The sequence below is a fragment of the Hypanus sabinus genome, unplaced genomic scaffold, assembly GCF_030144855.1.
Source record: "Hypanus sabinus isolate sHypSab1 unplaced genomic scaffold, sHypSab1.hap1 scaffold_262, whole genome shotgun sequence".
Taxonomy (NCBI): domain Eukaryota; kingdom Metazoa; phylum Chordata; class Chondrichthyes; order Myliobatiformes; family Dasyatidae; genus Hypanus; species Hypanus sabinus.
The window spans coordinates 544360-615290 of NW_026780749.1; the positions used below are offsets into that span (position 1 = coordinate 544360).

Genomic DNA, 70931 nt, shown 5'->3' on the forward strand with positions numbered 1-70931 from the left:
TAATCATTTGGATGGTAGGGGTATGGTGGACTATGTCCCCGGGGCGGGTCAATGAGATTAATCATTTGGATAGTAGGGGTATGGTGGACTATGCCCCCCGGGCGGGTCTATGGGATTAATAATTTGGATGGTAGGGGTATGGTGGACTATGGCCCCGGCGCGGGTCTGTGAGATTAATCATTTGGATGGTAGTGGTGCGGTGGACTATTGACCCTGCGCAGGTCGGTGGTGTTAATGATTTGGATGGTAGGCGTATGGTGGGCTATGGCCCCAGCGCGGGCCGCTGAGATTAGGTAGTTTAAGTTCCTTTGCCGAAGGGTCTATTTCTGTGCTGTGACTCTATTACTTCTTGATCTCCAATCCATAATCCAGACAACGGGCTGATTAAATGATGGTCCAAAATAAATATCAGAAGTTGAATTATTCACACCTAATGACGCCCCCCAAATAAAATCCAAAAGCATGGATGTGTTTTGAAGTAGTTTCTCACTGCCTCGCCCACTGCCCCACACGCTTCCACTCGCCGATCTTTCGTAACCATGGTAACACTGAAGTTGCTGCAGGATCTCAGCAGGTCTGGCAGCATCTGTGTAACTGAATCATTAATCGATGTTTCGCACCAAGACCCCTCAGTGGAATTGTAAAGGAATGAGGAAGAGGTCAGATCATTGATTTGGAAGATGCGAGTTGTTGTTCTGTTTGACTCTGAGCTCAGGGTCTGTGTAAAAGCAGCTTCCTGTCCGGGCGCATTCTTCAGAACAGGGAGCGTCCTTTCTGCTGAAATCAAATCGGACCAGTTTGCCAATTCACCCTCATGCGGGTGTGAAAAAAAAAGTCGCTTCAATATTGTATTTAACCACTTCTGCTGCAGAATAATACGATTAAAAATTGCAACGTGATTTATAGTAAATTGCCTACAGTCGTGAACGCGCCACGTTACCAGGTACAGTTGCTGCCCCGTTTTCTGCGAGTTTACAGCATTTTATGTTCACCTGAGACTCACATTATCTGCTGCTGTTTTAAAAACTATTTTTCATGATGCCTTTAAATAAATCAACACTTGGCATTCCCAAACTCGACATTCCACAATATAAAGAACATTATCATGTATCTGGAATCTGGTTCAGTCCCAGTTGGAGTTACCAGTAAACTTTTAAATGGGTTTGGTGTACAGCTGAGAGAGAGGAGAAGGGACACGGTGATGTGGATGGTCAGGGGGTGAACAGGGCAGGGGAAGGGCAAGGTGTGGGTGTGGAAGTTGAAGATGTGTATATGTTTGGGGCAGGTAGAGGAAGAGAGAAGGAGCGAGAGAGAGGGCTAGGGAAAGATGGACAGAGAGGAGAGAGGAAGAGGTGAGGAGAGAGAGAGAGCGGAGGACAGGGAATGGGAGAGAGGGTGTTAGAGGAGGAGAGGGAGAGAGCGGAGGACAGAGAGGGGAGTGAGGGTAAGTTAGAGGAGGAGATTGTGAGAGAAAGGGTCTAAAGAATGCTGAGAGGGTGAGTGAGTGAGAGAGAGGTGGAATAATAGAGGGAGAGAGGAGGGAGTACGGAGTGGGGAGAGAGTGAGGAATCAAAAGTTTAAGTACGATATGATAATGTCCCGATGGTGATATAGCTAATAATTCAGTGTAATAATTATTGAAGGACAGGCAGATCAGCTGCTGTAGCCATTAGACTTGTTTACAGGACGGCAGGCCTGGCAGCTCAGAATTTCAGGATTCCGGTGTTTTAGATGCAAGAATCTGGGCGGGATGAAAGGGGGATTGCGGCGTTACTAGTCAGGGAAAAGATCACATCATTGCTCAGTCAGGGCAGACTGGAGAACTCGTCCACAGAGAACACAGAACAGCTCATCACAGGAGCAGACCACATGGCCCACAATGTTGTGCCAAAGCACCTCAGAGGCAAATCAAAGCACACAGACACTAATCCCTCCTACCTGCACCATGTCCATATCCCCAGTCTTCCTTACATCAATGTGCCTATCCAAACGTCTCTTAAAAACCTCTAATGTCTCTGCCTCTCCCTCCACACCAGGCAGCACATTCTCTGAACACGACTCTGAATAAAGAAGCTTACCCCTCACATCCCCCTTGAAGCCACCCCCTCCTGCCTTCAATGCATGTCCTCTGGTATCAGACATTGCAACCCCGGGAAACAGATAACCCCTGTCCACTCCATTTAAGCCTCTCATAATATTTTCAACCTCTATCAGATCTCTGCTCAGCTTTGTTGCTCCAGTAAACAACACATTTATTCAGCTTCTCATGATAACTCATACTCTTTGTACAGGGTAGCATCCTTGTAAGCCTCTTCTGCACACTCTCCGAAGCCTCGACATCCTTTCTCCAGTGGAGAGACCAGAAATGTACCAGTTCTCCAGATGTGGCCTTATTAGAGTTTTATAAATTTGCAATATAATCTCAAACTTTTGAGCTCAAGGCCTCGACTGATATTGCCAAGCGTTCCATAAGCCTCCTTAACCACCTTAGAATATAGAACAGTACAGCACAGTACAGGCCCTTCGGCCACAATGTTGTGCCGACCCTCAAACCCTGCCCCCCATATAACACTCTACTTAAATTCCTCCATATATCTGTCTAGTAGTCTCTTAAACTTCACTAGTATATCTGCCTCCACCACTGACTCAGGTAGTGCATTCCACGCACCAACCACTCTCTGAGTGAAAAACCTTCCTCTGATATCCCCCTTGAACTTCCCTCCCTTTACCTTAAAGCCATGTCCTCTTGTACTGAGCAGTGGTGCCCTGGAGAAGAGGCGCTGGCTGTCCCCTCTGTCTATTCCTCTTAATATCTTGTACACCTCTATCATGTCTCCTCTCATCCACCTTCTCTCCAAAGAGTAAAGCCCTAGCTCCCTTAATCTCTGATCATAATCCATACTCTCTAAACCAGTCAGCATCCTGCTAAATCTCCTCTGTACCCTTTCCAATGCTTTCACATCCTTCCTATACTGAGGCAACCAGAACTGGACACAGTACTCCAAGTGTGGCCTAACTCGAGTTTTATAGAGCTGCAACATTACATCGCGTCTCTTAAACTCTATCCCTCGATTTATGAAAGCTAACACGCCATAAGCTTTCTTAACTACCCTAGCTACCTGTGAGGCAACTTTCAGGGATCTGTGGACATGTACCCCCAGATCCTTGTGCTCCTCCACACTACCAAGTATTCTGCCATTTACTTTATTGTCTTGGAGTTTGTCCTTCCAAAGTGTACCACTTCACACTTCTCCAGGTTGGACTCCATCTGCCACTTCTCAGCCCACTTCTCCATCCGATCAATGTCTCTCTGCAATCTTCGACAATCCTGTACACTATCTTTCTGAATACGCCTACCGTGTGGAACCTTGTCAAATGCCTTACTAAAATCCATGTAGATCACATCCACTGCACTACCCTCATCTAAATGCCTGGTCACCTCCTCAAAGAACTCTATCAGGCTTGTTAGGCACGATCTGCCTTTCACAAAACCATGCTGACTGTCCCTGATCAGACCATTATTCTCTAAATACCCATAGAACCTATCTCTAAGAATCTTTTCAAACAGCTTTCCCACTACAGACGTAAGGCTCACTGCTCTATAATTACCTGGACTATCCCTACTACCTTTTTTGAACCTTATCGACCTGTGTAGCCACTTCCATTGAGTTATGACTTTGGATCACGGATCTCTCTGCTCAGGAAAACTGTTAAGGATCTTGTTCCTGACAGTGTACTGTCTTCTTGCATTTTGCCCTATCGAAGAGCTGCACCTCAGATTTATCTGGATTAAACTCCAAGTGCTATTTCTCAGCCACATCTGTGACTGTTCTTCATCACGCTGTATTTATTGACAGTCGACAATTCCACCGGTCTTGGTATGATACTTAGATGTACTAACCGACTCTTCTGCATTTTCTGCGGATCATTTATACACAGCACCGACAGCAGAGGTCCCGATGCAGATGCCTGCGGAGCTCCACTAATTCCAGACCACCGCCTCGAGTTAGTCTCTTCAGCCGCTACAACCTGTCGTCCATGCACAAACCAGTTCTGAATTCAAACAGCGAATTCGCTGCGGATCCCGTGCATCCTCCTCTTCTGGATTAGCCTCCCATAAGGGATGGTCAAATGGTTTACTAAAATCCATGTAGACAACATCCAGTGCCCCACCGCCATCAATCTCTCTCATCATTTTGTCAAAAGCTTCAATCAATTTGGTACGACACGACCTAACAAACACATAGCCAAGCTGGCTCTCCTAAATTAGGCCATGGTTTCCTAATGCTCAAAAGCCCTAACCGAATAATTTCCTTCCGCAACTTCATTCCACCTGACGTGAGACCCATCGGTCTACAGTTCCCAGGATTTTCTCCTTAATCCTTTCATAAAGAGAGTTGCAAAATTATCGGCTTGCCTGTTCTCCGGGGCCTCGCCGGTGGCTTGAAAGGACAGAAAGATACTGGGCAAGGACCCAGCAATCTCATCTCTTGCCTCGTAAAATAAAATGGAGTAAATCCCAAAAAGCTCTGGGGACCCATTCACCTATCAAATGTTATCGGTAGTACACCAGGGAGTGGGGTTGAGGAGGGGTAAAAAAGGATCAGACATGAGTAAATGGCAGAGCAGACTTGAAGGGCCGAAAGGCCTAATTCTACTCCTATGTCTTACGGTCTTTAGCCTTAATACTCATTAGGAGGCCCAACACCCCCTCGTGTGTTTCTCTTTGATCAAAACTTCTGGAGTTTAACTTTTCCTTCCTGACTATTTTTGATCAGATTTATTCCAGTTGAGTGTGAATACATTTAGCCGAACGAGTTTGATTTAATTTCAGAAGAAAGTCAGTTCCCTGTACCTGAACAGGTGAGGGACGTTTGAGCTGAAACGGTACCTACGCCGGTCAGTCCTGTTTACACACGGGGCGGAGCTCAGATCCTCCCAGAACCGGGACTCCATCAAATCCGCATCCTGGGATTGGCTGAGTTAAACAGAGAAACTCCGCCCCACTGGTTGCGATGAAAGAAAAAGGAGAGATCCACACGGAAATCCGGACAGAAAGGTTAACGCAGCCTGTTTGTTTTCCTCTTCGGGGTTGCTACATTGATCCCACTTCCGCCTCCTCCCGCTGTCAGACCCGTCCTGAGCCGGTGAGAGTTAGTGTGACCCGGACTGCGGCAGTCCCGCCCTACCCCGGCTCACCCGGCCCTGTCCATCTGTAATGAGTGACCACTCCCGCCCCCTCCCGCTGTCAGACCCGTCCTGAGTCGGTGAGTGTTAGTGTGACCCGGACTGCGGCAGTCCCGCTCTACCCCGGCTCACCCGGCCCTGTCCATCTGTAATGAGTGACCACTCCCGCCTCCTCCCGCTGTCAGACCCGTCCTGAGCCGGTGGGAGTTAGTGTGACCCGGACTGCGGCAGTCCCGCTCTACCCCGGCTCACCCGGCCCTGTCCATCTGTAATGAGTGACCACTCCCGCCCCCTCCCGCTGTCAGACCCGTCCTGAGCCGGTGAGAGTTAGTGTGACCCGGACCGCGGCAGTCCCGCTCTACCCCGGCTCACCCGGCCCTGTCCATCTGTAATGAGTGACCACTCCCGCCTCCTCCCGCTGTCAGACCGGTCCTGAGCCGGTGGGAGTTAGTGTGACCCGGACTGCGGCAGTCCCGCTCTACCCCGGCTCACCCGGCCCTGTCCATCTGTAATGAGTGACCACTCCCGCCTCCTCCCGCTGTCAGACCCGTCCTGAGCCGGTGAGAGTTAGTGTGACCCGGACTGCGGCAGTCCCGCTCTACCCCGGCTCACCCGGCCCTGTCCATCTGTAATGAGTGACCACTCCCGCCTCCTCCCGCTGTCAGACCCGTCCTGAGCCGGTGAGAGTTAGTGTGACCCGGACTGCGGCAGTCCCGCTCTACCCCGGCTCACCCGGCCCTGTCCATCTGTAATAAACGGCGGGCACATCACAGCCGAGTGGCCTCGGGAGCAGCAGCTCAGACTCAACTCTCCGTACAGGGTGAGCACATCGGTGCAGGAACATTGTCGGTCACCCGGGTAGTCAGACTGTGATTTCCCGGGACCATATTGAACGCCGTCCGGTTACAACATCAGAGGTAAATGTTGCCTATGATTCTGTAAAATTATTCAGCGTTTACAGCGAGGCTCAGCTTTGGTCGGGATCGGGAGTGAATTTCGTGGGAGAAGGGAGTTCATGATAACGAGTCAATTACTGACCAAATGGATTCAGAGAAACGAGGGTGGTTTCTACCGATTGGGAGCAGAGGGCGTCTTTCACCCCGGTAGTGAGATGTGAAATATCCCACGGGCCAGTGACCCGTCACCGATTTCTCTCAAACAAGAGGAAAAAGCAAATGTTAGAAATCCGAACAACAGACACAAAATGCCGGAGGAACTCTGCAGGCCAGGCAGCGTCTATGGAAAATAGTACAGCGACATTCGAGAGCCCAGTAATGTTATTTACATTGTGCCTTTGGTTCTACTGTTCTTCCCTGTAGAAGAAGGGGTTAAATGCAATATTAAACTTTCTTCATATTTGAATAACAGTGTTTTGTTGAACCGGTTTGGATTTGAATTCAGTGGAACGGCCGCTCCCTGTTCTAAGGAATGTGACAGACAGGCAGCTGCTTGCTCGCAGACCCTGAGCACCGAGTCTCACAGAACAACAAGCCGCACCTTCCAAATCAGTCAATCATCTGCCCTCTTCCCCATTCCAGTCCAGTCCTGATGAAGGGACTCGATCCACAACGTCGCCTGCTTACGTGTGGGGTTGTGGGCGGGATTACTTGTAAGAAACGGTATACAGTATTTACACTGTCAGAAAGCTCTCACACTCTTGGGGAATTGGCTTAAGAATAATTCAGCTTCGGATATTTATTTCGGATCTTTATTTCCAAACAAGTTGTCCCTGTATTGAATCAGCGATCAAGGAGATATTTGTTTATTTTGAGCCATTTCTGGCGGCTTTGCTTTTTCTGTTCCCAGTGTTAGAATTTTCTGAGCTTGTGACTCAACACATTTCTGAAGTAAGAAATGCAGATGTAGTGTATGTGCATTTCAGCAAGGCATCTGATAAGGTAACCCATACAAGGCTTATTGAGAAAGCAAGGAGGCATGGGATGCAAGGGGACATTGCTTTATGGATCCAGAACTGTCTTGCCCACAGAAGGCAAAGAGTGGTTGTAGCCGGGTCATATTCTGCATGGTGACCAGTGGGGTGTTTCAGGGATCTGTTCTGGGACCCTTACTCTTCGTAGTTTTTGTAATTGACCTGGATGAGGAAGTGGAGGAATGGATTAGTAAGTTTGTTGATGACACAAATGTTGGTGGTGTTGTGAATAGTGTGGAGGTCTGTCAGAGGTTACAGCGAGACATTGATAGGATGCAGAACTGGGCTGAGAATTGGCAGATGGAGTTCAATCCAGATAAGCGTGAAATAGTTCATTTTGGTAGGTCTAATATGATGGCAGAATATAGTATTAATGGTATGATTTTTGGCCCCGTGGAGGATCAGACGGATCTTGGGGTCCGAGTCCATAGGACGCTCAAAGCTGCTGCGCAGGTTCACTCTGTGATTAAGAAGGCATTTGGTGTGTATTGGCTTTCATCAATCGTGGAAATGAATTTAGGAGCCAAGAAGTAATGTTGCAGCTATATAGGACCCTGTGCTCAGTTCTGGTCTCCCCACTACAGGAAGGATGTGAAAACCATAGAAAGGGTGAAGAGGAGATTTTCAAGGATGTTGCTTGGATTGGGGAGCATACCTTATCAAAACAGGTTGAGTGAACTCTGCCTTTTCTCCTTGGAGCGACGGAGGATGAGAGTTGACCTGATAGAGTTATATTCGATGGTGAGATGCAGTGGTCGTGCGGATAGTCAGAGGCTTTTTCTCAGGGCTGAAATGGCTGCCACAGGAGGGTACATGTTTAAGTTGCTCAGGAGTAGGTAAGAAGAGATGTCAGGGGTAAGTTTTTTTTGATGCAGAGAGTGGTGAGTGGTGTAATGGGCTGCCGGCAACGGGGGTGAAGGTGGATATGATAGGCTCATATAAGAGACTTTTGGATAGGTACATAGAGCTTAGAAAAATCAAGGGTTATGGGTAACCCTTGCAATTTCTAAGGTAGGATAAATGTACGGCAAAACTTTGTGGGCCGGTTTTCTCGGTTCCATGTTTTTCAATGTTACTTGTTTGCACGATTGACATTTTCCACAGGTTAAGTAAAGTTTAAGAACCTCTAGAACAACGGCACCTGTTTCAAAGCAAGGATGCGGGATCGGTGCAGAAAACACCGTTCCGTTTTCAGAATTTCTAATTTCAGACAGATACATGTAGTTCCTGTGTTGACTGAGGGTGTTCTGAACTCTTCTCCTCAATGGCCAGTGGAAGCAAAGCCTTTGATTCTGTTGAAGGCCGAGATAAACAGTGGGTTACAGGGATGGACATGGGGGGATACGGAATGAAATTTCAGATCAGATCAGCCGTGATTTCATTATCTACAGCTTCAATTTTGAGGTATGTGTGGTCCAGTTATGCGTACGGTATTGATATGTCGACTGGAAAAGCTCTGACCATTCAAATAATGTAAGCTGGTATAATGACTGCATTCGAAGAGAGACATAATTTTATTTATATGGTGAGCTGAAAACAAGCATTAAATTGATGAACGATTTACCTCCAACTTTGTGCTTTAAGTATGTGCCCCAGCTACGTCAGGGGATTCAATTTATGACCAACTCGGTGAGTTGGACAACACGGTGTTGGACCGACAGGCAAGCTCCTGTCCATGACAGAGTTGCCGATGGCCCTCTATTTTTCTGAGCTCCATGTACCTATCCAGGAATCTCTTAAGTAATCCTATCGTATCCGCCTCCACCACTGTCGCCGGAAACCCATTCCACGCACTCACCACTCTCTGCGTAAAAAAACTTACCCCTGACATCTTCTCTGTACTGACATCCAAGCACCTTAAAACTATGCCGTCTCGTTGTAGCCATTTCAGGCCTGGGGGAAAAAAAAGCCTCTGACTGTCCACACGATCAATGCCTCTCATCATCTTATCTAGCTCTATCAGGTCACCTCTCATCCTCCATCTCTCCAAGGAGAAAAGGCCGAGTTCACTCAAACGCGCTGCCTGGCGGGCTTTCAGACGTGTAAACGGCTGAGGTAACAATCACGTCATTCCACCCCCACCGTCACTATCAACAGAGTATTTACAAACTACGTTATTTTCATTGATGCGAAGAGATGTCAATCACTGGTTACACCCAACTGCAGAGGCGGACCAGCCGAGAGGGTGGTACCACCTGGGAGACGGGTCTCCCGCTCCCGTTCTGAACTCACTGTCAAAGTGGAACAAACTTCAAACTAAATGTCCCCCTTTTTTATTTATCTCCATTTCCCTCTGAGGGAAGTTGGGGGCGTTTGTGAACCGTCTTCTGCAGCCGGTGTCTGATGTATGTTTGAGAAGCAGGAGGAGACCGCTTGTCCATCGGCTTGCTGACGGCTCCCCGGAGTGGGAGAGATTCCGCCTGAAGAAGTAGGTTCAGTGATCTATTCTGATCATTATGATCTTCCAGTGATACAGTTTTATCCCTTGCAATCCTTTTGCTCGGATCCTGTTTGTGGAGTTCTCAATAACTCTCTTGTCTATCAGAGGAACTTCATGTCTTCCTTTAGTTGCACGGATTTCGCTTTTGAAGTCATCACACCTTCCAAGTACAGCGGCCTGTCTCAATCCACACTTGCCAGATCCACTCTGATACCACCAAAATTGTGCTTTCTCCAATTCAGAATTCCAACCCACGGGTCAGACCGAACCTTCTGTATATTTAGGTGCATATTATTGGCATCGTGGTCACCGGATGCAAAGTGTTACTATGCACAAATTTCTGAACCCTGCCCTGACTCATTCCTTAATAGCAGATTCAGTATTGCACGCTTACTTTTGGGCTTCTGCGTACTGATGAAGGAAAAGTTCTTCGACACACTTGACAAACTCTATCCCACCTGGTCCATTTACAGTATGAGATTCCCAGTCATTATGTGGAAAGTTAAAATCACCAAGTGTAACAACCTTAAGTTTCTTGCAACAATATACGATCTCACAAATGTGTTCCTCTAAATCCCTAGGACTGTCGGGTTGTCTTTAATATCGCCCCATTTCCGTGGCCATACCTTACTTATCTCTCATTTCCACACGGAATGCCTCATTAGTCGGGTTCGACAATTTGTCCTGACGGAGCACTGCCGTGACATTTTCTCTGACTGGTAACGCCACCCCTCTTTCATTAATCCTCCCCGCTCTGAAACGCCTTAACTAATTTTATCTCGAAATAGCTGTGCTGGATGTGGAATGTTTGAGCTGAAATTCGCCCTGCAGCTGACAGCCACGTTGACAAAGAGGGTGGAGCCTGAACCTGGCTGGATCAAATTCACAGCCAGGGATTGGCTGAATAAACCGGAGAATCTCCGCTCAGCGAGTTGGAAAAGTGAGATCGACACGGAAATCCAGACAGAAACTTCTTGCGACGGTGAGGGAACGTTCACACAGCCTCTGTAATTCTGTCTGTTTTTGCTGCATTTGTCCTAGTCCCCTCTCCTCCCGCTGACCGACCTGTACTAGGCTGGTGAGGAGGTGTGGGATCAGAACTGCGGAGGGCTTCATTTACCCCGGATCATCCGGACCTGCCCATCTGTAATGAGCGACTAACGCATTCTAACCGAATCGCCCCGGGAGCAGCAGCACCGCCTGAGTTCTCGGTGCATGATCGGCTATCCAGGACCGCGATAAACCCCGGCCGGTACCAACATCAGAGGTAAATGTTGTCTCCGATTCTGCAGATCAGTGAGCGCTTACAGCGGGGCTCGGCTGTTGTTCGGAGTGTGAGGGAAAACAAGGGGAGAAGGGAGTTCTGACACGTTCAATGAACCAGTTGTTGACCAAATGCATTAAAAGAAACGACGTCGTCACCTTCAGTCAGACACATTTTCTAGGGCGGTTTGTACTGAGTCGGTGCGAAGGAACCTTGCTCACGGATAATGACATCCAAAATGTCTCTCAGGGCAGGGCCGGGTCCCTTCTCCGATTTCTCTCTCTCTCTCTCTCTCTCTCTCTCTCTCTCTCTCTCTCTCTCTCTCTCTCTCTCTCTCTCTCTCTCTCTCTCTCTCTCTCTCTCTCTCTCTCTCTCTCTCTCTCTCTCTCTCTCTCTCTCTCTCTCTCTCTCTCTCGCTCTCTCTCTATCTCTCTCTCTCACACACACACACACAGTCTGGGGTGAAGTTCGTTTTGTATTTTCTTTACTTTTAATTGCCATCGTGCACTCTGTCCCTCTCTCTCTCTCTCTCTCTCTCTCTCTCTCTCTCTCTCTCTCTCTCTCTCTCTCTCTCTCTCTCACACACACACACACACACACACACACAAAATAAAAAGTCACCACTCAGAATAACAGAGCGACCGTGAGAGTTTACTGTTTTACTGTCCGGGACGTCGCAGTGGAGAATGCCACAGAGCAATTTATTTAATTAACTCGCAAAATATGATATTAAAATTTCAAAAGATGGGAGTTTGGTGTAAAATTAAATGCTGGAATCTCACAACATCTGGTAGCAATTGTAACAAGTAGTCATTCAGATTGCAGACACTGTGGGACCTCTTCTTTTCTCTACCATCTGGTGTTTGTTGCTTTATTTTCTGTAACAGAAGTAATTAAATACAATATTAAGCCAACTTGGTGCAGATTAAGAGGAGTGTCAAACTGGTCTGTTTGGTTTCAGCAGAGAATCCGCCCTGCGGATAGGCAGCCGCTTGACACAGTGAGTCTCACAAACAGCAACCCGGCCCCTCCCCCGCAGCTACTAACTGAGGTCCGCCTGATTCTCTGATACGAAATTGGAAGAAAACGACTTGAAAATATATCCACACGGAGACTGAACATTCTTGGTGAATTAGGTGAGAATAATTCAGCCTCCGATATTTATTTCGATCTTTATTTCAAATCATTCTGTGCTTTGGATTAGTGATCAATAGCTCATTCGCTCCATTTTAACCCCCTTCTGTCCGCGATTGTATTTGTGATCCTGCAGTTTCCTGTCAGCGCCATTGAGATTTTCCACAGTTTATGTCAAGATTAAAAACAGATCTCTAACCAGGGTTGACGTTTTCAAAGTAAGCATGTGAAAAACCTATTCGGACAACACGAGTTCCATTTCCAGTACTTGTCACTTCAGATGTTTGAGACAGTGTTTGCTGTGGGTGTTTCGAAATGATCACGCTGACATCCTGTAGCAGCAAAGATTTTGATTCCTTTCAAGGCCACGGGAGACAGTAAACTGCGGGTGTGGGCCGGTGGTGGGAAAAGGTGGTGTGACCGGTTACAGAAAGAGGCAGGCGGCAGGCGGGATTGCGGAGCGAAAACCATGATTTCATTGCAAGGGATAGAAGGCTGGATGGGATGAGTGGCCGATTTCTGCGTGGTATATTTACAGTAAAGGTCTGACTCCAGAGTTATTGGAAAACAATTTAAAAAGTACGGACTATCTCTCATGCAAAATACCTGTCTCTGAACCAAAAACAAACATTGCAGCAATTAAATCAACCAGAGTGCTAACAGAGTTTATAAGCAACAATGGACCCAGCACCGATCCCCGAGGAACCCAGTCAATGGTCTCCAGTCAGAGGACCAAAAGATTTTCTACCGCTTACTGGCTTCTCCCAGGAAGCCGATGCCGAAGCTATGTTACCATCGCTTCCTTAACGTTAAGCCACTGAACCTTCTTGACTAACCTCCGATGTGGGAATCTGCCGAATGCCCTGGTATTTTTTTCTAAATTATTCAATTGTTTTTCATTCGGTGAATTACCTCTTCCTTTTCACCCCGGAGCAGGAAGTGTCACGTTGTTCCAGTCTGATAATTCATGAATAACATTTTTGATTATTCGCTCACAGTTGCACTCAGACTCCACCCTCTGCCTTACAGTGTGTTTACAGAATTCACGTTTATATACCCTACTACTGCATCCCTTTCGCCACGAGAATTATCATGATCTGGCTCTGTTTTCCCCGCCCTCTCTTCATTCCCACAGTTTTCAGAATTTGCCAATTAGCGTCCTCTCCGTGTTTCTCAAAATCAAAACCCTACTTTTTATTTTGTTCTTCTTAGTGTCAGCTGTATGTTATGCAAAACTGTATCTAAACTCTTCTGTGTGTTGATATGGAGGCCTCGATAGAATTTTTTTACTATTCCGAAATCGTCATATTTGAGTTGGGCCTGTTTGCGAATACGGAGATACGGCTGTAAGATGCCCGGGTCTGGGTGCTCATTATTACAGATCACACGAATGCTGTGAAGAAACAGCAGCCCAAAAGCAACGATGCGACGTCGACATTAAGTGAGGGTTCCGAGTGTTTTCAATTTTGATATAAATTTGATGCAAAGTGGGTGTGATTGTAAATCAATGTCAGCAGGGAAATGATGCTGCGACAGGAGTGAACACCAGAGAGTCTGCAAGAGATGTTTGAGATTTGGAACAGTTCTCTAACTGGGTGTTACAATTGCAAAGCAAGCGTGCGAAGAGCTGTTCAGACAACATGAGTTCACTTTTATCAGAACTTGCCGTTTCCGATAAATGTTCGTTGTTCTCTCTTTGAGAGTGTTTATTGTGGGTGTTTCGAGCTGATCTTCTGAAAGTCCTGTAGAAGCAAATACTCTGATTCTGTTCAAAGGCTCGATACACAGCAAACAGTTGGGGTGGGAGTGTGACCAGTTACAGAAAGCAGCCGGCGGCATTGCGGAACGAAAGCCATGAGTTCACTGCTTGGGGCAGAAGGCTCGGTGGGGGCCAATTTACTCCTGCTATGTTTACAAGAAATGTTCTGACTACAGACTGATTGTAAACCAATTTAATGAGGTCGACCAAGCCTCAATAGTTTTCTTCACTATTCAAAAAGGGAAAAAATAGCTGTTTCGAGGATGATTGTACAGGCGTGGATGTTATGTAGCCTTTTCCCTGATGGACTGATGTGAGTGGGACAAACAGTCCCGGACTAGGGTGTGTGGGACCTTTAATGATATCATGGTACTTTTCCACCACCTTTCTGTGAATATGTGCTTGATGGCAGGTCGGTCTTGCTCGGGAGTCTGGATTTGCAATCGTGTGAGCAGAGTGGACAGCAATGGTCTGAGCACAAGGCTGAGGGTCACAGAGGTTGACGATGATGGGAAGGGAGGACCAGTTGTGCACTCTGACTGTCTGTCGTCTGTTGGTTAGCAAGTCCACCACCCAGTTGCACAGAGGTGTCTTTAGACGGATGCGTGGGAATTTGTTCAACAAGGTTTGTGGGACAACAGTGATGAATGCCGAAATGAAAGCCAGAAACAACATTTTGACCTAATTGTCTTTTTTTAAGGCATATCAGGCCAAGGAGAATGAGAGATGCAATGCCATCTGCCACTTAGCGATTCAGTCGGTAAGCATACTGGTGAGTGACCAGTGAACAAGAGTGACCAGTGACTTTTTGATGTGTGCCACTATCAGCCGTTCAAAGCACTTAATGCTGATTGGCGACAACTCCACTGGGCAGTAGGTCACTTTGTTCCGAATATGTAGAGTTCCTTGGTACAAGGATAATGGTGGTTGATTTGAAGCACATGGGAACAGCAGCCTGGATGAGTGAAGTGTTGACGATAGCTGTGGAGAGATCAATGTGCACATGTACACTCTTTCTGTGATCTCAGTCTGGATGCTTTCTGGCCAGAGTCCTCATTAACTTTGCTGTTACCGACATTGGATGCTCAGCTGTTGGGGTAGTGGCTTTCCTAGCTGGCTAGCGTTGTGTGCTTCGAGGCATTGTTTGGAGTGCCAGGGAGGGGGCGTCATTGGTACAGTCAAGCCTTACATAGTCTGTAAACCCTTGATGCCCAGCCACATACACCAGTGTTCGTTTCCCAGGGTTAGTGCCAGGGAGGGGGCGTCATTGGTACAGTCAAGCCTTGTGTAGTCTGTAAACCCTTGATGCCCAGCCACATACACCAGTGTTCGTTTCCCAGGGTGAGTGAGTCCAGCCTTGTGTAGTCTGTAAACCCTTGATGCCCAGCCACATACACCAGTGTTCGTTTCCCGGGGTTAGTGAGTCCAGCCTTGTGTAGTCTGTAAACCCTTGATGCCCAGCCACATACACCAGTGTTCGTTTCCCGGGGTGAGTGAGTCCAGCCTTGTGTAGTCTGTAAACCCTTGATGCCCAGCCACATACACCAGTGTTCGTTTCCCAGGGTTAGTGAGTCCAGCCTTGTGTAGTCTGTAAACCCTTGATGCCCAGCCACATACACCAGTGTTCGTTTCCCAGGGTGAGTGAGTCCAGCCTTGTGTAGTCTGTAAACCCTTGATGCCCAGCCACATACACCAGTGTTCGTTTCCCAGGGTGAGTGAGTCCAGCCTTGTGTAGTCTGTAAACCCTTGATGCCCAGCCACATACACCAGTGTTCGTTTCCCAGGGTTAGTGCCAGGGAGGGGGTGTCATTGGTACAGTCAAGCCTTGTGTAGTCTGTAAACCCTTGATGCCCAGCCACATACACCAGTGTTCGTTTCCCAGGGTTAGTGAGTCCAGCCTTGTGTAGTCTGTAAACCCTTGATGCCCAGCCACATACACCAGTGTTCGTTTCCCAGGGTTAGTGCCAGGGAGGGGGTGTCATTGGTACAGTCAAGCCTTGTGTAGTCTGTAAACCCTTGATGCCCAGCCACATACACCAGTGTTCGTTTCCCAGGGTGAGTGAGTCTGAACCGAAGGGCACAGAAACAATACAGCAGACAGATCGAATAGACCTGCGAGTTAACCTCAATACACAGAGGCGGTGAGTACCTGGAGTGAGCTGTTCAGTGTTTGCATCACTGGTTATCTACCTCGGGTTCAGTATCCTCACAGTGTTTGGAAATTCACACTCACTGTCGCCTGTCTGTGAGCAGCTGTATATCATATATATATAAAAAATAAGATGCTGGAGACCTGAAATCAAATCAAAAAAATGTTCAAAGCCATTTCGATACAGGGTGTTGGACCTGAAAAATCATCTTTCCACAGATGATCTTTATCTGCTGAATGTTCATTTCGTTTTCAGCTTTTTAGTACATTGCTTTGGAAGGGGTTAAGTCTCTTGGGAAGCGAAGTTGAGTGGAATTGGGAAATTGGGTTGAAACCTATCAGGTTGAATCTGTGTTGATGCCACCCAATGTGGAAAATGGGAAAGATGTCCTAAACTCTTCAGTGTGGGCTGTGACCCAGTAAGGTTGGGTCCCGGGACAGATGCCACTAATTTTTTAACCAGATAAAATTAAGTCGGGGATCAAGTTTCCCGGGTTTATGAAATGATCAGTTAGAATTTCTGTTCTGTGGTCAGATATTTGACTCTATAGTTCCTTTGGAAGAAAAGCAGGGAATTGAATTTCCAATTCTGTCCCTCGCAGGGTGAGCCTGTGATTAAACATGGTGTTTTGTGTTTGCACTGGTAGAAATAGAACAGAGTTTCAGAATTCAATTCACATTTGGAAATTCCCCCTCACTCCCACCTGTCTATCTGGCAGTGGGAGTCAAAGTGAAACTCAAGATGCTGGAGATAGAACAGAACATGGAACAGTGCATCACAGGAACAGGCGCTTCAGCCACAATGGTGTGCTAAACCAGCTAAAAAAGAAATCAAGCCCCCCCCAAAAAATAACTACACAATATCTTACACAATATCCATATCCTCTCGATCTTCCTCACACCCATGTGTCTTCAAAGACTCCGATGTATTGTCTTCCACCACCACAACAGGCAGCTCATTCCATGTATTCACCACTCCCTCCCTGAGTAAAACAACTTACCCTCACATTCCATTTGCATCAACTCCCTCACACCTTCATTGCATGTCCTCTGGTATTAGACATTTCTAACCACTGAAAAGATACTCCCTGTCTACTCTGTCAATGTCTTTCACAATCTTACAAACCTCTAACAGATTTCTCCTCAGTCTCTGCTGCTCCAAAGTAAACAACACAGGATTTCCAGTAAAAACTGGGTAATATTTGAATCCATTCTGACGAAAGGTTAAGAAACCGAATTGTTAACTTGGTCCTCTCCCCACGGCTGTTCCTTACCTGCTGAGCATTTCTAGTGATTCCAGTTTCTCTTTATTACACTCACTCTGGAACATGTTAAATTTCCTGTGAATGGAGCAGTGCAGCTGCGCTCGTTTTGTGATAGTAGGACAGTAATGAAATCAGATCTTTTCCCTGTAAATTATCCTGGTACCAGTTATCTGTCCTTTTAATCCTGGACATCTGTTCAGTACAATTGTTGATAACAAGGTTCACAAAATAAGCCAGGAAAAGATGAGCTTTATGCATGTGGAGCATGTTATAGCCCTGGGCCTGTGTTCAGTAGAGTTCAGAAGGATGGTGGTTGTGGTGGGGGGGGGGGGGGGGGTGGGAGTGATTATTTATACCTACTAAATAACAACAAGCCTGGATACATTGGGAATGGAGAGGATGTCTTGATTAGCCGGAGTGTCTGGGATCTGAGTGCAGCCTCAGAATAAAGAAGCTTCACTTTAAAACTGAGACGAGACCAATTACTTTAGCCAAATGTTGGTTGATCTGTGGAATTCGATGCGACAGAGTGCGGTGGAGGCTATCGTTGGGTACATTCATGTTCTGATTTGCGAAATAGGTTGAGTACTGTCGCAGGGAAGCAAGAATACGGGGTTGGAAAAATAATCCTCCATGATTGATTATTGAGCAGACGAGAATGACCGAATCACCTAATTCTACTCCTATGTATTATGACTTGTATCTTACACCATGACTGAGCCCCGGTATGTGTATCCCATCACAAACAAGAGAAAATCTTCATCTGCTGCGAAGCAACACACACAAAATGCTGGAGGAACTCAGCAGGCCAGGCAGCATCTATGGAGAGAGTCGAGTTGACGTACAGATGCTGCCTGTCCTGATGAGTTCCACCAGCATTGTGTGTGTGTTCCCTTGTATCCCTTGTTAGGTTTTGTAAACTGTGAGGGACAGTTCCAGATTTCTTCACTCGGATCATTATATATGCATTCAAGATTTAAATTTCAGTTTAATGCTTGGTTCTCCTTTGTGTTGTTAACGTGCTTCATCGTCTCTTTGGTTAAAGTTAGACCTACAGTGAGAGATTTAGTGGAAGAAAAGCCCACAACTGGAAAGAAATCACAACTAAAGACGAGGGAAGATCAACAAGTGAACCAGCCCGAGTACTGAGAGCATCAACTGGAGAGAACCCATCTGACTCAGAGTTTCCATTGATTCAGTCAGGAGAAAATTTGGTGAGTCTCATTTATTCAAACACCGGTCCTTCAGACATTACATATCTATACCAAGGAAGGTAGGAAATAGCTGGAGAGGGACTGAATACATGTAGAAGTGCCAGTTATGTCAGTTGCAATCACTCCAGATTTGCTAATTTCTGTCAGCATCCCAGCTCTGTGAAGCCACACACATTCCCTCACATTGCTTGCTCATTTCAAACTCTTATCAGTTCTGTTGTTTCGTTGCTTGGCTGTGTTAGGTGGCAATCATCTCAAAATGCGTTGAGAATCTTCTCCCTTTATGAGACCCGCAGCGCTTCCTGCTGTAGTGATAGCAGAAATGTGGAATTACCATGAACTGCAGCAACATGTCATTGACTCCTCTGTCTATTGCAAGCTGCAATGATATACTTGCCCTCAGGTATATCGTCGTGCAAGCCTCTGCTAAGAGCAAACCCTCTTGAAGCCAAATGTCCCAGCACCACATTTAATTCAGTCCTAACTAGCAAATGGCAACCAATAATTTAAATTTACATAGCCTGGCGACATCAAGTAGTCTTCTTCCAACAAATTGCCAGAGCCTATGAACCTGTGCTTAAACAGAACTAGGTTTTGCAATGTTCCCTTTTGACCCGGTACCAAAGTCACAGGTAATACCTTTACTTGACATGAACGAATGCCCTTGCAACCGGAATTGCTTTAAATTCAGTCATTTTTTGATGGGAGGCAGCGTGTTGGGTCAGATGATGAAGGAGATGATATTAAGGTAGATGCAATGTTCAGAAAGACTGTGGAAGTATTGACTGTGGAAAGGGCATCGTGCAGTGAAAAGCAGCAACAGTTTCCCCTCTCCACTCCCTCTTTCAACCTCCCATTTTATTTTTGCTGGAGTTAATCGGGGGAGTTAGGAACTCGTTCTACTCACTGACCAGTGAAAGAAAAGCCTTTGTTTCCATTCGAAGCCCAGCTTCTTCATAAAAAGTGGGATTGAAGTGTTATCGAGATGAACATGGGGCAATTCGTAACGAAAGTTTAAATCAGATCAGCAGCAGTTTTGAAGGACCGAGTGGTCCACTTATGCATTTTGTGTGCTGATTAGACAAGTTCTGACAGCTTAATTAGTGTAACACAATATAACATCAGCAAACTAATTATATTGTGGAACTGACAAGAAACATTACATTGATTAAGTATATACATGGGGATTGGTGTATTAATGTTGTACCCCAGCAGGTTGCGGATTGACCATGACTCATTCGGTGAGCTGGCCAGCACGGTACGGGACCAAGGGACGCGCTCCCCGTTCCCTGTTACTGACTCTACAGTCTCCTCATCTACCGCGTGCACCAGCCCACTGCTCATGCGTCTCACGGAGCGCCATCACGCTTGCGCTCCCGTGCTGACATTTAGACGATTTAAGCATGCTGCGCGTGCCCGGTATCTCATGTGAAGTGATGTGAGATTTACTTATCCCTCACTGGTGACAGCAAATGCCAATTTAGTATACCAACCAACGGGAATATGGGTTTCGTCATGAAGGAGTTTCCTCCCTGGACCCCACCACCGTTTCCTAACCTGACTCCCGGGAAAGATCCAACAAGCTCGTTTTTTTAATGCTGCTCTTCCTCTCCAAGGAGTTAGCGGAGCTGCAATGGCGACAGTGGGAGTACAGGGGGTTTATTTCCTCTGAAGTGGCGAGGATGAAGAAGGCTTCAGTATATTTGTAGCGGACACCGGTAAAGTGTTAACCTGCAAGTGCGGTGTTGGGTGATTTTGAGAACAAGTCACGATCTTACTATCTGACACGGTGGGCTGGAGGGACCCAGCGGATGCCTTTTGTTTGAGGTGTCTGGGTTTAAACAACGGAGTAAACAGACCCACCTTGGGCCAGCAGGCTCACCAAGGGGGTGTTATGGGGACGGATGCTTGATGCATGATTGCTCCCTGTCTGCATTAGCGATTTATCTGAGGAACAAAATGCAACAATTATAAGTCTGTTATTGACTGAAAACATTTATATTTATTATTGCATTTAGTTTATGATAAAATCATTGTCCAATTTATGTTCAAACTCAATAGTCAGTCAACCATACATGAAAGCTGATGAATACAGTGAAATAAAACAACGTTACTGCACACCAAGCTGCCTTGTTGGAAACTGCCTATCCAGGATTTCACAAGGTCAGGCTCATTGTCTAGTAGTATTATCTAGCCATCGTATCTCTGGTGTCCTCCCCTTCCTTTACCTTCTGTTTTACCAACATGGAATACTGTTTTCTCTTGATGTGGACAATTTATCTGAGTTTCTCATAAGGCACAGCAGATGTCCAGGTATCTCCATTTCCTTATGTATTTGCTGTAGTTTATTATGGTCCACACTGTTGAGGGCTTTAGAGTAGTCAATAAAACACAGATAAATACATTTCTGGAAGTCTCTCAATTTCTCCATTATCCAGCGTAGGTTAGCAATATGCTCTCTGGTGCCTCTGCCTCTTCTAAAACCAGCTTGTACATCTGGCAGTTCGGGTTCCATATATTGCTGGAGTATTGCTTGCACAATCTTTAGAATTATCTTTCTAGCTTGTGAAAATGTTCTGTAATTTGAACAATGCTTTACAGTTCCCTTCTTGGGTATGGGGATAAAAACACATCTTAATCCAGCTTAAAGGTCATTGTTGTTTCTAATTTTTTCCCAGATCTTCTGGAAAATTGTATGCAACACATTTACAGCATCATCTTTTAGAGTTTTAAACAATTCAACCGGAGTCCTGTCACATCCTGCAGCCTTATTATTGGCAATGATTTCTATGGCCCATTCGACTTCACTTTCCAGAATGTCTGGCTCCAGATCGATGAGGGAGTCATTGCAGATGTCTTCGCTGTTGGATCTTTCTGCAATTCTTCTGAGTGTTCCTGCCAACTCCCTTTGATGTCCTTTGCTTCTGTGAGGTCCTTCCCTTCTTTGTCTTTTCCTATGCTCATTTTACATGAAATGTTCCTTTGATCTCCCTAACATTTAGCAAAAGTTCTCTTGTGTTTCTTTTTCCAATTCTGTTGGCTTCTTCAGCTTCAGTGCATCGCTCCTTTAAGAAAGTTTCCTTATATTTCCTTGCTATCATCTTGAACTCTGTGTTCAGTTGGAGGTCTTTGTTTCAATCTCCATTTGCTCCCTGAAATGTAGGAGAGTGAGCAGTGACCTTACAAATATGGTTTATATTATGAAGGGCAGAGTAACTGACTCACTCCTTTATTTGTGTAATTCAGGTCACTGCCAGCAGGTGGAGCTTTCTGCCACCCAGACGGCAGACAAGAAAACGACGATCAACCAACCTCAGTCAGACTCAGAATGGACACAGGTATGTTCACTGAGCTCATTCTCATTAAAACTCTGTCCTTATGGTGCACGTGTAGTCAAATTATCAATAGTTCAGAGGGATAAACTTGGGCGATAACTGGGCAAAAGAGTGCCAACAAACGGGGTCATTGTTCCACCTGTTAAAGCGACTTTGAGCACTGGAACAATTCACCAGGTCCAGCGCAGGGACCTAACAACCGGAAAGTTGAATCACTCTGCTCACCGCACAAATCTTCACCTGAGAGAAAGGAGAAGGAGCCCCTGAATAAGTTGGGAGTGGGTAACACTCAGACAGGAATACAACAGCGGGCAATGTAACAGTCGAGGGAACAGATAGAATTTCCGTCAGCATTCGGTACGCCCTGATGTGGGAAATGCCTCCGACAGCCAGTGAGAGAAACAGAAGTTGTTTTCTGTTTGGAAGGGCAATGGTGAATTCTCCCCAGATTAACGGGTTGTTGCACAATGGAGGTGAGGGGAGTTCCCGGTGATTGTTTTTCTGTGGCCGAGAAAGGACGTTATATTGAGGGAGGACGGGCTGGGTGCAGGAGACGGTGAACAAGAGAAATTGTACACAGGGAATCTGGGGCGGGGGGGGGGGGGGGGCTACTGAAGCAATGAAATGTCCTTGGCGAATAGGATTAAAGTAAAACAAAATAATAAGTGGAGAGGGCATCGTACAAAATGCTGGAGGAACTCAGCAGGTCCGGAAGCACCTACAGAGAAAAAAATAACCTTCAACGTTTCAGGCTGAGGATCTGTAAGTTGATTTCAAAGCTGTCTTGGGTACATAAAATGGAGTCAGCACCAGAGGAGCGTTGTTCTGGCTGAAGGTCTGTGACCAGCAGTGTTCGCAAGGATCACTGTTTCGCCATGCGTCGTGTGTGTGAATCAAACAGGTTAATCATATGATATACTGGGTGGACTTATTCGTTGATTTACAGAGTTGGAGGAGATGAATAAATTTGGGACTGTTTTCAAAGTGTTCAGCATCCAGTTAGAAATAGGAACAGAGAGTCACCATGTACAGTTTTGTATCAGTTTGTAACAGTTTTGTATCAGTTTTTATAGTAGAGGACACACAAAATATCCCAACACTGGATAGACAGGGGGCTCTAGGGGGAGAGAAGCTAACTACGATTCAAATCACCAAGGAAATGGTACTTGATAAATTAATGGGACTGAAGGTGGATAAATCCCCTGGACCGGATGGCTTGCGTCTTCGGGTCTTAAGGGAAGTGGCGGTCGGGATTGTGGATGCATTAGTGATAATTTTTCAAAACTCGCTGGACTCGGCAATGGTCCCGGCAGATTGGAAAAATGCTAACGTAAATCCTTTATTTAAAAAGGGCAATAGACAGAAGGCTGGGAATTATAGGCCAGTTAGCCTAACATCTGTGGTTGGCAAAATGTTGGAATCGATAATTAAGGAAACAGTAACAGGGCATTTGGATACACATAGCTTAATAGGACAAAGTCAGCATGGCTTTACAAAAGGGAAGTCACGTTTGACAAATTTGTTGGAGTTCTTTGAGGACATAACATATAGGGTAGATAAAGAAGAATCAGTGGATGTGTTGTATTTGGACTTCCAAAAGGCATTTGACAAGGTGCCACATCAATGATTATTACTTAAAGTAAAAAATCATGGGATTGAGGATAATATTCTGGCATGGGTGGAGGATTGGCTTTCTAACAGAAAACAGAGAGTTGGGATAAATGGTTTATTCTCAGACTGGCAGTTGGTGACTAGTGGTGTTCCGCAGGGGTCGGTGTTGGGACCCTAACTCTTTACAATCTATATTCATGATTTGGAGAAAGGGACTAAGTGCAACGTATCGAAGTTTGCTGATGACACAAAGATGGGAGGGAGTGTAATGAGTGCGGAGGACATTGAAACCCTGCAGGGGGACATAGATAGGCTGAGTGATTGGGCAGACATTTGGCAGATGAAATATAATACTGACAAGTGTGAGGTCTTTCACTTTGGCAGGAAAAATAATAGAGCAAGTTATTATCTAAATGGAGAGAAACTGGAAAGTGTTTCTGTGCAAAGGGATCTGGGGGTCCTGGTGCAGGAAACACAAAAAGTTAGTATGCAAGTGCAGCAGGTGGTCAAGAAGGCCAATGGAATGCTGGATTTTATTGCAAGGGGGATGGAGTATAAGAACAGGGAGGTCTTACTGCAGTTGTACCGGGTATTGGTGAGACCACACCTGCAGTACTGCGTGCAGTTCTGGTGTCCATATTTAAGAAAGGACATACTGGCTCTCGAGGCAGTGCAGAGAAGGTTCACTAGGTTAATTCCGGGGATGGGTGGGTTGATGTATGATGAGAGGTTGAGTAGATTGGGACTCTACTCATTGGAGATCCGAAGAATGAGAGGCGATCTTATTGAAACATATAGGATTGTGAAGGGGCTTGATCGGGTGGATGCTGGGAGAATGTTCCCAATGATGGGTGAAACTAGGACTAGGGGTCATAATCTTAAAATAATGGGATGCCATTCCAGGACTGAGATCCGGAGAAATTTCTTCACTCAGAGGGTAGTGGGGCTGTGGATTTTACTGCCCCAGATAGCTGTGGAAGCGAAAACACTCAATAAATTCAAAATGGAGATAGACACTTTCCAGGATAAAAATGGCATTAGGGGATACGGTGAGCAAGCAGGTAAGTGGACGTGAGGCTAGGTTTAGATCAGCCATGTGATCTCCTGGACCAGTTTTCGATAGCCTGGATGGGTCGGAGAGGTATTTTCCAGATTTTTTCTCCTCAATTGGCAAATTGTTTTTCTTTCCCCCGGGTGATCACATGGGTCTGGGCGGGATAAATAATAAAATAAAATGGTCGGCATGGTGCCCTGTTGGTTGGCTCTGTTGCCTTGTGGGATTCGGTGAAAACTAGAGTTAAGATTGGATCAGCCATGATCTTGTTGAATGGCGGAGCAGGCTTGAGGGGCCGATTAGCCTATTCCTGCTCCTATCTCTTATGTTCTTATGTTCCTATGTACAGATAATTCAGGCAAATGTGAGAAGTTGCATTTTGAGAGGTCAAATTCGCGAGCAATGTGCACGGTGAATGTTGGGACTGATAATAAGATTGATGTACTGTCGGGTCCTGTGATGGGTGTGCACAGCTCCCTGAAGGTGGCAACACAATTGGTAGTGTGCGAACGATGAGTTGAGGTATTTGTTAAAGTTAGACTGTAACTGGATACGCGTTGGTTAAGTGACAATTTCAGTATTGTGCACAAATCGAGAATGATGTGGAGGGTCTGTAGAGGGTGCAGACGAGTTTCACCACAAAAACCTGAGGTAACAGGTTTAAGTTTAGATGCTAAAGTTTAAAGGGGATTTAGGATGCATGTTTTCCACAGAGAGTGATCGGTGTCTGGAATGAGCTGCCGAGGGAGGGACTGGAAACAGATACTCAGCAGCGTCTGAGAGGTGTTTGAACTCATGAGTTGGCCGGGAACGGAGGGACATTGATCATGTTCCTGAAGATGGGATCGGTTTAAAATGGCATCGTGTCCGCTTACGCATGCTACACTCTACTATTTTATGTTCTATGACAGATCTGAACTCCGCCATCTCCGCCTTCCTGTCAAATTGTGAGGATCACCAACTGTTCCAGTTGACGAGTTTCTACATGGAGCGACTGGAGCAGGCGATTGAGCAGGGTGTGGAGGAAGTCGGTTTCATGCTAACTCATGATCATCATTTCAATGAGCGAGAGTATCACGTAAGTGGTTGGAACATAGGCTGAGTGTAGATTCTACTGAATCTAACACAGACCGACAGAACCGGTGTAACGGCACCTCTCGGCTGTGAAAATCCTGTAATGCCTGTGGTGAACATCAAGAAAAAAGTTTTCCTCTGCGAAAATCCGGAACCTTTATCCGGAACCAATACACGCCTCTCTCCAGTTTGCTGATCACATTCATTTATAGACAGATTAGGATACAGGCAATGATTGACTGGTGAATTTAGTGATGTAATACTCGACGGACATTGCAAGTGGACAGAGAACCACGTTACACCACTCTCTCTGACATTACACCATGTTCCCAATGTTCGACCTTAATGGCCATTCACCAATCTGTGCTCTTCTCATGACCCACGGGTTTCCCACAAATCAAATATATAGTGACTTATTTCTCAGCTCATTCTCAGTCTACCTTCAACCCCATTTTCAACTCAGGCAACACTGACTATCGTCTCTCATTTGAAATGCTGACCCTTTTTTGATCAATATCCCAACATGCCTCATGTTTCTGTTACCTTGTGACTTCCAATTTGAGTTTGTAATTACCACAGCATATACAGTTAACATGGGAAGTGCAACATTAGTGCCACTGAAAATATTCCAAGCATCTACAGCTAACATAGAATTACAAAGAAACAGCTTTCCAAATGGTCCTCGTGCTACTGGAGTGCGTTCACCTATTTCCACCCAGAATGAATATTAGTGAAGAGCCAGACACCATACTGAACACGACATTCCACGTGAGGCAGCTGACAATTTCAGTCCAAACTTCTTACTCAACATTATCACCAGTCGCCTTTGGTCTGTCACACATACACAATAGTCCTGAGTTTGCTGGCTGCTCCTCACTGCCAGTTTCCAGCTGTTGGCTGGCACTGGACCCCTCATGGAGCCTGGCAGTGAAGGGTGAAGCTGCTGCGGTTCACCAGGGATTACCCTGGCAAAAATCAACAGTGAACCGGCCATAGTTTCACCTAGTCATAGTCATCAAACCCTACAGTACAGCAACAGGCTCTTCTGCCCATCTAGCGCACACTGACCTATTATCTGCTTAGTCCCATTGATCTGAACCCGGACTGGAGACATCCAAAACTCCCCCATTGAATGAACGTATCCAAAATGATCTTAAGTAATCAACTCGAATGTACATCGACTAATTAAGATGGCAGCACGCTCCGCGCTCTTCAGCAACCTCTGAGTGAACAGGTTCCCCTTCACTTTGCCCTTCACCTGTCATCATTACCCTATGCTCTCCAATTCCAGTCCCACCCAACCTCAGTAATAAATGTATTTTCACACTAACTCTCTCTATAGCTTTTATAAATGTGTATATCTCTTTCACATCTCTCATGGTCCTCCTACATTCGATGGAGTAATGTCCTAACCTGTTCACACTTTCTCTATAGATCCTCAACTCCTGGTAACAATCTGTATTTTATTCTGCATTTGTTCAATCTTATTGATATCCTTCCGAGAGGTAGGTGTACACATTGCTTCAAATTAGCCTCTGCAACATCAGTTTCATAATATCCCAACTTCTGTATTCAATATTTTGATTTATGAAGCCCCATGTCCAAAAAGCTTTACAACGCCATCTAACTTCGATAACACTTTCAAGAAATTTTGGATCTGTATCACTGCAGGATCTCATCACACTTCCTACTCTTGTCATTGCTACCAGCGTGGACCAAGACCTGCTCATACTGCCCTTAAGACAGTTTCAGTGTCGATACAAGATATCACTGACCTTGGCAAGACACCATCCAAAAATCCTGTTCTCGTAAATAGAATCTCCAATCTGTTCTCCTGACATTGAACTCCCCCTGTCAGTGCAGCTCAGCACTTCTCATCCCTTCCAAGTCACAAAGCCAAACTCAGTGCCAGAGGCATAATCACTGTGGCTTTCCTCTGTGAGGCCATATTCCAAAACAGAAAGCCGTATACCTGTTATAGAGGGTTTTCTTCAGTGGCTGTCTATCCTCTTCTTACACATACCCCCGCCTCCCCCGCTGACATCACCCAGTTGCCTGTGTCCTGTTCCCTTACCCCGCTGACGTCACCCAGTTGCCTGTGTCCTTCGTCCAGCTCCCTCCCTGTACAGTCTGTCAGTCAACCTCAGCCCCCCGAGTGAACCCGGGTTCATCCAGCTCCATCTCCAGTTCCTCAGCACAGTCTGTAAGAAGCTGCAGCTGGATGAAATTCCCGAAAGTGCAGTTGTCAGGGACACTGGAGGTCTCCCTGTCTTGCCGCACCCAATAGGAAGAACATCCCACTATCCTGCCTGGCATTCCCACTGTTATAACCGTGAAAAAAAGAAAAGAAATATTACCCACCTAAATCCTCTGCCTCTCCTCACTGAGCCCTCCCTGACACGAAGTATCAATAATCTACTCTATCTCTGGCTCACTAACACTATGTCTGCTCCTTTTAAACCTTGCCAGATGGGTAAGTACTCTGCAATCTGTGGCATTCAGAAAGTCATGACTGACCACGCTAACTTCTTTTAAAATCTCTTTCCTGCAATGAAAACTTCAATGGCTCTTCAATCTTTGTCCTGCAAAATATGCTGGGTCAGTCCATGCTCAGGGTAGATTTGTACCCATCCCTCCACTCCTCAATATATTCCCCATTGTTCATTACAGAGCGTGACTGAGCTCGCGGAGAAGGGAAACCGAGTGGGCGCTTCCAAACTCCTCCTGGATCTAGTGATGGAGAAGGGCTCCGGGGCCCGGAAGGTGATGTGGGAATCCTTTGTGAAACAACATCACCACTTACCGAAGCTGAGCAGAATATTGGATGAAATACGGGAACGAGGTATGCTGAACAATACACTGTGTGTTAGAGATGTAAATGCTGATGAATTTACAGTATTACACAGAACAGACTTCATGCAGGTTAATCTGTTTGAACAGGTGACGGCCAGTTCGCCTACATGGACACTGAGCGGGGTTTATCTGAAGTGCCCAAGCATCTGAAAGGTAAGTGATGGAACGGAAATCTCAAAGTCTGTATTTTGCTCTGAGAGTCTGAAGACGTCTCTTTAGAGGCCTGTTTAGAGACTGTCAGAGTCTGGGAGACAGGTTTTTGTTGCTGTGGCTGAAGGACAGGAAGCAATTTGCATTTGTCACAACACCCGGCACCTTCCCGATCTCGGGATCTGTACCCAGAGGCCTCTATGAGTTTGATTAACAGACATTCCCGTCGGCCTCTGTCCTGTTGCAATCGCTGCACTGACCTCTCTGCCTATCTTTGTATCATCCGCAAACGTTGCCACAAATACATTTATTCCATCATCTAAATAATTGACAAACAATCTGAAAAACAATGGTCCCAATACCGATCCCTGAGGAACACCACCAGTCACTGGCAGCGGATCAGAAAAAGGCCCCTTTTATTCCCACCCGCTGTCTGCTGCCTGTCAGCAATTCCGCTCCACGTGCCGGTATCTTTCCTGTGACGCCATAGATTTTTATCTGGGTAAGCAGGTTCGTGTGCGGCACCTTATCAAATGCCTTCTGAAAATCCAAGTAAATGGCATCCACTGACTCTCCTTAGTCCAACCTGCTTCTTACTTCCAACTTGAAATCTAACAGAACCATTGCTAACCTATTTTGTCATTAGTCTCAAAGTACCTTGAAACTTCAACCTTAGTAAGAGACTCCAACTCTTTCCCATCGCTGAGGTTTGGCTAACTGGCCTATATTTTTTTCTTCTTTGCCTTCCTCCCTTCTTAAAGACTAGAGTGACAATGTCAATCTTCCAGTCCTCCGGGACCATGCCCAAATCAAGTGATTCTTCAAAGATCATGACCTATCCATCCGTCATCCCTTCAGCAACCTCTCTCAGATCTCTGGGATGTAGTCCAACTGGCCCAGGTGACTTTGCACCTTAAGAGATTTCAGTATGCTGAGAACTTTTTTCTTTTGAAATAGCAATGGCACTCACTCCTTACTGCCTGTCACTCGCAGACCACTGCATGTTGCTAGCGTCTTTCACAGTGAGGATATATGCAAAGCACACATTAAGCTATTCTGCCATTTGTTTGTCCACCATTACTATCTCACCGACATCATTTTCCAGTATCAACTCTCACCTCCCTTTTACTCTTTATATTCCTGAAAAAGGTGTTTATTATCCTGCTTTATATTACTGGCTTTTCTGCCCTCATATTTAATCTTTTTCCCTTCTTATCACTTTTTTAGTTGCCTTTTGTTGGATTTTAAAGGTTGTCTATTAATACAACTTTCCCTCATTTTTGTTATCTTGTACGCCCTTTCCTTGGCTTTTATGCAATCCTTAACTTCCTTTGTCACCCATGGTTGTCCACACGTGACACTTGAGAACTTCTTCCTCCATGGGCCGTATCCATCCTGCAACTTGAGACCTATTCCCAGAAGCTTCAGCCATCTCCGCTAGTATCCTTCTCCAATCTACGTGGGTAAGCTTCTCTCTCGTGCCTCTGTAATTCGCTTTATTCCATAGCAATACTGATACCATAAGTTATGCTTCTCCCCCTCAAACTGCAGTATAAATTCAATCATATTATGATCACTACCAGTTCTGTGTTCTTTTGCATTAAGCTCCCTTATAAGATCCGAGCTATTACATAACACCCAATCAAAGACAGAAATTTCCTGAGTAGTCTCAAGCACAAGCTGCTCTAAAACGCTCTCTCGTAGGTATTCAATAAATTCCCTCTCTTGTGATCCAACTCCTGAAGTTTTTTGGATTTTCTAATTCCCCGTGCATATTGAATTATGTCATCAACTTGATGACATGCCTTTCCCAGCTCCCTTTGCAATCTCAAACCCACACCTTCGCTACTATTTGCAGACCAATATAAGATTCCCATAAAGCTTTTTTAACCCCTGTAGTTTCTCATCTCCACCCTCAAAGATTCAACATTCTCTAACCCTATGTAACCTCATTATCAAGATGTGACTCCATCTTGAACCAACACAGCCACACCACCACCGACTATGCCTTCCTGCCTGTCTGTCGACAAGACGTTTATCCTTTAACATTAAGCTTCCAACTATGGTCTTCTTTCAGCCACGACTCAGTGATGCCCACAACAATCTCTAACTGCGCCAAGAGTTTGTCCACCTTATTCTAAATGATGCGTGCATTTAAATACAATGCGTTTAGTCCGGCATCTCCACCCTTTTGAATTTTGTCTATGCGGTACAATTTAACATTTTGCTCTGTCTGTATTTGAACCCATTCATTGGCTTGTCCACCCTAACATTCATGTTAAACCCATCATCTACTTGTAAAACTGCTGGTTCATCCAAAGCTTTATCGTCCTAGTTCCAGTCCCCCGGCCATTTCAGGTTAAAACACTCCCAACATCTCCAGTAAATCTGCCCGTAAGAATATTGGTCCTCATCGGATTCAAGTGCAACCCGTGCCTTTTGTACAGGTCCTACCTACCCCGTAAGTGGTCCCAATTATCTAGAAATCTGAATTCCTGCCCCCTGCTCCAAATGCTCTGCCACACATTTCTCTGCCACCTCATTCTATTCCTATTGCCACTGTCAGGTGGCACAGGCAGCAATCCTGAGATCACTACTTTTGAGGTCCTGTTCCTCAGCTTTTTTCCTAACCCCCTGTGTTCTGTTTTCCAGACCTCCTCCCTTTGCTTTTCCTATGTCGTTGTTACCAATGTTTGTTATGACTTCTGGCTGCTCAACCTCCCTTCTCAGGGTATTTTGAACGCGTTCAGGAACATTTCGGACAATGGCACCTGACAGGCAAAGTCCCATCGGTGTCCACAGAATCGCCGACCTGCCCTCCTGACTTCAGAGTTCCCCATTACCACTGCCATCCTCTTCAGCTTCCTGCTCTTCCACACATCATCGGGGAATTGCCTGGGTTCATGTACCAGCTCCTCGGAGAATTAGAGACTGTAGACCAGTGCGGGGTGTGTTACACCGTGACTGGCTCAGCCTGGAAAAGGAATCTGAAATTATGTTCCTTTTCTGTGGCTCAGTACTGACAGCTTAATCCTAAAGGAGTGTCAAGAACATGGGTTCCATTGTGAGAGAAGTAAAAGTCAGTAGAGCAAGTAAATGCCCCCCTCCTCCACTGTTACCCTCTGCGGGGTTGCACAGTTCAGCAGAAGCTGAGCAGTGAAAGCAGTGAAACCACCCACTCCACACAACACTCTCCTCTCCAGAATCACGTGTGCACTTGGTGCTCGCTGGAACACCGGGGAATCTGCTAACTACCAACAGAGGGGAGAGTGGAGCCTTTAACAGCGGATCTGAGTCAGATCAGAACTGTTTCTGGGCCGTCGTTCACTTTCAAACACTCTAATCTCTGATCAGGTGATTTCACCCAAACAGTGTTTTTAACGAGTATATGTTGTGAGCTCCATGTTCATCAGATCAGGCATTGACAACCTATTTCTGTCCATCCTAAGATGTTCGAAGGAAACACATGGAGACTCTGCGGACACAAACTGAAAAACTGAGAGTGAACACGATCCTGATGAGGGAGAAGGTGAAGGTTTTCCAGCTGGTTGATCGATACGCTGAGCTCACGGTCATTTCTACTGTTCGAGATCGGACACTGGTGGAACATGAGCTGCTGGCAAGAGGCAGAGACCACGAGGAGTGGAGAGAAAAAGATCTCCGTGGTAAGCTAGAAAAAATCCGGACTGATCAGTTATTCAAGAAGAGCTTTGTTCAAAAATTTAAAAGATCTATCTTTAGAAACAAATCCGGGATGTCCGCAGCAGTGGCCGGAGTCCCAGGGATCGGGAAAACAACAATGGTACAAAAGATTGTTTACGACTGGGCCGAGAGGAAGATATACCAACAATTCCAGTTTGTCTTCAGTTTCAAATTCCGGGATTTAAACACCATTAACTGCAGAATAAACCTGAAGGAACTGATTCTGCATCATTATCCCTACTTTGGGAATATCCTGAGAGAGGTCTGGAAACACACAGAGGGACTGCTGTTCATATTCGACGGATTGGATGAATTCAAGGACAAAATCAACTTTGTTGATGGTAGGACAGACACAGAATCACAGTACACAGATCCTGAATTCAAGTGCAAGGTGTCTGACATTGTGTGTAGTCTAATCCAGGGCAAGCTGCTCCCAGGGTGTTCAGTGCTGGTGACCACCCGTCCCACTGCGTTACATTTATTGGAAAAGGCAGATATCAGTGTCTGGGCTGAAATCCTGGGATTTGTTGGTGAGGAACGGAAGGAATATTTCATCAGGTATTTTGAAGATCAGACGGTGGCAGAAGCTGTTTTCAAACACGTGGAGGAGAATGAGATCCTGTACACCATGAGCTACAACCCCTCCTACTGCTGGATCCTTGCTCTGGCACTGGGTCCCTTCTTCACACAAAGAGTCAGGGACCCACAGCGTGTTCCGAAGACCATCACACAACTCTACTCCTACTATATTTACCACATCCTGAAAAACCATGGCCGTGAGATTGAGAACCCCCGTGATGTGTTACTCAGGGTTGGTCAGATGGCCTTCAGAGGAGTGTCCGAGAAGAAGATTGTGTTTACAGGTGGAGATTTGATCAACTACAATCTGCAGCCTTCCCAGTTCCTGTCCGGTTTCCTGATGGAGCTTTTGGAGAGAGAGGATTCTGCCCGGAGCGTGGTGTACACATTCCCACACCTCACCATCCAAGAGTTTGTAGCTGCAGTCGCACAATTCCTGATCCCAGATGGCAGAGATATCATGAAACTCCTCACTGAAGCCCACTGCATGAAGGATGGGCGGTTTGAGGTATTTCTCCGTTTTGTTGCTGGTCTCTCCAACCCAATGACAGCTCGGGGCCTGGAGGAGTTTCTGGGTCGATTTCCTCATCAAACGACCTGTCGGGTGATTGACTGGGTGAAGGAGGAGGTTAAACGCCGGAGTGGAAACACAGACAGTGAAGCTGGTAAAAGGAGCCTCCTGAACACATTGCACTACCTGTTTGAGTCTCAGAATCGTGGACTGGCTCAGGCAGCACTGGGATCTGTGGAAACGCTTTCATTCAGTGGAATGCCACTGACCCCGATTGACTGCGTGGTCCTGTCTCATGTCATCGGACTCTGTGATACAATAAATCATCTCGACCTGGCTCTCTGCCACATTCAGTGTGAAGGAATCCAGCGGCTGGGACCCGGGCTGCACAAGTGCCAGGAGTTGAGGTAACTTGGTTTGTCTCTCACTCTGAAACTGTCTCATTGTGTTGTTTCAATGTAAAGGAATTTTGGTAAATTTGTAGTAAATCAGATTGTGAAGAATTGTGACAAATGCCCAGGGGATCAGTCAGTAATTCCCCAAGGACAGGAGGGTTCTGTGGTTCCTTGTGAAGGGATGTTGGAGACTTCATCAGATCAGTGATCAATGACCATTGGTTTAATGGTAGTAAATCACAGGAATGACCGTGTTTCTCGCTGCCTGTGACACGTCCATTGACAATGTTCCTTCTCACTGTTACTGACACCCAGACCGACACTGACTGCAGCCGGTGGGTCAGAGATTCACACCACACAAGAGACCGTCAGCAGACTGTCCCAGTGAGAAGGAAAGAAATACCATTGTGAGATTGTCCTCCCACTGCCCTTCCCCGTGTGTGACTTTGCTCACTTCCAGATACGCAAAGAGCAAGGGCGCATCACCTCTGGGCCTCTGTTCAGACCCAACACACACGTACAAAAAATTTCTGCATCCTCTCGTCTTGTAGGATTATCGTTTACACTTGGAATCCTCCTGTGCGACCTCTCATCCCAATACCCCTTCCATTCTTTACAATCGCGCCCCCATCCCCATTCCTCCTGTGGGCTCTCTATTACTCTTTCCTCATCCTCCTGTGGGATCTCCCTTCCCCATCCCCTTCTTCCTGTGGGATCTCACTTCCCCATCCCCCTTCCTCCTGTGGTATCTCCCTTCCCCATCCCCTTCTTTCGGTGGGCTCTCTATTACTCTTTCCTCATCCTCCTGTGGGATGTCTTTTCCACACAACCCCACCCCCCCCTCCTGAGGGATCTCCCTTCCACATCCCCCTTCCTCCTGTGGGTTCTCTCTTCCCCATCCCCCTTCCTCCTGTGGGATCTCTCTTCCCCATAGAATAATAAAATCATAGAACACTACAGCACAAAAAGCAAGCCATTTAGACCTTCTAGTCTAAAAAACAAAACTTTATTCCGCTAGTCCCATTGACCTGCACCCAGTCCATAATGCTCCAGTCCTCCCCCATCCATGTATCTATCCAATTTATTCTTAAAACTTAAGAGTGAGTTCGCATTTTACACATCAGATGGCAGCTCATTCCACACCCTCACCTTTCTCTTAATGAAGAAGTTCCTCCTAATGCTCCCCCTAAACATTTCTCCTATCAGCCTGAAGTCATGTCTTCTCATATTTATCTCTCCTAATCTATGTGGAAAGAGCCTATTCACATTTACCCTGTCTATACCCTCAAAATTTTGTAAACCTCTATCAAATCTCCCCTCATTCTTCTATGCTCCAAGGAATAAAGTCCTAACCTGTTCAATCTTTCCTTGTAACTCAACTCCTGAAGACCTGGCAACATCCTAGTAAATCTTCTCTGCACTCTTTCAAACTTACTGATATCCTTCCTATAGTTAGGTGATCAGAACTGCACACAATACTCCAAATTTGGCTTCACCAATGTCTCATACAACCTCACCATAATATTCCAACTCCTATACTCATTACTTTTATTTATGAATGCCAGGGTGGCAAAAGCCTTTTTTACAACACTGTCCACCTGTGAAGCCACTTTCAGGGACTTATGTATCTGAACCCCCGGATCCCTCTGTTCCTCCGCACTCTTCAGTGCCCTACTGTTTATCGGGTATGTCGTACCTTGATTTGTCCTTCCAAAATGGAACACATCACACTTGTCTGCATTAAATTCCATCTGCCATTTTCTGGCCTATTCTTCCAGTTGGTCCAGATCCCTCTGCAAGCTTTGAAAGCCTTCCTCCCTGTCCACAACGCCTCTAACTTAGTGTCATCCGCAAACCTGCTGATCCAATTTATCACATTATCATCTAGATAATTGATACAGACTTCAAACAACGATGGTCCCAGCCCAGATCACTGAGACACACCAATAGTCACAGGCCTCCAGTCTGAGAAACAATCATCCACTACCACTCTCTGTCTTCTCCCACACAGCCAATTCGAATCCAGTTTACAACCTCTCCATGGATACCTAGTGTCTGGACCTTTAGAACTAACCTTTTATGTGGGACCTTGTCAGAGGCCTTACAAAAGTCAATGTAGACAACATCCACAGCCTTTCCTTCATATGCATTCTTGGTAACCTCCTCGAAAAACACTAAAGGATTCATTAAAAATGATCTACCACACACAAAGTCATGCTGACTATCTTTAATCAGCCCTTGGCTGTCAGAATCCTTGTATATCCGATCTCTCAGAACACCTTCCAATAATATACCTACTACTGATGTCAGGTTCACTGGGCTGTCCCATCTACGCACAGCTGTGATATTCCCCTGACTGGTAATGCCACTCCTCCCCCTTTCATCCCTCCCCCCATCACGTCTGTAACAATGGAAACATGGAACATGAAGCTGCCAGTCCTGCCCCTCCTGCAACCAAGTCTTACTAATAGCAATAATGTCGAAATCATCATGAGCCAATCCACAACCTAAACTCATCGCATGACCCTTATCCTCCTCCACCTCACTATCTGCTCTAACACTCTGGTTCCCCTCCCCCTGCAATCTAGTTTAAAACCCCCGGAGCAGAACTTGCTAACCTACCGGCAAGGATGTTAGTCCCCTCCAGTTCAGGTGCAAACTGTCCAATTCGAACTGGTCACACCTCCCCTGGAAGAAATCCCAATTGTCCAGAAACATGAACCCCTCCCTCATGCACCATCCCCTCAGCCAGGTATTTGGCTGCATTATCTTCCTGTTTCTAGCCTCACTAGCACGTGGCATGGGTAGCAATCCACCTGTGAGATCTCACTTTCCCACCCCCCTTTCATCCTCTGGGATTTCTGTTCCCACTCCCCCGTCCTTCCAACTGTTGGATCTCCCCTCAGAATCCCCCTTCCTCCTGTGGGATCTCTCTTCCACGTCCCTCATCCTGCTATAGGATATCTCTTCCAAATCCCCATTCCTCCTGTGGGATTTAAACTCTCCACCCTTTTATTCCAGTGTGATCTCTCATCCCCATCCCATTTCCTATTGTGGGAACTCTCTTTCCCATCCCACTTCCTCCTGTGGGATCTCTCTACCCCATTCCTTCCTCCTGTGGGAACACTCATCCCCATCTGCTTTCCTGCTGTCGGATCTCTCTTCTCCATCCCCCTTCCTCCTGTGGACTCTGTTCCCTATACACCTTCCTCTTGTGGGATCCCTCATCACCAGTTCCCTTACTCCTGATGAATTGCTCTTCCCCATCCCCATTCCTACAGTGGAATCTCTCTTCTCCACCCCCCATGCTCCTGTGGGATCTCCCTTCCGCGTCCCCTTCCACCCTCTGGGGCCTCTGTTCCCATCCCACTTCCTCCTGTGGGATTTAAACTTCCCATCCCTTTCCTCCTGTGGGATCTCTCTTCCCTATCAACCGGGGCTCTGTTTCCATCCTCCACTTCCTATGGGATCTTGATTCCCCATTTCCCTTCCTCCTGTACATCTCTCTTCCCCAATCCCCATCCTCCTGTGGGATCACTCTTCCCAATCCCCTCCGTCGGGTGGGATCACACTTACCCATCCCACTTCCTCCCGTGGCATCTATTTTCCCATCCCTCTTCCTCCTATGGGATCTCTCCTACTCATCCCCCAACCTCCTGTATGATCTCGCTTCCCCACCTGTCTAATCTCTCGTCCCCATGCCCGCTCATCCTATGGGATCTGTATTCCCCATTCCATTTCCTTCTGTGGGATTTCTCTTCCCCATCCACTTTCATCCTGTGGGATCTCTCATCACCATCCCCCTTCCTCCTATGGGTCATCATAATGCCCTCTCTTCCTGTGGGATCTGTATTGTCCCTGCACACGTATCTCTCTTCCCCATCCCACATCCTCTTGTTGGATCTCCCTTCCCCATTCTCCTTCCAACTGTGGGATATTTCCTCCCCACCATTTTTCTTCCTAGGGATATATCTTCCCAACCCTCTTACTTCTGTGGGATCTCTATTCCCCATCCCCTTCCTCCTGTGGGATCTCTCTTCCCCATCCCCCTTCCTCCTGTGGGATCTCTCTTCCCCATCCCCCTTCCTCCTGTGGGATCTCTCTTTCCCATCCCTCTTCCTCTTGTGGGATCTCTCTTTCCCATCCCCATTACTCATGAGGTATCTCTCCTACTCATCCCACATTCTCCTACGGGATCTCTCTTGCCCATTACCTTCCCGCTATTGGATATCTCTTCTCATCCACTTTCCTGCCCTGGCATCTCTTTACCCGATCGCACTTCCTCCTGTGGAATCTCACTTCCCCATCCCCTTCTTCCTATGTAATATCTCTTCCCCACACCCTACCTTCTGTGGGATTTATCTTCCCCACCAGCTTTATTCCTCTGGGATCTCTCTATCCCATCCTATTCCTTCTGTTGGACATCTATTCCACATTCCACTTCCTGCTCTGGTCTCACCCCCAACAACTTCCTGCTGTTGGTTCTCCCTTCCCCATCACCTTCCTCCAGTGGGATCACCCTTCTCCATCCCCCTTCCTCCTGTGGGATCTCTCTTCCCCGTCCCTCCTGTGGGATCTCTCTTCCCCATCCCCCTTACTCCTGTGGATCTCTCTTCCCCATCCCCCTTACTCCTGTGGGATCTCTCTTCCCCATCCCCCTTACTCCTGTGGGATCTCTCTTCCCAATCCCGCTTCCTCCTGTGAGATCACTCTTCCCCATCCCCCTTCCTCCTGTGGGATCTGTCTTCCCAATCCCACATCCTTCTGAGGGATCGCTCTTCCACATCCCTCATCCTATTGTAGGATATCTCTTCCAAATCCCCATTCCTCCTGTGGGATTTATACTCTCCACCCTTTTATTCCTATGTGATCTCTCATCCCCATCCCCTTTCCTCCTGTGGGATATCCCTTCCCCATCTCCCTTCCTCCTGTGGGAGCTCTCTTCCCATTCGTCCTTCTGCCTGAGTGAACTCTCCTCCCCACACCCCTTCATAGAATCATAAAATCATAAAACACCAGCGCACAGAAAACAAGCCATTCGGCCCTTCTGCTTTGTGCCGAATCTCTATTCCGCTTGTCCCATTGACCTGTACCCAGTCCATAACCTTCCAGTCCTCTCCCATCCATACATCTATCCAATTTATTTTTAACACTTAAGAGTGATTCCGCATTTTCTACATCAGATGGCACCTTGTTCCACACTCTCACCACCCTCTGAGTGAAGAATTTCCCCCTAAACCTTTCCCCTTTCACTCTGAACCAAGTCCTCCTGTAATTTATCTCTCCCAATCTATGTGAAAGAGACTATTTGCATTTACCCTGACTATACCCCTCAGAGTTTTGTAAACCTCTTTGAAATCTCCCCGCATTCTTCTATGCTCCAAGGAATAAAGTCCTAACCTGTTCAATCTTTCCTTGTAACTCAACTCCTGAAGACCCGGCAACATCCTAGTAAATCTTCTCTGCACTTGTTCAACCTTACTGATATCCTTCCTATAGTTCAGTGACCAGAACTGCACACAATACTCCATATTTGGCCTTACCAATGTCCTGTACAACCTCACCATAACATCCCAACTCCTATACTCAACTTTGATTTATGAATGCCAGGATGCCAAAAGCCTTCTTCACAAACCTATCTACCTGTGATGCCACTTTCTGGGAATTATGTATCCGAACTCCCAGGTCCCTTTGTTCCTCCACACTCCTCAGTGCCCTACCATTTACTGTGTATGTCCTGCCTTGATTTGTCCTTCCAAAATGCAACACCTCACACTTGTCTGCATTAAAGTGGTGAATAGTGGTGTGGCTCAGGGATCTGCACTGGGTCCAATCTTGTTTGTCATATACATTAATGATCTGGATGATGGGGTGGTAAATTGGATTAGTAAGTATGCAGATAATACTAAGATAGGTGACATTGTGGATAATGAAGGTTTTCAAAGCTTGTTGTTCAGAGATTTAGGCCAGTTAGAAGAGTGGGCTGAAAGATGGCAGATGGAGTTTAATGCTGATATGTGTGAGGTGATACATTTTGGTAGGAATAATCCAAAAATGACATATATGGTAAATGGTAGGGCACTGAGGAATGCAGCAGAACAGAGTGATCAAGGGATAATGGTGCAGAGTTCCCTGAAGGTGGAATCTCATGTGGATAGGGTGCTGAAGAAAGCTTTTGGTATACTGGCCTTTATAAATCAGAGCATTGAGTATAGGAGTTGGGATGTAATGTTAAAATTGTACAAGGCATTGGTGAGCCCAAATTTGGAGTATTGTGTACTGTTCTGGTCACTGAATTATAGGAAAGATGTCAACAAAATAGAGAGAGTAAAGAGTAAATATACTAGAATGTTACCTGGGTTTCAGCACCTAATGAACAAGCTAGGTCTTTGGAGCATAGAAGGTTGAGGGGGGACTTGATAGAGGTATTTACAATTATGAGGGGGATAGATAGAGCTGACGTGGGTAGTCTTTTTTCCATTGAGAATAGGGGAGATTCGAACAAGAGGGAATGAGTTGTGAGCGAAAGGGCAAAAATTTAGGGGTAACACAAGGGAGAACTTCTTTACTCAGAGAGTGGTAGCTGTGTGGAACGAGCTTCCAGTAGAAGTGGTAAAGGCGGGTTTGATTTTGTCATTTAAAAAAAAAATTGGATAGGTTTATGGACAGGAAAGGAATGAAATGGGGGGTTATGGGCTGAGTCCAGGTAGGTGGGACTAGGTGAGAGTAAGCATTCGGCACAGACCAGAAAGGCCGAGATGGCCTGCTTCCCTGCTGTAATTATTATCTGGTTATATGTCATAAGTTATAAATTCCATCTGCCATTTTCTGGCCCATTCTTCCAGTTGGTCCAGATCCCTCTGCAAGCTTTGAAAGCCTTCCTCGCTGTCCACAACGCCTCCAATCTTAGTGTCATCCACAAACCTGCTCATCCAATTTATCACATTATCATCCAGATCATTGATACAGACAACAACCAACAATGGTCCCAGCACAGATCCCTGAGACACACCACTTGTCACAGGCCTCCAGTCTGAGAAGCAATCATCCACTACCACTCTCTGTCTTCTCCCACACAGTCAATTTGAATCCAGTTTACAACCTCTTCATGGATACCTCGTGTCTGAACCTTCTGAACTAACCTTTTATGTGGGACCTTGTCAAAGGCCTTACTAAAGTCCATGTAGACAACATCCACAGCCTTTCCTTCATATGTATTCTTGGTAACATCCTCGACAAACACTACAAGATTCATTAAACATGATCTACCATGAAAGCCATGTTGACTATCTTTTATCAGCCCTTGGCTGTCCAAATCCTTGCATATCCGAACTCTCAGAACACCTTCTGATAAATTACCTGTTACTGATGTCAGGCTCACTGGCCTGTAATTACCTGGTGTAATTTTGGAGCCTTTTTCAAACAACGGAACAACATGAGCTACCCTCCAATCCTCCGGCACCGCACCCGTGGCTAAGGACATTTTAAATATTTCTGCCAGGGCCCCTGCAATTTCTACACTAGTCTCTCTCAAGGTCCGAGTAAATATCATGTCAGGCCCGGAGATTTATCTACTTTTATTCACTGTAAGGCAGCAAGCATCTCCTTCTCTTTAATCTCTATATGTTCCAGGACACTACTGTTTGTTTGCCTAAATTCCAAATGCCAGTTTCCTGAGTAAACACTGACGCAAAAAAACTCCCCCATCTCATAAGGCTCCACACATAGACAACCACTCTGATCATCTAGGGGACCAATTTTGACCTTTACTTTCCTTTTACTCTTAATATACTTGTAGAAACTCTTCGGGTTTACTTTCACATTACCAGCCACAGCAACCTCATGTCTCCTTTTTGCCTTCCTGATTTCCTTCTTCAGTATTCCTTTACATTTTCTATAAGTATCTAATTTCTTCCTTGTTGCCTATACCTGCTAAACACCTACTTAACCAGATTACTAATATCCCTTGAAAACAAGGTTCCCTCTGCCTGTTAACATTATCTTTCATCCCGGCAGGAACATGCAAACTCTGCACTCTCAAAATTTCAGCCTTGAAGGCGTTCCACTTACTGAACACATCCTTGCCAGAAAACAACTTATCCCAATCCACTCTTCCCAGATCCTCTCTCATTTCCACAAAATTGTCCCTTCTCCAATTCAGAACCTTAACTGGTGGACCAGTCCTGTCTTTATCCATAATTATCTTGAAACGTTTGGGTCACTGGACCCAAAATGTTCACTTACACATACTTCTGTCACCTGACCTGTCTGGTTCCCTAATAGGAGATCAAGTACTGCACCCTCTCTCGTTGTTACCTCAATATATTGATTTAGAAAACTTTCCTGAACACATTTGACAAACTCCATGCCATCAAACCATCTCAGAATGGGAGTCCCCGTCAATATTTGGAAAGTTAAAATCCCCTACGATAACAACTTCCTGTTTCTTACATTGGTGTGCTACCTCTCCACAGATTTGCTCCTCGAATTCTCTCTGACTACTGGGCGGTCTATAATACAACCCTATTAGTGTGGTCACACCTTTCCCGTTCCTCAGCTCCACCCATATGGCCTCTGTAGACGAGCCCTCCGGGCTGTCCCGTCCACGCACAGCTGTGATATTCCCCTGACTGGTAATGCCACTCCTCCCCCTTTCATCCCTCCCCCCTATCACGTCTGTAACAATGGAAACCCGGAACATGAAGCTGCCAGTCCTGACCCTCCTGCAAACCAAGTCTTACTAATAGCAATAATGTCAAAATCATCATGTGCCAATCCACGATCTAAACTCATCTGCCTTCCACACAATACTCCTTGCATTGAAATAGATGCACCTGAGAACATTTCTATAACGTACAAACCTTTGATATCTCTCTATACAAGCAGTCCTCGCATGACCCTTATCCTCCTCCACCTCACTATCTGCTCTAACACTCTGGTTCCTCACCCCCTGCAACCTTGTTTAAAACCCCCGGAGCAGAACTTGCTAAACTACCGGCAAGGCTGTTAGTCCCCCTCCAGTTCATTTGCAAACTGTCGAACAGGCCCCAAATCCTCTGGAAGAAATCCCAATTGTCCAGAAAAAAGAACCCCTCCCTCATGCACCATCCCCTCAGCCAGGTATGAAGCTGCATTATCTTCCTATTTCCAGCCTCACAATCACGTGGCATGGGTAGCAATCCACATGTGAGATCTCGCTTTCCCATCCCCCTTTGATCCGCTGAGCTCTCTGTTCCCACTCCCCCATCCTTCCAACTGTGGGATCTCTCCTCAGCATCCCACTTCCTTCTGTGGGATCTCTCATCCCCATCCCAATTCCATCTGTGGGATCTCCCTTCCCCATCCCCCTTCCATCCGCTGGATCTCTCTTCCCATTCCCCTTTCTTCCTGTGGGATCTCTCATCCCAATCCCACTTCCTTCTGTGGGATCTCCCTTCCCCATCCCCCTTCCTCCTGTGGGATCTCTCTTCCCCATCCCCCTTCCTCCTGTGGGATCTCACTTCCCCATCCTCTTTCCATCTGTTGGATCTGTCTTCCCCATCTCCCTTACTCCTGTGGGATTTAAACTCCCCACCCCTTTCTTCCTGTGGGATCTCTTTTCCCTATCCCATTTCCTTCTGTGGGATCTCTCTTCCCCATCCCCCTTACTCCTGTGGGATCTCTCTTCCCAATCCCGCTTCCTCCTGTGAGATCACTCTTCCCCATCCCCCTTCCTCCTGTGGGATCTCTCTTCCCCATCCCCCTTCCTCCTGTGGGATCTGTCTTCCCAATCCCACATCCTTCTGAGGGATCGCTCTTCCACATCCCTCATCCTATTGTAGGATATCTCTTCCAAATCCCCATTCCTCCTGTGGGATTTATACTCTCCACCCTTTTATTCCTATGTGATCTCTCATCCCCATCCCCTTTCCTCCTGTGGGATATCCCTTCCCCATCTCCCTTCCTCCTGTGGGAGCTCTCTTCCCATTCGTCCTTCTGCCTGAGTGAACTCTCCTCCCCACACCCCTTCATAGAATCATAAAATCATAAAACACCAGCGCACAGAAAACAAGCCATTCGGCCCTTCTGCTTTGTGCCGAATCTCTATTCCGCTTGTCCCATTGACCTGTACCCAGTCCATAACCTTCCAGTCCTCTCCCATCCATACATCTATCCAATTTATTTTTAACACTTAAGAGTGATTCCGCATTTTCTACATCAGATGGCACCTTGTTCCACACTCTCACCACCCTCTGAGTGAAGAATTTCCCCCTAAACCTTTCCCCTTTCACTCTGAACCAAGTCCTCCTGTAATTTATCTCTCCCAATCTATGTGAAAGAGACTATTTGCATTTACCCTGACTATACCCCTCAGAGTTTTGTAAACCTCTTTGAAATCTCCCCGCATTCTTCTATGCTCCAAGGAATAAAGTCCTAACCTGTTCAATCTTTCCTTGTAACTCAACTCCTGAAGACCCGGCAACATCCTAGTAAATCTTCTCTGCACTTGTTCAACCTTACTGATATCCTTCCTATAGTTCAGTGACCAGAACTGCACACAATACTCCATATTTGGCCTTACCAATGTCCTGTACAACCTCACCATAACATCCCAACTCCTATACTCAACTTTGATTTATGAATGCCAGGATGCCAAAAGCCTTCTTCACAAACCTATCTACCTGTGATGCCACTTTCTGGGAATTATGTATCCGAACTCCCAGGTCCCTTTGTTCCTCCACACTCCTCAGTGCCCTACCATTTACTGTGTATGTCCTGCCTTGATTTGTCCTTCCAAAATGCAACACCTCACACTTGTCTGCATTAAAGTGGTGAATAGTGGTGTGGCTCAGGGATCTGCACTGGGTCCAATCTTGTTTGTCATATACATTAATGATCTGGATGATGGGGTGGTAAATTGGATTAGTAAGTATGCAGATAATACTAAGATAGGTGACATTGTGGATAATGAAGGTTTTCAAAGCTTGTTGTTCAGAGATTTAGGCCAGTTAGAAGAGTGGGCTGAAAGATGGCAGATGGAGTTTAATGCTGATATGTGTGAGGTGATACATTTTGGTAGGAATAATCCAAAAATGACATATATGGTAAATGGTAGGGCACTGAGGAATGCAGCAGAACAGAGTGATCAAGGGATAATGGTGCAGAGTTCCCTGAAGGTGGAATCTCATGTGGATAGGGTGCTGAAGAAAGCTTTTGGTATACTGGCCTTTATAAATCAGAGCATTGAGTATAGGAGTTGGGATGTAATGTTAAAATTGTACAAGGCATTGGTGAGCCCAAATTTGGAGTATTGTGTACTGTTCTGGTCACTGAATTATAGGAAAGATGTCAACAAAATAGAGAGAGTAAAGAGTAAATATACTAGAATGTTACCTGGGTTTCAGCACCTAATGAACAAGCTAGGTCTTTGGAGCATAGAAGGTTGAGGGGGGACTTGATAGAGGTATTTACAATTATGAGGGGGATAGATAGAGCTGACGTGGGTAGTCTTTTTTCCATTGAGAATAGGGGAGATTCGAACAAGAGGGAATGAGTTGTGAGCGAAAGGGCAAAAATTTAGGGGTAACACAAGGGAGAACTTCTTTACTCAGAGAGTGGTAGCTGTGTGGAACGAGCTTCCAGTAGAAGTGGTAAAGGCGGGTTTGATTTTGTCATTTAAAAAAAAAATTGGATAGGTTTATGGACAGGAAAGGAATGAAATGGGGGGTTATGGGCTGAGTCCAGGTAGGTGGGACTAGGTGAGAGTAAGCATTCGGCACAGACCAGAAAGGCCGAGATGGCCTGCTTCCCTGCTGTAATTATTATCTGGTTATATGTCATAAGTTATAAATTCCATCTGCCATTTTCTGGCCCATTCTTCCAGTTGGTCCAGATCCCTCTGCAAGCTTTGAAAGCCTTCCTCGCTGTCCACAACGCCTCCAATCTTAGTGTCATCCACAAACCTGCTCATCCAATTTATCACATTATCATCCAGATCATTGATACAGACAACAACCAACAATGGTCCCAGCACAGATCCCTGAGACACACCACTTGTCACAGGCCTCCAGTCTGAGAAGCAATCATCCACTACCACTCTCTGTCTTCTCCCACACAGTCAATTTGAATCCAGTTTACAACCTCTTCATGGATACCTCGTGTCTGAACCTTCTGAACTAACCTTTTATGTGGGACCTTGTCAAAGGCCTTACTAAAGTCCATGTAGACAACATCCACAGCCTTTCCTTCATATGTATTCTTGGTAACATCCTCGACAAACACTACAAGATTCATTAAACATGATCTACCATGAAAGCCATGTTGACTATCTTTTATCAGCCCTTGGCTGTCCAAATCCTTGCATATCCGAACTCTCAGAACACCTTCTGATAAATTACCTGTTACTGATGTCAGGCTCACTGGCCTGTAATTACCTGGTGTAATTTTGGAGCCTTTTTCAAACAACGGAACAACATGAGCTACCCTCCAATCCTCCGGCACCGCACCCGTGGCTAAGGACATTTTAAATATTTCTGCCAGGGCCCCTGCAATTTCTACACTAGTCTCTCTCAAGGTCCGAGTAAATATCATGTCAGGCCCGGAGATTTATCTACTTTTATTCACTGTAAGGCAGCAAGCATCTCCTTCTCTTTAATCTCTATATGTTCCAGGACACTACTGTTTGTTTGCCTAAATTCCAAATGCCAGTTTCCTGAGTAAACACTGACGCAAAAAAACTCCCCCATCTCATAAGGCTCCACACATAGACAACCACTCTGATCATCTAGGGGACCAATTTTGACCTTTACTTTCCTTTTACTCTTAATATACTTGTAGAAACTCTTCGGGTTTACTTTCACATTACCAGCCACAGCAACCTCATGTCTCCTTTTTGCCTTCCTGATTTCCTTCTTCAGTATTCCTTTACATTTTCTATAAGTATCTAATTTCTTCCTTGTTGCCTATACCTGCTAAACACCTACTTAACCAGATTACTAATATCCCTTGAAAACAAGGTTCCCTCTGCCTGTTAACATTATCTTTCATCCCGGCAGGAACATGCAAACTCTGCACTCTCAAAATTTCAGCCTTGAAGGCGTTCCACTTACTGAACACATCCTTGCCAGAAAACAACTTATCCCAATCCACTCTTCCCAGATCCTCTCTCATTTCCACAAAATTGTCCCTTCTCCAATTCAGAACCTTAACTGGTGGACCAGTCCTGTCTTTATCCATAATTATCTTGAAACGTTTGGGTCACTGGACCCAAAATGTTCACTTACACATACTTCTGTCACCTGACCTGTCTGGTTCCCTAATAGGAGATCAAGTACTGCACCCTCTCTCGTTGTTACCTCAATATATTGATTTAGAAAACTTTCCTGAACACATTTGACAAACTCCATGCCATCAAACCATCTCAGAATGGGAGTCCCCGTCAATATTTGGAAAGTTAAAATCCCCTACGATAACAACTTCCTGTTTCTTACATTGGTGTGCTACCTCTCCACAGATTTGCTCCTCGAATTCTCTCTGACTACTGGGCGGTCTATAATACAACCCTATTAGTGTGGTCACACCTTTCCCGTTCCTCAGCTCCACCCATATGGCCTCTGTAGACGAGCCCTCCGGGCTGTCCCGTCCACGCACAGCTGTGATATTCCCCTGACTGGTAATGCCACTCCTCCCCCTTTCATCCCTCCCCCCTATCACGTCTGTAACAATGGAAACCCGGAACATGAAGCTGCCAGTCCTGCCCCTCCTGCAAACCAAGTCTTACTAATAGCAATAATGTCAAAATCATCATGTGCCAATCCACGATCTAAACTCATCTGCCTTCCACACAATACTCCTTGCATTGAAATAGATGCACCTGAGAACATTTCTATAACGTACAAACCTTTGATATCTCTCTATACAAGCAGTCCTCGCATGACCCTTATCCTCCTCCACCTCACTATCTGCTCTAACACTCTGGTTCCTCACCCCCTGCAACCTTGTTTAAAACCCCCGGAGCAGAACTTGCTAAACTACCGGCAAGGCTGTTAGTCCCCCTCCAGTTCATTTGCAAACTGTCGAACAGGCCCCAAATCCTCTGGAAGAAATCCCAATTGTCCAGAAAAAAGAACCCCTCCCTCATGCACCATCCCCTCAGCCAGGTATGAAGCTGCATTATCTTCCTATTTCCAGCCTCACAATCACGTGGCATGGGTAGCAATCCACATGTGAGATCTCGCTTTCCCATCCCCCTTTGATCCGCTGAGCTCTCTGTTCCCACTCCCCCATCCTTCCAACTGTGGGATCTCTCCTCAGCATCCCACTTCCTTCTGTGGGATCTCTCATCCCCATCCCAATTCCATCTGTGGGATCTCCCTTCCCCATCCCCCTTCCATCCGCTGGATCTCTCTTCCCATTCCCCTTTCTTCCTGTGGGATCTCTCATCCCAATCCCACTTCCTTCTGTGGGATCTCCCTTCCCCATCCCCCTTCCTCCTGTGGGATCTCTCTTCCCCATCCCCCTTCCTCCTGTGGGATCTCACTTCCCCATCCTCTTTCCATCTGTTGGATCTGTCTTCCCCATCTCCCTTACTCCTGTGGGATTTAAACTCCCCACCCCTTTCTTCCTGTGGGATCTCTTTTCCCTATCCCATTTCCTTCTGTGGGATCTCTCTTCCCCATCCCCCTTCCTCCTGTGGGATCCCTCTTCCCTGTCCCCCTTCATCCTGTGGGATCTCACTTCCCCATCCTCTTTCCATCTGTTGGATCTGTCTTCCCCATCTCCCTTACTCCTGTGGGATTTAAACTACCCACCCCTTTCTTCCTGTGGGATCTCTCTTCCTCATCCCCCTTCCTTCTGTGGGATCTCTCTTCCCCATCCCCCTTCCTCCTGTGGGATCCCTCTTCCCTGTCCCCCTTCATCCTGTGGGATCGCTCTTCCCCACCCCTTTCCTCCTGTGGGATCTCTCTTCACCATCCCCCTTCCTCCTGTGGGATCTCTCATCCCCATCCCAATTCCATCTGTGGGATCTCCCTTCCCCATCCCCCTTCCATCCGCTGGATCTCTCTTCCCATTCCCCTTTCTTCCTGTGGGATCTCTCATCCCAATCCCACTTCCTTCTGTGGGATCTCCCTTCCCCATCCCCCTTCCTCCTGTGGGATCTCTCTTCCCCATCCCCTTCCTCCTGTGGGATCTCACTTCCCCATCCTCTTTCCATCTGTTGGATCTGTCTTCCCCATCTCCCTTACTCCTGTGGGATTTAAACTCCCCACCCCTTTCTTCCTGTGGGATCTCTCTTCCCCATCCCCCTTCCTTCTGTGGGATCTCTCTTCCCCATCCCCCTTCCTCCTGTGGGATCCCTCTTCCCTGTCCCCCTTCATCCTGTGGGATCGCTCTTCCCCACCCCTTTCCTCCTGTGGGATCTCTCTTCACCATCCCCCTTCCTCCTGTGGGAACTCTCTTCCCCATCCCCCTTCCTCCTGTGGGATCTCTCTTCCCCATCCCCCTTCCTCCTGTGGGATCACTCTTCCCCATCCCCCTTCCTCCTGTGGGATCGCTCTTCCCCATCCCTCTTCCTACTTTGGGTCATCATAATGCCCCCTCTTCCTGTGGGAACTGTCTTGTGCCTCCACATGTATCTCTCTTCCCCATCCCACATCCTCCTGTCAGATCAACTCTACCGCATCCCCAATTCTTCTGGGGGATCTGTTCCCCAGCCCCCTTCCTCCTCTGAGATATCTCTTACCCATCCCCCTTCCTCCTCAGGGATCTCTCCTCCCCATCCCACATCCTTCTGTGGGATCTCTCTTCCCCATCCCACTTCCTCTTCCGGGATCTCTCTTCCCCACCCCACATCCTCCTCTGGGACCTCTCCTCCCCATCCCCTTTCCTCTACTGGGATCTCTCTTCCCCATCCCACTTCCTCCTGTGGGATCTTTCTTTCAAGTCCGCACTCCTCCTGAGGGATCTCTCTTCCCTATCGCCCTCCTCATGTGGGAGCTCTCTTCCACATACCCTTTTCTCCTCTGGGATCACTTCCCCATCTCCTTTCTCTTACCCATCCCCCTTCCTCCTGAGTGATCTCTTACCCCTCCCCCTTCCTCCAGTGGTATCGCACTCTCCCATCTCCCTTCCTCCTGGAGGAACTCTATTCCCCATCCCCTTTCCTCCTTTGGCAACACTTCCCTATCCCCCTTCCTCCTGTGGGATCTCTCTTCCCCATCCTTGTTCCTCCTGTGGGTTCTCTCTTCGCCATCCCTTTTCTTCCTGTGTGATCTCTTCCCCATCCCCCTTTCTCCTGTGGGATCTCTCTTCAATGCCCACTTCCTCTTGTGGAATATCTCCCAGAGCCTCGTTCCTCATGTGGATTCAATCATCCTCATCCCGCTGCCTTTTTTGGGATCTCGCTTCACCACCCCCTTCCTCATGTGTGATCTCTCCCCTAGCCATCTTCCTTCTCTGGGATCTCAGTTCCACATCCACCTCCCTCCTGCAGGAACTCTCTTCCGCATCCCCCTTCCCCCTGCAGTATCTCCCTTCCAAGTCCCCCTTCCTCCTGTGTGATCTCCCGTCCACATCACTTTTCCTCCTGTGTGATCTCTACCCCATCCCCCATCCTCCTGTGGACTCTCTCATCCCCATCCCCCTTATTCCTGTGGGATCCCTTTTCCCCATCCCCCTTATTCCCATGGGAGCTCTCTTACCCATCTCCCTTCCTCCTGAGGGATATCTCTTCCCCATCCCCCTTCCTCCTCTGGGATCACTCTACCCCATTCCACTTCCTCCAGTACGACCTGTCTTCCGTCCCCCTTCCTCCTGAGGGATCTCTCTTCCCTATTGCCCTTCCTCCTGTGGGATCTCTCCTCCCCATCCCCCTTCCTCCTGTGGGATCTCTTCCCCGTTCCCCCTTCCTCCTGTGGGATCTCTACCCCATCCATCTTCCTTCTCTGGGAACTCTCTTCCAAATTCCTCTGCCTCCTTTAGGATCTCTCCTCCCCATCCCCCTTCACCCTGTGGGATCTCTCTTCCCCATCCCCCTTCCACTTGCGGGATCTCTACTCCATCCCCATTCCTCCTACAGGACCTCTCTTCCACATCCCCCTTCCTACCGTGGGAGCTCTCTTTCACATCCCCCTTCCTCCTCTGAGATCCCCCATCCCCTTTCTCCCTTGGGATCTCTATTTCCCATCCCCCTTCCTCCTGAGTGATCTCTTCCACATCCCCCTTCCTCCTGTGGGATCTCTCTCCCCCATTCGCCTTCCTTTCCTGGGATCTCTCTTCCCCATCCCTCTTCCTCCTGTGGGATCTTTCTTCAAAGTCCCCCTTCCTCCTGAGGGATCTCTCTTCCCTATCACCCTTCCAAATGTGGGAGCTCTCTTCCCCACCCCCCGTCCACCTCTGCGATCACTTCCCCATCCCCTCTCTCCCATGGGATCTCTCTTACCCATCCCCCTTCCTCCTGTAGGACCTCTCTACCCCATCTCTCCTTCTTCTCTGGGATTTCCCTCCCCAATCCCCCTTCCCCCTGTGGTTTATCTCTTCCTGATCAACTTTCCTCCAGTGGTATCGCTCTCTCCCATCTCTCTTCCTCCTGGAGGATCTCTCTTCCCCATCCCCCTTCCTCCTGAGGGATCTATTCCCCATCCCCCTTTCTCCAGTTGGATCTTTATTCCAAGTCCCCCTTCCTCCTGAGGGATCCCTGTCGCCCTTACTCCTCTGAGATCCCTTCCCCATCCCTTTTCTCCCTTGGGATCTCTCTCTCCCATCCCCCTTACTCCTTTGGGATCGCTCTTTCCCATTCCCCTTCCTCCTGTGGGATCTCTGCTCTATTATCCTTCCTCCTTTGGGATCTCTCCTCCCCATCCCCCTTCCTTCCCAGGGATCAGTCTCCCCCATCCCCCTCCCGTCTCTTGGATCTCTCTCTCCCATCCCCCTTACTCCTTTGGGATCTCTCTTTCCCATTCCCCTTCCTCCTGTGGGATCTCTGCTCTATTATCCTTCCTCCTGAGGGATCTGTCTGCCCCATCCCCCTTCCTCCTTTGGGATCTCTCCTCCCCATCCCCCTTCCTTCCCAGGGATCAGTCTCCCCCATCCCCCTCCCGTCTCTTGGATCTCTCTTCCCCATTCCCCTCCTTCCTGTGGGATCTATTCCCCATTCCCATCCTCCGGTGGTATCTCTCTTCCCCATCTCCTTTCTGGGATCTCACTTCTCCATCCCCCTTCCTCCTGTGGGATCTCTCATCCACATCCCCCTTCCTCCTGTGTGATCTCTCTTCCTCTTGTGGGATCCCTCTTCCCTGTTCCCCTTCCTTCTGTCGGATCTCTCCTCCCCATCCCCCTTCCTCCTGTGGGATCTCTCCTCCCCCATCACCCTTCCTCCTGTGGGATCTCTTCCCCATCCTTCCTCCTGTAGGATCTCTCTTCTGCACCCCCCTCCTGCAGGGCTTCTCTTCCCCATCCCCCATCTCCGGGATTATCTCTATCTCCCATCCCCCTTCCTCCACTGGGATATCTCTCCCCATCCCTCTTCCTTCACTGGGATCTCTCTTCCCCTTCCCCCTTAATCCTGTGGGATCTCTCTTCCACAACACCCTTCCTCCTGTAGGATCTCTCTTCCCCATCTCCCTTCCTCTTGTGGGATCTTTCTTCCCTGTCCCCCTTCCTCCTGTAGGATCTCTCTTCCCCATCCCCCTTCCTCCTGGGGTATCTCTATCTCCCATCCCCCTTCCTTCACTGGGATCTATCTTCCCCATCCCCCTTAATCCTTTGGGAGCTCTATTCCCCATCTCGCTTCCTCCTGTGGGATCTCTCATCCCCATTCCCCTTCCTTCTGTGGGACCTCTTCCCCATCCCCGTTCCTCCTGCGGGATCTCTTCCCCATCCCCCATCCTCCTGTGGGATCTCTTCCCCATTCCCCTTTCTCCTGTGGGATCTCTCCTCACCATTCCCCTTCCTCCTGTGGGATCTCTCTTCCCCATCCCTCTTCCTCCTGTGGGATCCCTCTTCACCATCCGCCTTCCTCCTGTGGGATCTCTTCCCCATACCCCTTAATCCTTTGGGATCTCTCTTCCACATCCTTCTTCTTTCTGTAGGATCTCTCTTCTGGATCCCCCTTCCTCCTGCAGGACCTCTCTTCCCCATCGCCGTTCTTCCTCTGGGATGTCTCTTCCCCATCCCCCTTCCTTCTCTGGGATTACTCTTCCCCATTCCCCTTCCTTCTCTGGGATATCTACCCCTTCTCCCTTCCACCTGTGGGATCTCTCTTCCCCATTCCCCATCCTCCTGTGGGATTTCTCTCCCCCATCCCCCTTCCTCCGGTGGTTTCTCTCTTTCCCATCCCCCTTCCTTCTGTGCGATCTCTCTGCCCCATCCCCCTTCCTCCGGTTGTATCTCTCCTCCCCATCCCCCTTCCTTCCCAGAGATCTCTCTCTCCCATCCCCCTTCCTCCTGTGGGATCTCTCTTCCCCATCCCCCTTCCTCCTGTGGTATCTCTCTTCCCCATCCCTTTAGCTCAAGTGGGTCTATTTCACTGTGTCCAATTGACATTTCTACATTTCGTTCAGGAACACTTTTCTAACCATCAGTGAATGAGATTGAATATGTGGACTTTACAGGGTCACACACAGACTAAATTACTGACATTCGGCAAATACCCTGGAGCTGGGCAGTGAGGGACATTGACAGTAATGGGAACTCCGATCAGTGATTTACTGAAGGGTTTAATGTTTCCTGAAATATCCGAGTAAGGAAATTCCCTCAGACCCACGGTTTGAATCACTTTGTTCATCAATCTATCTGTTTGTGTTTAGACTTGGGCGGAATGACCTGGGAGATTCAGGAGTGAAATTGGTGTCAGAGGCTCTGAGGAACCCGGAGTGTAAAATACAGAAACTGCGGTAAGTACCAGACTGTGGGAGATTGTTTTTTACAGTCACTGGGTGTGTGACACTGAACATTAACACGATCAGTAGAAGCAAACAAACAAACATAGAAAACATAGAGGACGCTACAGGCCTTCGGCCCACAGCACTGTGCTGAACATGTTTCTACCTTAGAATTACCTCAGTTTTACCCATAGCCCTCTATATTTCTAAGCTCCATGTCGCCATCCTGGATTTTAAAGTCCCTATTGTTTCCGCCTCCACCACCGCCGCCAGCAGTCCATTCCACGCACTCACTACTCTCTGTGTAAAAAAACTTACCCCTGACCTCTCCTCTGTACCTACTTCCAAGCACCTTAAAACTATGCCCTCTCATGCTAGCCATTTCAGCCCTGGGGAAAAGCCTCCAACTATCCACATGACCAATGCCTCTCATTATCTTGTACACCTCTATCAAATCACCTCTCATCCTCTGTCTCTCCAAGAGAAAAGGCCGAGTTCACTCCACCTATTCTCATAAGGCATGCTCCCAAATCCAGGCAAAATCCTTGTAAATCCCCTCTGGTTTCCATGTCCTTTCTATAGTGAGGCGACCAGAACTGTGCACAGTACTCCAAGTGGGGTCTGACCAGGGTCCTATATTGCTGCAACATGTAACCATATAACAATTACAGCACGGAAACAGGCCATCTTGGCCCTTGTAGTCCATGCCGACCACTTACTCTCAACTAGTCCCACTGACCTGCACGCAGCCCATAACCCTCCATTCCTTTCCTATCCATTTACCTGTCCAATTTTACTTTAAATGACAATTATGAACCTGTCTCTACCACTTCTACTGGAAGCTCATTCCACACAGCCACCACTCTCTAAAGAAATTCCCCCTCGTGTTACCCTTAAACTTTTGTCCCCTAACTCTCAACTCATGTCCTCTTATTTGAATCTCCCCTACTCTCAATGGAAAAACCCTATCCACGTCAACTCGATCTATCCCCCTCATAATCTCTCAACTCTTAAACATTACCTCTCGACTCTTAAACTCAATCCCACGACTGATGAATGTCAATACATCGTACGCCTTTTTAAATACAGAGTCAACCTGCATCGCAGCTTTGAGTGTCTTATGTACTCGGACCCCAAGATCCCTCTGATCCTCCACACTGTCAAGACCAGGCATGGGCAAACTACGGCCCGCGGGCCATATGCGGCCCGTTAAGCTTTTTAATCCATCCCGCAGAACTTGATTAAATTATATTAATAAACCTTGTTAATGTTTTTCCCCCGCAATTCTGGCGTTTTCTCAATAGATGACGCACTCTATATACATTGACCTTTGTTGAGGTGCAGCGTATTACTCCACATTTGCGCTTTACTCTTTGTTCGGCTCGACCTATTTGTGTGAACAGGCGTTCAGCGTCATGAACATCAACAAAGCCAGCCACAGATCCAAGTTAACTGACCAACACCTCAGATCCATCCTGAGAATCGCCACAACAAAACTAAATCCAGACTTTGATGCGCTGGCTAAAAGGGGAGACCAACAACACTGTTCCCACTGAAATTAAAAATATGTTTCTTCGTTGTGTTATGTAAAAATGCATTTGAAAATATTTTTTTCAATAAGCCTTACATGTTACATGTCATTGCTGTTAAGTGATGGACATGAGTAGTGCGCAGGTGCACGTACGTTCTCAAAATAAAAAAAAATGCGCTCCAGATCAAATAACCCGCTCCGCATACTGGCACACTGTCACTGTTCTGTCTTTGTGCTGGTCGTTGTTGAGTTTTGGCACAGGGGACAATTGAATAAGAAGGAGCAGGACAAGTAGACCAGCATCTCCTTCCATTTTTGAAATAAAGACAGTCAGGAGGAGAGTGATGATGATAATATCTTGAAGGATAACAGAATTTTCAGTGCTTTAAAATAATAGCTGTTACTATTAAAAAAAGCTGAATTTTATTCATTTAATTTTCAGTGTTTTAAAAGTCATTTAAAAAAATAGCTAAGTACCATGGGACTTCAAAGACAGATATTTTGTTGTAATGCATTTGTTCATTTTCAATTGAAATTAAAGCACATGTTTTCTACATATTCCATGATATTTTATTTTCTCTTATGAGGTGTATTACCAAAACACTCCGTCCATCTGCTCCTGGTCCGGCCACCCTGTCAAATTTTAGAACCCTTTGTGGCCCACAAGTCAAAAAGTTTTCCCACCCCTGGTCAAGACTCTTACCATTAACACTATATTCTACCAGCATATTTGACTTACCAAAATGAACCACTTCACACTTAACTGGGTTGAACTCCATTTGCAACTTCTCAGCCCAGTTTTGCATCCTTTCAGCGTCCCGCTGTAACCTCTGACAGCCCTCCACACTATCCACAACACCCCCAACCTTTGTGTCATCAGCAAACTTACTGACCCTACCCTCCACTTCCTCATCCAGGTCATTTATAAAAATCACAAAGACGAGGGGTCCCAGAACAGATCCCTGAGGCACACCACTGGTCACCGACCTCAATACAGAATATGACCCAACTACATCCACTCTTTGTCTTCTGTGGGCAAGCCAGTTCTGGATCCACAAAGCAATGTCCCCTTGGATCCCATGCCTCCTTACTTTCTCAATAAGCCTTGCATGGGGTACCTTATCAAATGCCTTGCTGAAATCCATATACACTATATCCACTGCTCTACTTTCCGGTCCCAGTGACTTATCCAACTTGATGCTTTTCAAAAGCTCCACCACATCCTCTTTCTTAATATCTACATTCTCAAGTTTTTCAGTCCACTGCAATTCATCCCTACAATTGCCAAGATCCTTTTCCGTAATGAATACCGAAGCAAATGGTTTATTAAATACCTCCGCTGTTTCCTCCGGTTCAATAGCTCTTTTCCATTATCACACCAGTTTGATCCTATTCTCTCACATCTTATCCTCTTGCTCTTCACATACTTGCAGAATGCTTTGGGGTTTTCCTTAATCCTGTCCGCCAAGGCCTTCTCATGGCCCCTTCCAGCTCTCCTGATTTCATTCTTAAGCTCCTTCCTGCCAGCCTTATAATCTTCCAGATTCATATCATTACCTCGTTTTTTTGAACCTTTCGTAAGCTCTTCTTTCCTCCTTGACTAGATTTACAACGGCTTTTGTGCACCACGGATCTTGTACCCTTCCATCCTTTCCATGTCTCATTGGAACGTACCTACTCAGAACCCCACGCAAATATCCCCTGAACATTTTCTACATTTCTTCGGTATGTTTCCCTGAGGACATCTGTTTCCAATTTATGCTTACAAGCCTGATAGCCTCATAGTTCTCCATACTCCAATTAAAGGTTGCCCTAACCTGCCTGTTCCTATCCCTCTCTAAGGCTATGGTAAAAGAGATAGAACTGTGATCACTATCTCCAAAATGCTGTCCCACTGAGAGACCTGACACCTGACCAGGTTCATTTCCCAATACCAGATCAAGTACAGCCTCTCCTCTTGTAGGCTTATCTGCATATTGTGTCACAAAACCTTCCTGAACAGACCTAACAAACTCCACCCCATCTAAACCCCTCACTCTAGGGAAATGACAATCAATATCTGGGAAATTAAAATCTCACACCTCAACAACCCTGTTATTATTACTCCTTTCCAGAATCTGTCTCCCTATCTGCTCCTCGATGTCCCTGTTACTGTTGGGTGGTCTATACAAAACACATAGTAGAGTTATTGACCCCTTCCTGTTCCTAACTTCCACCCACAGAGACGCCGTAGACAACCCCTTCATAATGTCCTCCTTCTCTGTAGCCGTGACACTATCTCTGATCAACAGTGCCAGGTCTCCACCTCTTTTGCCTCCCTCCCTGTCCTTTCTGAAACAATTAAAGCCTGGCACCCGAAGTAGCCGTTCCTGCACCTGAGCCATCCTAGTCTCTGTAATAGCCACCACATCATAGCTCCGAGAGCTGATCCACGGTCTAAGCTCATCCGTTTTATTCATCATACTCCTTGCATTAAAATAGACACATCTCAAACCATCGGACTGAGTGCCTCCCTTCTCTTTCACCTGCGTATCCTCCCTTTCACTCTGTCTCCAAATTCTCTCTATTTCTGAGCCAACCTTCCTCTCCTCCATCACATCAATTTGGTTCCCTCCCCCCAGCAATTCTAGTTTAAACTCTCCCCAGTAGCCTTAGCAAACCTTGCTGTCTGTATATTAATATACGGGATTCAAGTGCAACCCGTCCTTTCTGTGCAGGTCACACCTGCTCCAAAAGAGGTCCCAATGATCCAGAAATCTGAATCCCTGCCTCCTGCTCCAATTCCCCAGTCATGCGTTTATCCTCCACCTCATCCTAATCTTATTCTCATTGTCACGTGGGACAAACAGTAATTCCGAGATCACTACCTTTGAGGTCCTGCTTCTCAAATTCCTTCCTAACTCCCTGAAGTCTTTTTTCAAGACCTCTTCCCTTTTCCTACCAATGTCACTGGTACCAATATGGACCACAACCTCTGGCTGTTCTCCCTCACACTGCACGATATCTTGGACGTGATCAGAAACAGCCCAGACCCTGGAAACTGGGAGGCAAACTACCATCCGAGTTTCCTTCCTGCGTCCACAGAATCGTCTGTCTGACCCCCTAACTATAGTCCCCTATTTCTACTGCCATCCTCTTCCTTTTCCCACCCTCCTGAGCCACAGGGCCAGACTCAGTGCCAGAGGCATAGCTGTAGTTGCTCAGACACCCCCCGTAGGCTGGTCCCCACCACACCCCCCCCCCCCCCCCCGCTGTACTTCAACAGGAGTACTTATTGTCAAGGGGTACAGCCACTGGGGTATTCTCTAGTACCTACTTCTTGCCCTTCCCTCTCCTGACTGTGACCCAGTTCCTCGGTCTCCCGTGGCCCCGGTGTGACCACCTGCCTGTAACTCCTCTCTATCACCTCCTCACTCTCCCTGACCAGACGAAGGTCATCGAGCTGCATCTCCAGTTCCCTAACTCGGTCCCTAAGGAGCTGCAGCTTGACACACCGGGTCCAGATGTTGCCGTCCGGGAGGCTGGGAGACTCCAGGATCTCCCACATCTGACACCGAGCACAGAAAACCAGCCTCACACACATACTCTCTGTCTGTACTGTAAACAGATAACCTACCTCGCCTCGACCCTTTATCGCCGAAGCCCGGTTGAGCCAAAGACTTCCTACTCTGTCTCCCGCTCCTCTGACGCTCGCTCTGTAAATCTGTCTTCCTTTTAAACTCTTCTCGCTGTTCCCACTGGCCGACTTGCCCAGTCGTGCTGAAGAAAAAAAATCAGTAATTGTGTTACTGATAAACACTGGGGATTTGTACCGACTCCTGCCTCTCTGTGTCCTTCACCCTCACTCTCTCTCATCCCCAGGCTGTGGGAGATTGTGTTTACAGTCACTGGGTGTCTGACACTGAACATTAATGTGATCAGTAATTGTGTCACTGATAAACACTGGGGATTTGTACCGTCTCCTGTCTCTCTGTGTCCTTCACCCTCACTCTCTCTCATTTCCAGGCTGGGGGATGTCGGTCTCACAGATTCTGGTGTCGAGGATCTCGTCTCCGCTCTCAGAACAAACCCATCACTGACGGAGCTGGTCCTGAGTTATAATAAACTGGGAGATTCAGGAGTGAAGCTGGTGTCTGTGGCTCTGAGGAACCCGGAGTGTAAAATACAGAAACTGGAGTAAGTACCAGACTGTGGGAGATTGTGTTTACAGTTACTGGGTGTCTGACACTGAACATTAATGTGATCAGTAATTGTGTTACTGATAAACACTGGGGATTTGTACCGTCTCCTGTCTCTCTGTGTCCTTCACCCTCACTCTCTCTCATCTCCAGGCTGAGGGATGTCGGTCTCACAGATTCTGGTGTTGAGGATCTCATCTCCACTCTCAGTACAAACCCATCACTGACGGGGCTGAACCTGAGATCAAACTCTCTGACAGACCGTTCTGTCCCCGCTCTCCGCCGCCTCATACTGACCCACCCGAGTCTGGAGCGGATCTGGTGAGTGTTTGTGTTAATGTTCAATGTGATAAAATATCAGCGGATCCGCCGGTTTTCTGGTGATATTTGTCTGTGAGTGTTGTTGAAACATTAACCCCGGTCCCCTGTTACTGACACTGTTGTGTAATCTGTTTATTTCATCGTTATTCTCCCATCTGTTTCAGGCTGTGGTACAATCGGTTCAGTGAGACGGGGGAGAAGGAACTGAGACCTCTGCGGGGAGTCAGACCCGGACTGAGAGTGGATCTGTGAACATCTGAATGTGGAGAATCGGTTCAGTGACACCGGGATGAAGGAACTGAGATCTCTGCAGGAACTCAGACCCGGACTGAGAGTGACCGTGTGAACATCTGAATGTGGTGAATCGGTTCACTGAGACCGGGAGGAAGGAACTGAGATCTCTACAGGAACCCAGACCCGGACTGATGGTGGATCTGTGAACATCTGAATGTGTGAACATCCCCGCCCGCGGGATGGGGACATTTGGCCGACTCCCCGCCCTCCCCTTTAACTCCCGCCCTTACCTTTAACGGCCGCGCGCCTGGTTCAACTTTCAACGGTTTTAACGGACCCGGCTCGGGCCTCGCGCTGTGTGCGTCGCTCGCAGCGGTCCCGCAATGACGTGTTTCCGCCTGTTGTCCGGCGGGACAGCTTCCGCCGGAAGTGCGTGTTGGAGACTCCACACGTGGCACCCCGGGGAATTACCCGGACAGGAAGAGCCCGGGGTCCGGGGCTCAGTCTGGGACACCAGTGTCCCGGGGTGGGGGGGATGATCCCGGGAGAGAATCCTTTTGCCCCCTTTGCTGAGGACGGTGCATTCGGCAGCCTGGCCGATATAATGATGTTAAATGGACAAATCCCTCGGCAGTGACCCTGGATCTGCAGCGATCCCGGACACGGCCCTGAAGTGTGATTTTATAATCATCGGTTCCCCGATGCAGAGTGACGGTGAGAAACGGGACGGATTATTCAACCGGTCACATGTTGTCGCCGGTCAGTTAATCGTGTGTGACTGTGAGTGAGTCGGGAGCAGCTTATTTATTCCCGCACGTCAGCAGCTCACACATTGTTTCATTTACATTTGTCATGATGAAATAAATAAACCTGTAACTTCCTGTCCTGGTGCCGGACTCGAGTTTTATTTGAGGTTTCTGCTGCCCCCCGCACCCTGTGCACTGCAACAGTGGGTCGGAGCAACTCACACTGACACAATAGCGTCTCAGCTCCAGGCTGAGAGAGCTCGGTCTGGCAGAGTCCGGGTAGAGCATTCCACAAATCCACCACTCTCTGGGTGAAAAAGTTTTTCCGCATCTCTGTTCTAAATGGCCTACCCCTTATTCTTAAACTGTGGCCTCCAGTTCTGGACTCACCCATCAGCGGGAACATGCTTCCTGCCTCCAGTGTGTCCAATCCCTTAATAATCTTATCTGTTTCAATCAGATCCCCTCTTATTCTTCTAAATTCCAGAGTATACAAGCCCAGTCACTCCAATCTTTCAACATATGACAGTTTCACCATTCCGGGAATGAACCTTGTGAACGTACGCTCAATAGCAAGAATGTCCTTCCTCAAATTTGGAGACCAAAACTGCACACAATATTCCTGGTGGGGTCTCACCAGGGCCCTGTACAGCTGCAGAAGGACCTCTTTACTCCTATACTCAATTCCTCTTGTTATAAAAGCGAGCATGCCATTAGCTTTCTTTACTGCCTGCTGTACCTGCATGCTCGCTTTCATTGACTGATGTACAAGAACACCTAGATCTCTTTGTACTTCCCCTTTTCCTAACTTGACTCCATTTAGATAGTAATCTGTCTTCCTGTTCTTGCCACCAAATTGAATAACCTCACATTTATCCATATTAAACTGCATCAGCCATACATTTGCCCACTCACCCAACCTGCATTCTCATAACATCCTGCTGACAATTCACACTGCCACCCAGCTTTGTGTCATCAGCAAATTTGCTAATGTTACTTTTAATCCCTTCATCTAAATCATTAAAGTATATTGTAAACAGCTGAGGCCCCGAGTACGAGACGGATTGGGGATGGAATACCGACATTACACACGGAGTGAAGCTCCCTCCACCGCATGCCATTATACACTGTCAGGGTCAGACACAGAATGAAGCTTCCTCCACACCATCACATCACACACTCCCGGGGTCAGACACAGTGAATCTCCCTCAAAACTATCCCATCACACACACCCGGGGTCAGACACAGAGTGGATCTCCCTCCATACCGTCCCATCAAACACACTACTGGTCTCAGACACAGAGTGAATCTCCCTCCACACCCTCCCAACACACACTTGCAATGCCAAACACACAGTGAAGCTCCGTCTGCACCATTCCATCACTCAATTAATCCCACCCTGCAAAATCTCATTTCAGGGAAGCAGGCACCATCAATTTGCGGGAGACTCCCGGAACTCCCGGGAGAGGTGGGATGTCTGCAATAGAGTAGCTCCTTAGCGGCCAGCCAGCTAGTTTAAATAGCGTTAGCTGTGCTATTGAATGAATGACAACTGTTACACTCATCAGTGATTTAATCCACCATGAGCAACAGAAAAGTCTGTTGCAAACAGTGCATCGAGCAACACTGTCATTATTTTTGACCCCTATTTTTGACCCGGAATTTCCGGGTGAGATGGGATGTCCGACGCTTCACTTGAAATGGCCGCTGGGGAGGGAGTGGTGGTTTTGGTAGAAGTGAGCACAAGAGAGCGAGGGACGCGCTGATTTAAAATGGGCGAATCCTTGGTTGATGTGGCCGCCAGGGATGGAGTGGGACTCTGAGTTACAATGGCCACTGTGACAGACAGAATATATGGCGAAGGAATATTCGGTGCCCATGGATACAATCCCGGGATCGAGTGTGTTATTGATTGTAATAACAGTATTTTAATTTGTGTTTTATATTGTCTTGGGCGTTGTACATATGTTTTAAGTCCAATAATTTTGTCGTTGAATAATCTAATGTATATATCTGAGATATTCACACATACACATATACATGAGGGTTTTGGTGAGGAGGGTGAGGGGTTTGGGAGGAAGAGGAGTGATGGGACGAGGAGTGGACTGATGAAACTGTGAGCGTGGCGAAGTCACTGACTGAAAAGGGGACGGAAAGGGAAGGGGCAGAAGTTCCTGTCACAAACTGGTGGCCGACATGGAGAAGATAGAGACGGGGTGAGGAGGAGTGAAACGACAGGAAGGGAGCGGGACTGATGGGACGGGGAGGGAGAGGATGTAATGGGACGGGAGGGAGTGGTCTGATTGGACAGTGTGGGTGAGTGACGTTTCCAATAGTGGAGGATCAATGGGTGGTGACCATTTCCTTCACAAATAAGACGAACTGCAAGAAAGGGGGCGTGTTCGGAGACAAGGGGGCGCGGGGGAGTGGTCTGATTGGACAGGGTGGGGAGTGACGTTTTCAATAGTGGAGGATCAATGGGTGGTGACCATTGCCTTCACAAATAAGACGAACTGCAAGAAAGGGGGCGTGTTCGGAGACAAGGGGGAGCGGGGGAGTGCTCTGATTGGACAGGGTGGGGAGTGACGTTTTCAATAGTGGAGGATCAATGGGTGGTGACCATTTCCTTCACAAATAAGACGAACTGCAAGAAAGGGGGCGTGTTCGGAGACAAGGGGGAGCGGGGGGAGTGCTCTGATTGGACAGTGTGGGGAGTGACGTTTTCAATAGTGGAGGATCAATGGGTGGTGAAGGGAGGGGGCGTGTTCGGAGACAAGGGGGAGCGGGGAGGGGGGTCGGGGACGCGGCCAGGGCTGATGAGACGGAGAGTTGAGTGTCCCAACAGAGGGAGAGGGAAGCGACTCACTCAACGACGGAGGGAAGGGAGTGGATGAGGGAGCAGAATTTCCCATCAGAAAATGTTCACCACTCAGGATGTGGTGGATGACGGGAGAAAGGGCAAGGGGCCAGAGAGGGGAGGGTGTCAGGAGTGACGGGGTGAGTAGGGGAGTGTCTCACTGGGTAACAGAGAGAGAGAAAGAGGGCGATGAGGAGAGGTGAAGACTGGCATCGCAAAATGGCAGCCCCAGCCAGCGTACGATGCAGAGCATCGAGATGGCGGGGGGAGGAGAGCGAGGGGAGGGAAGGAAGGGGTTTGCGAGTGATGGGATGGGAAGGAGGGTGACAAGATGGTGAGTGTGAGGGAGTGGGAAGGAGGGTCTGACACTGTCACACAATGGCTGTCGGCAGAAGGTTAAATGGAGAGTCAGGAGATCGGGCACCGAGGGGAAGGAGAGGAGGGATGAGGAAATGAGATTGAATAAACAGGGAGGGAAGTGAGTGGAAGGTGAGGAAAAGGGTTTGCCCCATTCTATGATGCGGGGAGAGCGGTTGTCAATGGTAAACATCACAAAATGGCCGCCAGCCATGGTGGGATGGGCGGTGATAGAGGGGACAGAGAGCGCAGTGTTTCAGGGGAGACGGGAGCCGAGGGTGGGACAGGGCGGCTCGTAACAGGGGAGCAAGAACTGGGGGGTTCCCACGGGGGGAGGAATGTGACTCCGGGAAGAGGCCAGCACCGTTACCCTCCTCTCCCCTCCTCAGTCTTGAAAGTCCTGCTTTGACTTTTCTTTCGGGCTGAGCCTCAGATCGCTCGGCCCGAATCGTTCAGTCTGTCCGGTGGAGTAGGGGGACGTGTCGTCACTGGAGCCCGTCAAAGGCAGGAGCGAGCGCCGGCTTGCCGGAGAAAATGGAGGCGAGGACTGGCGGTGCGGGATGGTTGGCGTGGATCACCAGCATTTTCTGCAGGGTGGGGGAGAGGGAGGGATCAGATTGAGGAGGGGAGAGGAGAAAGAAGGTGAGGAGAGATGAGACCCACTCCCTCAGCCTCTCTCAGTCCCCTCTGTCCCCTCTTCTCTCTCCATCACTTCCCCACCTCTCTCTCCCCACCTATCCTCCTCTCTCTACCGCTCTCCCCACCCTATCCTCCTCTCTCCTCCCCTCCCCATCCTATCCTCCTCTCTCCTCCCCTCTCCCCACCCTATACTCTCTCCACCCCACCCTATCCTCCTCTCCCCACCCTACACCCCTATTCCCACCCTATCCTCCTCTCCCCACCCTACCCTCCTCTCTCCACCCCTCTTCCCACCATATCCTCCTCTCCCCACCCTACCCTCCTCTCTCCACCCCTATTCCCACCCTATCCTCCTCTCTCCACCCCTCTTCCCACCCTATCCTCCTCTCCCCACCCTACCCTCCTCCACCCCTATTCCCACCCTATCCTCCTCTCTCCACCCCCTCCCCACCCTATCCTCCTCTCCCCACCCCTCTTCCCACTCTATCCTCCTCTCTCCACCCCTCTCCCCACCCTATCCTCTCTCCACCCCTCTCCTCATGCTATCCTCCTCTCTCCTCCCCTCTCTCCACCCTATCCTCTCTCCACCCCTCTCCCCATGCTATCCTCCTCTCTCCACCCCTCTCCCCACACTATCCTCTCCACACCCTCCCCACCCTCTCCTCCTCTCTCCACCCCTCTCTCCACCCTATCCTCTCTCCACCCCTCTCCCCATGCTATCCTCCTCTCTCCACCCCTCTCTCCCCACCCTATCCTCCTCTCTCCACCCCTTTACGCACCCTTCCACCCCCTCCTACCCTATCCTCTATCCACTCTATCCTCCTCTCTCCACTCCTCTCCACACTATCCTCCTCTCTCCACCCCCTCTCCACCCTATCCTCCTCTCTCCACCCCTCTCCGCACCCTATCTCCACCCCCTCCCACTCTATCCTTAATCCACCCTACCCTCCTCTCTCCACCCCTATTCCCACCCTATCCTCCTCTCTCCAACCCTCCCCACCCTATCCTCCTCTCCCCACCCCTCTTCCCACTCTATCCTCCTCTCTCCACCCCTCTCCCCACGCTATCCTCTCTCCACCCCTCTCCCCACACTATCCTCTCCACCCCCTCCCCACCCTATCCTCCTCTCTCCTCCCCTCTCTACACCCTACCTCTCTCCACCCCTCTCCCCATGCTATCCTCCTCTCTCCTCCCCTCTCTCCACCCTATCCTCTCTCCACCCCTCTCCCCATGCTATCCTCCTCTCTCCACCCCTCTCCCCACACTATACTCTCCACCCCTCCCCACCCTCTCCTCTATCCACTCTATCCTCCTCTCTCCACCCCTCCCCACCCTATCCTCCTCTCTCCTCCCCTCTCCACACTATCCTCCTCTCTCCACCCCCCTCCTTACCCTATCCTCCTCTCTCCACCCCTCTCCGCACCCTATCTCCACCCCCTCCCCACCATCCTCCTCTCTCCTCTCCTCTCCACACTATCCTCCTCTCTCCACCCCCCTCCTTACCCTATCCTCCTCTCTCCACCCCTCTCTCCACCCTATCCTCCTCTCTCCACCCTATCCTCCTCTCTCCACCCCGCACCCTCTCCACCCCCTCCCACCCTATCCTTAATCCACCCTATCCTCCTCTCTCCACCCCTCTCTCCACCCTATCCTCCTCTCTCCACCCTATCCTCCTCTCTCCACCCCTCTCCGCACCCTCTCCACCCCCTCCCACCCTATCCTTAATCCACCCTATCCTCCTCTCTCCACCCCTCTTCCCACCCTATCCTTCTCTCTCCACCTCTCTCCCCACCCTATCCTCTCTCCACCCCTCTTCCCACCCTATCCTCCTCTCCCCACCCTACCCTCCACCCCTCTCCCCACCCTATCCTCCTCTCCACCCCTCTCCCCACCCTATCCTCCACCTCTCTCCCCCTATCCTCCTCTCTCCACCCCCTCCCCACCCTATCCTCCTCTCTCCTCCCCTCTCCACACTATCCTCCTCTCTCCACCCCCCTCCTTACCCTATCCTCCTCTCTCCACCCCTCTCCGCACCCTATCTCCACCCCCTCCCCACCCTATCCTCCTCTCTCCTCCCCTCTCCACACTATCCTCCTCTCTCCACCCCCCTCCTTACCGTATCCTCCTCTCTCTACCCCTCTCTCCACCCTATCCTCCTCTCTCCACCCTATCCTCTCTCCACCCCTCTCCGCACCCTCTCCACCCCTCCCACCCTATCCTTAATCCACCCTATCCTCCTCTCTCCACCCCTCTCTCCACCCTATCCTCCTCTCTCCACCCCTCTCCGCACCCTCTCCACCCCCTCCCACCCTATCCTTAATCCACCCTATCCTCCTCTCTCCACCCCTCTTCCCACCCTATCCTTCTCTCTCCACCTCTCTCCCCACCCTATCCTCTCTCCACCCCTCTTCCCACCCTATCCTCCTCTCCCCACCCTACCCTCCACCCCTCTCCCCACCCTATCCTCCACCTCTCTCCCCCATCCTCCTCTCTCCACCCCCTCCCCACCCTATCCTCCTCTCTCCACCCCTCTCCGCGCCCTCTTATTCCTTTTCTGCCTCCATCTCTCTCTACCCCTCCCGCTCTCTTGCTCCCTCCACACGGTGTTCACCTCCCCCACCTCTTATACCCATGCCCCATCCCTCGCCGCCCACACACACAACCCCCGTGCACAGGAAGATCCCACTCACCACCGGAGGCTGTGTGGCGCAGCACGCGAGGTCCCTGCAGTTGGCGATGGCCGTGAGGACGGACATCACCAGCGAGATCAGGCAGTTGACCAGCAAGATCACCGTGATCCCGCTGACAAACCTCTGCGAGATTCGGGGTTTGGCGGAGGGAGCATGGGAGGGGGGAGAGAGCCAGACGGAAAGAGAGGAGTGGAGAGGGGGAGAGAGAGAGAAAAATGGGGTAAGAGGTGAGAGACAGAGAGAGACAGGGAGGAAGCGGCATGGGTGGAGATGGCCGGGGAAGAGAGAGGGGAGAGTGAGAGTGGGTATTGGGGTAGGCGGAGGTTGGGAGAACCAGACCGGGAGGAAGAGCGGGGGGCAATGGGTGAGGAATAGTGAAGGTGGGTGGGAGAGAGATGGGGGTAGGGAAGGGGGAGAAAGAAGAGAGGTGGCAAAGGACAGTTGATAGAGGGAGAGGCATGAGAATCAGATGGGGGAGAGTGATGAGAGAGGTCGGACAGGGAGGGGAGAGAAAGGTGGAAAACAGAGGAGGGGGCAGAGGCACAGAGGGTGAGACATGGACAGGGTGAGAGACGGAGAGGGGTGAAGGAGGCAGAACTTTAGCCTTCGATTGAACGAACGCGCCATGTTTTGGTTGTTAACCATATAACCATTACAGCACGGAAACAGGCCATCTCGGCCCTTCTAGTCCGTGCCGAACGCTTACTCTCACCTCCTCCCACCGACCCGCACTCAGCCCACAACCCTCCGTTCCTTTCCTGTCCATATACCTATCCAATTTTACTTTAAGTGACAATACCGAACCCGCCTTTACCACTTCTACTGGAAGCTCGTTCCACACAGCTACCACTCTCTGAGTAAAGAAATTCCCCCTCGTGTTACCCTTAAGCTTTTGCTCCCAACTCTCAACTCATGTCCTCTTGTTTGAATCTCCCCTGTTCTCAATGGAAAAAAGCCTATCCATGTCAACTCTATCTATCCCCCTCATAATTTTAAATACCTCAACCTTCTTCGCTCCAAAGAATAAAGACCTAACTTGTTCAACCTTTCCCTGTAACTTAGGTGCTGAAACCCAGGTAACATTCTAGTAAATCTCCTCTGTACTTTCTCTATTTTATTGACATCTTTCCTATAATTCGGTGACTGTACACAATACTCCAAATTCGGCCTCACCAATGTCTTGTACAATTTTAACATTACATCACAAATCCTGTACTCAATGCTCTGATTTATAAAGGCCAGTATACCAAAAGCTTTCTTCAGCACCCTATCCACAAGAGATTTCACCTTCAGGGAACTATGCACCATTATTCCTAGATTCCTAGATTATCCTGGATTTATGGTTCCCTGGAAGCGGGGTCACAGTCAGACGAGGCGGTGAAGGCGGCGTTTGGCATCACCGCCATCGCCGGACAGGGCACCGTGTACCGGAGGCGGGAGCTCACGAGGCTTTACGAGGGTGTTACCGGGACTCGAGGGGCTGAGTTACAGAGAGAGGTCGGGCAGGTGGGGACTTCATTCCCTGGAGCGTAGGGGGGCCTTACAGAGGGGTGTAGAACCACGAGGAGGCACAGATAGGGAGAATGTGCACAGACTGTTCCCCAGGGTCGGGGAATCTTGAACCAGAGGGCACTGGTTTAAGACTTTTAATAGGGACCCGAGGGGAAACTTTTCACACAGAGGGTGGTCCGTCTGTGGAAGGAGCTGCCAGCGGAAGTGGTCGAGGCAGGTAAATTAACGACACTCGGACAGGGGCATGGATAAGAAAGATTTAGGGGGATACGGCTGATCCGTCTGTGGAAGGAGCTGCCGGAGGAAGTGGTCGAGGCAGGTGTACATTAACGACACGCGGACAGGGACACGGATAGGAAAGGTTCAGAGGGATACGGGTGGTCCGTCTGTGGAAGGAGCTGCCGGAGGAAGTGGTCGAGGCAGGTACATTAACGACACTCGGACAGGGACACGGATAGTAAAGGTTTAGTGGGATACGGGTGGTCCGTCTGTGGAAGGAGCTGCCAGAGGAAGTGGTTGAGGCAGGTGCATTAACGGCACTCGGACAGGGACACGGATAGGAAAGTTTTAGAGGGATACGGGTTGTCCATCTGTGGAAGGAGCTGCTGGAGGAAGTGGTCGAGCAGGTACATTAACGACACTCGGACAGGGACAAGGACAGGAAAGGTTTAGAGGGATACGGGTGGTCCGTCTGTGGAAGGAGTTCCCAAAGGAAGTGGTCGGGGCAGGTACATTAACGACACTCGGACAGGGACACGGATAGGAAAGGTTTAGAGGGATACGGGTGGTCCGTCTGTGGAAGGAGCTCCCAAAGGAAGTGGTCGGGGCAGGTACATTAACGACACTCGGACAGGGACACGGATAGGAAAGGTTTAGAGGGATACGGGTGGTCCGTCTGTGGAAGGAGCTGCCGGAGGAAGTGGTCGAGGCAGGTACATTAACGACACTCGAACAGGGACACGGATAGGAAAGGTTTAGAGGGATACGAGTGGTCCGTCTGTGGAAGGATCTGCCGGAGGAAGTGGTCGAGGCAGGTACATTAACGACACTCGGACAGGGACACGGATAGGAAAGGTTTAGAGGGATACGGGTGGTCCGTCTGTGAAAGGAGCTGCCTGAGGAAGTGGTCGAGGCAGGTACATTAATGACACTCAGACAGGGACACGGATAGGGAAGGTTTAGAGGGATACGGGTGGTCCGTCTGTGGAAGGAGCTGCCGGTGGAAGTGGTCGAGGCAGGTACATTAACGACACTCGGACAGGGACACGGATAGGAAAGGTTTAGAGAGATACGGGTGGTCCGTCTGTGGAAGGAGCTGCTGGAGGAAGTGGTCGGGGCAGGTACATTAATGACACTCGGACAGGGACACGGATAGGAAAGGTTTAGAGGGATACGGGTGGTCCGTCTGTGGAAGGAGCTGCCGGAGGAAGTGGTCGGGGCAGGTACATTAACGACACTCGGACAGGGACACGGATAGGAAAGGTTTAGTGGGATATGGGTGGTCCGTCTGTGGAAGGAGCTGCCGGAGGAAGTGGTCGAGGGAGGGAGGGGGAGGGGGAGGAGGGGAGAGAGGGGCCGCTACAACAGAGGGCAGGGAGGGTTCGGAGGAGGCTTGGCGTGGAGTGGGGGAGCGCTGCCACGAGGGCAGCAACGTCGCGCCACGGGAGTGGTGGAAGGCCGTGGGTACGAGGTGAGGGTGTGTGGATGACGGCAGGCTCGCTGGCGTGTGTGTGTGTGTGTGTGTGTGTGTGTGTGTGTGTGTGTGTGTGTGTGTGTGTGTGTGTCTGTGAGTATGTGTGTGTGTGTGTGTTTGTGTGTGTGTGTGTATGTGTCTGTGAGTGTGTGTGAGTGTGTGAGTGTGTGTGTGTGTGTGAGTGTGTGTGTGTGTTTGTGTGTGTGTGTGTGTGAGTGTGTGTGTGTGTGTGTGTGTGTGAGTGTGTGTGTGTGTTTGTGTGTGTGTGTGTGTGAGTGTGTGTGTGTGTGTGTGTGTGTGAGTGTGTGTGTGTCTGTGAGTGTGTGTGTGTGTATGTTTGTGTGTGTGTGTGTGTGTGTGTGTGTGTGTGAGTGTGTTGGGGGGCGGGCGGAACACTCACCATCCGGCATCCGGTGTAGCAGTAGCCGATGCAGGGGAAGATGCGGACGTTCAGCGAGTACAGGATGACGGCGGGAGTGCAGGCGAGGGCGCAGATCACATTCGCAACCAGGCAGGCGATGATCTGCCGTAGAGAGAGAGAGAAAGAGAGAGAGTGAGTGTGGGAGGACAGAGAGTGGGATAAATTGAGAAGAGGCAGAGGAGGGGGGAGCAGGAGAGAGAGAAAGGGAGAGAGAGTGTGAAGCGGAGAGACAAGGAGCGAGAGAAATAAGTTTGAAAGGGACAGTGGAAGTGACAAGGGGGAGACCA

At 48.3% G+C, this 70931-nt stretch overlaps 1 protein-coding gene across 1 annotated transcript; it reads left to right on the forward strand.

Annotated features, from left to right (window-relative positions):
• The first annotated feature begins 5940 nt into the window (after window positions 1-5940).
• Window positions 5941-60618, forward strand: LOC132388068 (NACHT, LRR and PYD domains-containing protein 3-like). Its single transcript, XM_059960427.1, has 11 exons — window positions 5941-6104; window positions 18174-18342; window positions 21589-21680; window positions 25254-25420; window positions 28087-28258; window positions 28357-28422; window positions 31869-33618; window positions 53391-53477; window positions 59002-59172; window positions 59328-59495; window positions 59660-60618. The coding sequence occupies exons 3-11, from the start codon at window positions 21671-21673 to the stop codon at window positions 59745-59747; spliced, it is 2679 nt and encodes an 892-aa protein (XP_059816410.1). The 5' UTR covers window positions 5941-6104; window positions 18174-18342; window positions 21589-21670; the 3' UTR covers window positions 59748-60618.
• Window positions 60619-70931: the final 10313 nt, after the last annotated feature.

What these genes read in the sequence shown, in the direction of transcription:
- LOC132388068 (XM_059960427.1), top strand. An exon ending in GGATGAAATACGGGAACGAG is followed by an intron (nt 28,259 to 28,356) that starts GTATGCTGAACA and finishes CTGTTTGAACAG; the next exon opens with GTGACGGCCAGTTCGCCTAC. An exon ending in AGTGCCCAAGCATCTGAAAG is followed by an intron (nt 28,423 to 31,868) that starts GTAAGTGATGGA and finishes GTCCATCCTAAG; the next exon opens with ATGTTCGAAGGAAACACATG.